Source organism: Ranitomeya imitator, chromosome 1, assembly GCF_032444005.1.
Source record: "Ranitomeya imitator isolate aRanImi1 chromosome 1, aRanImi1.pri, whole genome shotgun sequence".
NCBI classification, from domain to species: domain Eukaryota; kingdom Metazoa; phylum Chordata; class Amphibia; order Anura; family Dendrobatidae; genus Ranitomeya; species Ranitomeya imitator.
Window position 1 is genome coordinate 660,523,765 of NC_091282.1, and position 72,089 is coordinate 660,595,853.

The 72,089-nt window shown below is 46.1% G+C and overlaps 4 protein-coding genes across 7 annotated transcripts; 2 read left to right on the forward strand and 2 right to left on the reverse strand.

Moving 5' to 3' along the window:
- The first annotated feature begins 12,723 nt into the window (after positions 1-12,723).
- DEDD (death effector domain containing) lies at positions 12,724-16,643 on the forward strand. The gene is made up of 5 exons (XM_069728873.1): positions 12,724-13,038; positions 14,290-14,693; positions 14,919-15,026; positions 15,101-15,247; positions 15,361-16,643. The coding sequence occupies exons 2-5, from the start codon at positions 14,369-14,371 to the stop codon at positions 15,735-15,737; spliced, it is 957 nt and encodes a 318-aa protein (XP_069584974.1). The 5' UTR covers positions 12,724-13,038; positions 14,290-14,368; the 3' UTR covers positions 15,738-16,643.
- Positions 16,644-28,698: 12,055 nt separating this feature from the next.
- Positions 28,699-30,993, reverse strand: NIT1 (nitrilase 1). Of its 4 annotated transcripts, none has more exons than XM_069728874.1 (6): positions 30,900-30,993; positions 30,202-30,453; positions 29,599-29,702; positions 29,347-29,480; positions 29,147-29,272; positions 28,699-29,073 (listed from the first exon to the last, which is right to left on the reverse strand). In XM_069728874.1, the coding sequence occupies exons 1-6, from the start codon at positions 30,959-30,961 to the stop codon at positions 28,804-28,806; spliced, it is 948 nt and encodes a 315-aa protein (XP_069584975.1). In that variant the 5' UTR covers positions 30,962-30,993; the 3' UTR covers positions 28,699-28,803. The 4 variants fall into 4 exon arrangements, with proteins under 4 accessions (XP_069584975.1, XP_069584979.1, XP_069584976.1 ...); XM_069728878.1 differs by having other exon boundaries at positions 30,877-30,957; XM_069728875.1 differs by lacking the exon at positions 30,900-30,993 and adding an exon at positions 30,833-30,866.
- PFDN2 (prefoldin subunit 2) lies at positions 30,953-44,126 on the forward strand. Its single transcript, XM_069728879.1, has 4 exons — positions 30,953-31,088; positions 34,634-34,722; positions 43,481-43,604; positions 43,716-44,126. Exons 1-4 carry the CDS (start codon positions 31,050-31,052, stop codon positions 43,893-43,895), a joined length of 432 nt encoding a protein of 143 aa, XP_069584980.1. The 5' UTR covers positions 30,953-31,049; the 3' UTR covers positions 43,896-44,126.
- Positions 44,127-46,046: 1,920 nt separating this feature from the next.
- KLHDC9 (kelch domain containing 9) lies at positions 46,047-47,576 on the reverse strand. Its single transcript, XM_069729105.1, has 4 exons — positions 47,071-47,576; positions 46,830-46,998; positions 46,491-46,689; positions 46,047-46,421 (listed from the first exon to the last, which is right to left on the reverse strand). The coding sequence occupies exons 1-4, from the start codon at positions 47,574-47,576 to the stop codon at positions 46,258-46,260; spliced, it is 1,038 nt and encodes a 345-aa protein (XP_069585206.1). The 3' UTR covers positions 46,047-46,257.
- Positions 47,577-72,089: the final 24,513 nt, after the last annotated feature.

Consider the following 72,089-nt stretch of genomic DNA (forward strand, 5'->3'; position numbering starts at 1 on the left):
CCGCCTAATATACAGAGTATTACACCACCGCAGAGTATGCACCCATTGCCTAATGTACAGAGTATTACACCACCGCAGAGTATGCACCCATTGCCTAATGTACAGAGTATTACACCACCGCAGGGCATCGCACCCACCGCCTAATGTACAGAGTATTACACCACCGCAAGACATCACACCCACCGCCTAATATACAGAGTATTACACCACCGCAGAGCATCGCACCCACCGCCTAATGTACAGAGTATTACACCACCGCAGAACATCGCACCCACCGCCTATTGTACAGAGTATTACACCACCGTAGGCCATCGCACCCATTGCCTAATGTACAGAGTATTACACCACCACAGAGCATCGCACCCACCGCCTAATGTACAGAGTATTACACCACCGCAGGGCATCGCACCCACCGCCTAATGTAGAGAATATTACACCACCGCAGGGCATCGCACCCACCGCCTAATGTACAGAGTATTACACCACCGCAGGGCATCGCACCCACCGCCTAATGTACAGAGTATTACACCACCGCAGGGCATCGCACCCACCGCCTAATGTAGAGTATTAGATCACCGCAGGGCATCGCACCCACCGCCTAATGTAGAGAATATTACACCACCGCAGGGCATCGCACCCACCGCCTAATGTACAGAGTATTACACCACCGCAGGGCATCACACCCACCGCCTAATGTAGAGAATATTACACCACCGCAGGGCATCGCACCCACCGCCTAATGTACAGAGTATTACACCACCGCAGGACATCGCACCCACCGCCTAATGTACAGAGTATTACACCACCGCAGGGCATCACACCCACCGCCTAATGTAGAGAATATTACACCACCGCAGGGCATCGCACCCACCGCCTAATGTACAGAGTATTACACCACCGCAGAGCATCGCACCCACCGCCTAATGTACAGAGTATTACACCTCCGCAGAGCATCGCACCAACCGCCTAATGTATAGAGTATTACATCACCGCAGAACATCGCACCCACTGCCTAATGTAAAATATTACACCACCGCAGGACATCGCACCCACCGCCTAATGTACAGAGTATTACACGGCAGGGTATCGCACCCACCGCCTAATGTACAGAGTATTACACCACCGCAGAGCATCGCACCCACCGCCTAATGTACAGAATATTGCATCACCGCAGAGCATCGCACCCACCACCTAATGTACAGAGTATTACACCACCTCAGGACATCGCACCCACCGCCTAATGTAGAGAATATTACACCACCGCAGGGCATCACACCCACCGCCTAATGTACAGAGTATTACACCACTGCAGAGCATCGCAGCCACCGCCTAATGTAGAGAATATTACACCACCGCAGGGCATCGCACCCACCACCTAATGTAGAGAATATTACACCACCGCAGGGCATCGCACCCACCACCTAATGTAGAGAATATTACACCACCGCAGGGCATCGCACCCACCGCCTAATGTACAGAGTATTACACCACTGCAGAGCATCGCAGCCACCGCCTAATGTAGAGAATATTACACCACCGCAGGGCACCCACCGCCTAATGTACAGAGTATTACACCCCTGCAGGACATCGCACCCACCACCTAATGTACAGAATATTACACCACCGCAGAGCATCGCACCCTCTGCCTTATACTAAAGGACAGAGTATTACACCACTGCAGAGCATCGGTCCTTCTGCCTGATACTAAAGTACTGAACAGAGTATTGCACCAACGCAGATCAATGTGACACCCAAGAGAGGAGAGGACAGTATATAATGTGACACGCTGGGGATGAGGGAATGGTATATAATGTGACACTCATGAGGGGACACTATATAATCTGACACCCAGGGGATGAGGGGAAGGTACAGTTAGGGCCAGAAATATTTGGACAGTGACAGAAGTTTTGTTATTTTAGCTGTTTACAAAAACATGTTCAGAAATACAATTATATATATAATATGGGCTGAAAGTGCACACTCCCAGCTGCAATATGATAGTTTCCACATCCAAATCGGAGAAAGGGTTTAGGAATTATAGCTCTGTAATGCATAGCGTCCTCTTTTTCAAGGGACCAAAAGTAATTGGACAATGGACTCTAAGGGCTGCAATTAACTCTGAAGGCGTCTCCCTCGTTAACCTGTAATCAATGAAGTAGTTAAAAGGTCAGGGGTGGATTCCAGGTGTGTGGTTTTGCATTTGGAAGCTGTTGCTGTGAGCAGACAACATGAGGTCAAAGGAACTCTCAATTGAGGTGAAGCAGAACATCCTGAGGCTGAAAAAAAAGAAAAAATCCATCAGAGAGATAGCAGACATGCTTGGAGTAGCAAAATCAACAGTTGGGTACATTCTGAGAAAAAAGGAATTGACTGGTGAGCTTGGGAACTCAAAAAGGCCTGGGCGTCCACGGATGACAACAGTGGTGGATGATCGCCGCATAATTAATTTGGTGAAGAAGAACCCGTTCACAACATCAACTGAAGTCCAGAACACTCTCAGTGAAGTAGGTGTATCTGTCTCTAAGTCAACAGTAAAGAGAAGACTCCATGACAGTAAATACAAAGGGTTCAGATCTAGATGCAAACCATTCATCAATACCAAAAATAGACAGGCCAGAGTTAAATTTGCAGAAAAACACCTCAAGAAGCCAGCTCAGTTCTGGAAAAGTATTCTATGGACAGATGAGACAAAGATCAACCTGTACCAGAATGATGGGAAGAAAAAAGTTTGGAGAAGAAAGGGAACGGCACATGATCCAAGGCACACCACATCCTCTGTAAAACATGGTGGAGGCAACGTGATGGCATGGGCATGCATGGCTTTCAATGGCACTGGGTCACTTGTGTTTATTGATGACATAAGAGCAGACAAGAGTAGCCGGATGAATTCTGAAGTGTACCGGGATATACTTTCAGCCCAGATTCAGCCAAATGCTGCAAAGTTGATTGGACGGCGCTTCATAGTACAGATGGACAATGACCCCAAGCATACATCCAAAGCTACCCAGGAGTTCATGAGTGCCAAAAAGTGGAACATTCTGCAATGGCCAAGTCAATCTCCAGATCTAAACCCAATTGAGCATGCATTTCACTTGCTCAAATCCAATTAAGACGGAAAGACCCACAAACAAGCAAGACCTGAAGGCTGCGGCTGTAAAGGCCTGGCAAAGCATTAAGAAGGAGGAAACCCAGCGTTTGGTGATGTCCATGGGTTCCAGACTTAAGGCAGTGATTGCCTCCAAAGGATTTGCAACAAAATATTGAAAATAAAAATATTTTGTTTGGGTTATGTTTATTTGTCCAATTATTTTTGACCTCCTAAAATGTGGAGTGTTTGTAAAGAAATGTGTACAATTCCTACATTTTCTATCAGATATTTTTGTTCAACCCTTCAAATTAAACGTTACAATCTGCACTTGAATTCTGTTGTAGAGGTTTCATTTCAAATCCAATGTGGTGGCATGCAGAGCCCAACTCGCGAAAATTGTGTCACTGTCCAAATATTTCTGGCCCTAACTGTATACGGTCCCCTCTCATTTCCTGTATCACATTATATACCGTCCCCCCTAATTTCCTGGGTGTCACGTTATAGACTGTCCCCTCATCTCCTGGGTGTCACATTATATACCATCCCCTCATCTCCTGGGTGTCACATTATAGACCGTCCCCTCATCTCCTGGGTGTCACATTATATACCATCCCCTCATCTCCTGGGTGTCACGTTATAGACTGTCCCCTCATCTCCTGGGTGTCACATTATAGACCGTCCCCTCATCTCCTGGGTGTCACATTATATACCATCCCCTCATCTCCTGGGTGTCACATTATAGACCATCCCCTCATCTCCTGGGTGTCACAATATATACTGTCCCCTCATTGCCCGGGTGTCACATTCTATACTGTCCCCTCCTCTCCTGAGTGTCACAATATATACCGTCCCCTCATGTGTATCAAATTCTATATCATCCCATCTCCTGGGTGTCACATTTTATACCGTCCACTCATCTCCTGGGTGTCACATTATATATTGTCCCCTCATCACCTGGGTGTCACATTATATACCGTCCTCTCATCTCCTGGGTGTCACATTATATGCTGGCCCCTCATCTCCTGGGTGTCACATTATATACCATCCCCTCATCTCCTGGGTGTCACATTATATGCTGTCCCCTCATCGCCCGGGTGTCACATTCTATACTTTTTCCTCAAAGCCCAAGTGTCACATTCTATACCGTTCCCTCATCTCCTGGGTGTTACAATATATACCGTCCCTTCAATGCCCTGTTGTCACATTCTATACTGTCCCATCTACTGGGTGGCACAATATATACTGTCCCCTCAACGCCCAGATGTCACATTCTATACTGTCCTTTCATCTCCTGGGTGTCACGTTATAGCCTTTTTACTAGGCACTGCTCCTAATAGCCAGATTCCTACTCCACACTGATGAGGGGCAAAAACCCCGAAACAGCTGTCTGTGGATGGATACCATGCTTGGCATAGGTGGCTTTCCTTTATAGGATGCTGCCCTTCCCGTGGTTGTTCCTTCCCGGGGAAAGGCCTGGCTATTCACTGCTTGCGTCGAGAAACACGTGATGGTGTCTCCGCAGCTTCTTTACCTGCATCTGCATATTTCCCATAAGGGATGGGGGCAGTGTTCTGGAATCACTGCGTTGAGAAACACGTGATGGTGTCTTCGCGGTGTTGGATGTTTTGGTCTCCCCGAGGCCAATCATCTGTGCCTTTATGGTATATAACTTGAGACCCAGGAGATAAAGGGACAGTATATAACGTGACACCCAGGAAATGAAGGGGCGGTATATAACGTGACACCCAGGAGATGAGGGGATGGCACATAACATGACACCCAGGAGATGAGGGGACAGTACATAATGTGACACCCAGGAGATGAGTGGACGGTATATAATGTGACACCCAGGAGATGAGGGGACAGTCTATAATGTGACACCCAGGAGATGAGGGGACGGCCTATAATGTGACACCCAGGAGATGAGGGGGACAATATATAATGTGACACCCAGGAGATGAGGGTACGGTATATAATGTGACACAGGAAATGGGAGGGGACGGTATATAACGTGACACCCAGGAGATGAGAGGATGGTACATATTGTGACACCCAGGAGATGAGGGGTCGGTATATAACGTGACACCCAGGAGATGAGGGGATGGCACATAACATGACACCCAGGAGATGAGGGGATGGTATATAATGTGACACCCAGGAGATGAGGGGATGGTATATAACCTGACAGCCAGGAAATGAGGGGACGTTATATATATACACATATGAGGGGACGGTATATATTGTGACACTCAGGAGAGGAGGGGACAGAATAGAATGTGACACCCGGGCAATGAGGGGACAGTATATATTGTGACACCCAGGAGATGAGGGGACGGTCTATAATGTGACACCCAGGAGATGAGCGGATGGTATATAATGTGACACCCAGGAGATGAGGGGACGGTCTATAATGTGACACCCAGGAGATGAGGGAACGGTCTATAATGTGACACCCAGGAGATGAGGGGACAGTCTATAACGTGACACCCAGGAGATGAGGGGACGGTACATAATGTGACACCTAGGAGATGAGGGACAGTACATAATGTGACACCCAAGAGATGAGGGGACAGTACATAATGTGACACCCAGGAGATGAGTGGATGGTATATAACGTGACACCCAGGAGATGAGAGGATGGTACATATTGTGACACCCAGGAGATGAGGGGTCGGTATATAACGTGACACCCAGGAGATGAGGGGATGGCACATAACATGACACCCAGGAGATGAGGGGATGGTATATAATGTGACACCCAGGAGATGAGGGGATGGTATATAACCTGACAGCCAGGAAATGAGGGGACGTTATATATATACACATATGAGGGGACGGTATATATTGTGACACTCAGGAGAGGAGGGGACAGAATAGAATGTGACACCCGGGCAATGAGGGGACAGTATATATTGTGACACCCAGGAGATGAGGGGACGGTCTATAATGTGACACCCAGGAGATGAGCGGATGGTATATAATGTGACACCCAGGAGATGAGGGGACGGTCTATAATGTGACACCCAGGAGATGAGGGAACGGTCTATAATGTGACACCCAGGAGATGAGGGGACAGTCTATAACGTGACACCCAGGAGATGAGGGGACGGTACATAATGTGACACCTAGGAGATGAGGGACAGTACATAATGTGACACCCAAGAGATGAGGGGACAGTACATAATGTGACACCCAGGAGATGAGTGGATGGTATATAATGTGACACCCAGGAGATGAGGGGACAGTCTATAATGTGACACCCAGGAGATGAGGGGACAATATTTAATGTGACACCCAGGAGATGAGTGGACGGTATATAATCTGACACCCAGGAGATGAGAGGACGGTATATAACGTGACACCCAGGAAATTAGGGGGGACGGTATATAATGTGACACAGGAAATGAGAGGGGACCGTATATAATGTGACACCCTCATGAGATGAGGGGACGGTATATAACTTGAGACCCAGGAGATAAGGGGACAGTATATAACGTGACACCCAGGAGATGAAGGGACGGTATATAAAGTGACACCCAGGAGATGAGGGGACGGTATATAACGTGACACCCAGGAGATGAGGAGACGGTATATAACGTGACACCCAGGAGATGAGAGGATGGTACATATTGTGACACCCAGGAGATGAGGGGACTGTATATAACGTGACACACAGTAGATGAGGGGATGGCACATAACATGACACCCAGGAGATGAGGGGATGGTATATAACGTGACACCCAGGAAATGAGGGGACGTTATATAACCTGACAGCCAGGAAATGAGGGGACGTTATATATATACACATATATACACATATGAGCGGACGGTACATATTGTGACACTCAGGAGAGGAGGGGACAGTATAGAATGTGACACCCAGGCAATGAGGGGACAGTATATATTGTGACACTCAGGAGATGAGGGGATGGTCTATAATGTGACACCCAGGAGATGAGGGGATGGTATATAATGTGACACCCAGGAGATGAGGGGACGGTCTATAATGTGACACCCAGGAGATGAGGGGACAGTCTATAACGTGACATCCAGGAGATGAGGGGACGGTACATAATGTGACACCTAGGAGATGAGGGACGGTACATAATGTGACACCCAGGAGATGAGGGGACAGTACATAATGTGACACCCAGGAGATGAGTGGATGGTATATAATGTGACACCCAGGAGATGAGGGGACAGTCTATAATGTGACACCCAGGAGATGAGGGGACAATATTTAATGTGACACCCAGGAGATGAGGGGACGGTATATAACGTGACACCCAGGAAATTAGGGGGGACGATATATAATGTGACACAGGAAATGAGAGGGGACCGTATATAATGTGACACCCAAGAGATGAGGGGACGGTATATAACGTGACACCTAGGAGATAAGGGGACAGTATATAACGTGACACCCAAGAGATGAGGGGATGGTATATAACGTGACACCCAGGAGATGAGGAGACGGTATATAACGTGACACCCAGGAGATGAGAGGATGGTACATAATGTGACACTCAGGAGATGAGGGGACGGTATATAACGTGACACCCAGGAGATGAGGGGATGGCACATAACATGACACCCAGGAGATGAGGGGATGGTATATAACGTGATACCCAGGAGATGAGGGGACGGTATATAACCTGACAGCCAGGAAATGAGGGGACGTTATATAATGTGACACCCAGGATATGAGGGGTCGGTATATAATATGACACACAGGAGATGAGGGGACGGTATAAAATGTGACACCCAGGAGATGAGGGGGGCAATATATAATGTGACACCCAGGAGATGAGGGGGACAATATATAATGTGACACCCAGATGAGTGGACGGTAATATAATGTGACACAAAGGAGATGAGGGGACGGTACATAACGTGACACCCAGGAGATGAGTGGATGGTATATAATGTGACACCCAGGAGATGAGGGGACGGTCTATAATGTGACACCCAGGAGATGAGGGGACAATATTTAATGTGACACCCAGGAGATGAGTGGACGGTATATAATGTGACACCCAGGAGATGAGGGGACGGTATATAACGTGACACCCAGGAAATTAGGGGGGATGGTATATAATGTGACACAGGAAATGAGAGGGGACCGTATATAATGTGACACCCAGGAGATGAGGGGACAGTATATAACGTGACACCCAGTAGATGAAGGGACGGTATATAACGTGACACCCAGGAAATGAGGGGACGGTTTATAACGTGACACCCAGGAGATGAGGAGACGGTATATAACGTGACACCCAGGAGATGAGAGAATGGTACATAATGTGACACCCAGGAGATGAGGGGATGGTATATAACATGACACCCAGGAGATGAGGGGATGGCACATAACATGACACCCAGGAGATGAGGGGATGGTATATAACGTGACACCCAGCAGATGAGGGGACGGTATATAACCTGACAGCCAGGAAATCAGGGGACGTTATATAATGTGACACCCAGGAGATGAGGGGTCGGTATATAATATGACACACAGGAGATGAGGGGACGGTATAAAATGTGACACCCAGGATATGGGGGGGACAATATATAATGTGACACCCAGGAGATTAGGGGACGGTATATAGCGTGACACCCAGGAGATGAGGGGGGCAATATATAATGTGACACCCAGGAGATGAGGGGGACAATATATAATGGGACACCCAGATGAGTGGACGGTATATAATGTGACACCTAGGAGATGATGGGACGGTATATAATGTGATACCCAGGAGATGAGGGGACGGTATATAATGTGACACCGAGGAGATGAGGGGACGGTATATAATGTGCCACTCAGGAGATGAGGGGACGGTCTATAATGTGAAACCCATGAGATGAGGGGACTGTATATAATGTGACACCCAAGAGATGAGGGTACGGTATATAATGTGACACCCATGAGATGAGGGGACTGTATATAATGTAACACCCAGGAGATGAGGGGACGGTATATAATGTGACACCCAGGAGATGAGGGGACGGTATATAATGTGACACCCAGGAGATGAAGGGACGGTCTATAATGTGACACCCAGGAGATGAGGGGACGGTATATAATGTGACACGCAGGAGATGAGGGGACGGTATATAACGTGACACCCAGGAGATGAGGACAGGGTATATAACGTGACACCCAGGAGATGAAGGGACGGTCTATAATGTGACACCCATGAGAAGAGGGGACTGTATATAATGTGACACCCAAGAGATGAGGGGACTATATATAACGTGACACCCAGGAGATGAGGGGACTGTATATAATGTGACACCCAGGAGATGAGGGGACAGTATATAATGTGACACCCAGGAAATGAGGGGACAGTATATATAGCGTGACACCCAGAAGATGAAGGGATGGTCTATAATGTGACACCCAGGAGATGAGAGGACGGTATATAATGTGACACCCGGGAGATGAGGGGACGGTATATAACGTGACACCCAAGAGATGAGGGGACTGTAGATAACGTGACACCCAGGAGATGAGGGGACTGTATATAATGTGACACCCAGGAGATGAGGGGACGGTATATAACGTGACACCCAGGAGATGAGGGAACGGTATCTAATGTGACACCGCGGAGATGAGGGGATGGTATATAATGTGACACCGCGGAGATGAGGGGACGGTATATAATGTGACACCCCGGAGATGAGGGGACGGTATATAATGTGACACCAAGGAGATGAGAGGACGGTATATAATGTGACACCCAGGAGATGAGGGGACGGTATATAATGTGACACCCAGGAGATGAGGGGACGGTATATAATGTGACACCCAGGAGATGAGGGGACGGTATATAATGTGACACCCAGGAGATGAGGGGACGGTATATAATGTGACACCGCGGAGATGAGGGGACGGTATATAATGTGACACCCAGGAGATGAGGGGACTGTATATAACGTGACGCCCAGGAGATGAGGGGACGGTATATAATGTGACACCCAGGAGATGAGGGGACGGTATATAATGTGACACCCCGGAGATGAGGGGACGGTATATTATGTGACACCCCGGAGATGAGGGGACGGTATATAATGTGACACCCAGGAGATGAGGGGACAGTATATAATGTGACACCCAGATGAGGGGACGGTATATAATGTGACACCCAGGAGATGAGGGGACGGTATATTATGTGACACCCCGGAGATGAGGGGACGGTATATAATGTGACACCCAGGAGATGAGGGGACAGTATATAATGTGACACCCCGGAGATGAGGGGACGGTATATAATGTGACACCCAGGAGATGAGGGGACGGTATATAATGTGACACCCCGGAGATGAGGGGACGGTATATAATGTGACACCCAGGAGATGAGGGGACTGTATATAATGTGACACCCAGGAGATGAGGGGACAGTATATAATGTGACACCCCGGAGATGAGGGGACGGTATATAATGTGACACCCAGGAGATGAGGGGTCGGTATATAATATGACACACAGGAGATGAGGGGACAGTATAAAATGTGACACCCAGGATATGGGGGGGGACAATATATAATGTGACACCCAGGAGATTAGGGGACGGTATATAGCGTGACACCCAGGAGATGAGGGGGGCAATATATAATGTGACACCCAGGAGATGAGGGGGACAATATATAATGGGACACCCAGATGAGTGGACGGTATATAATGTGACACCTAGGAGATGATGGGACGGTATATAATGTGATACCCAGGAGATGAGGGGACGGTATATAATGTGACACCGAGGAGATGAGGGGACGGTATATAATGTGCCACTCAGGAGATGAGGGGACGGTCTATAATGTGAAACCCATGAGATGAGGGGACTGTATATAATGTGACACCCAAGAGATGAGGGTACGGTATATAATGTGACACCCATGAGATGAGGGGACTGTATACAATGTAACACCCAGGAGATGAGGGGACGGTATATAATGTGACACCCAGGAGATGAGGGGACGGTATATAATGTGACACCCAGGAGATGAAGGGACGGTCTATAATGTGACACCCAGGAGATGAGGGGACGGTATATAATGTGACACGCAGGAGATGAGAGGACGGTATATAACGTGACACCCAGGAGATGAAGGGACGGTCTATAATGTGACACCCATGAGAAGAGGGGACTGTATATAAGGTGACACCCAAGAGATGAGGGGACTATATATAACGTGACACCCAGGAGATGAGGGGACTGTATATAATGTGACACCCAGGAGATGAGGGGACGGTATATAATGTGACACCCAGGAAATGAGGGGACAGTATATATAGCGTGACACCCAGAAGATGAAGGGATGGTCTATAATGTGACACCCAGGAGATGAGAGGACGGTATATAATGTGACACCCGGGAGATGAGGGGACGGTATATAACGTGACACCCAAGAGATGAGGGGACTGTAGATAACGTGACACCCAGGAGATGAGGGGACTGTATATAATGTGACACCCAGGAGATGAGGGGACGGTATATAATGTGACACCCAGGAGATGAGGGGACTGTATATAACGTGACACCCAGGAGATGAGGGAACGGTATCTAATGTGATACCGCGGAGATGAGGGGACGGTATATAATGTGACACCAAGGAGATGAGAGGACGGCATATAATGTGACACCCAGGAGATGAGGGGACGGTATATAATGTGACACCCCGGAGATGAGGGGACGGTATATAATGTGACACCCCGGAGATAAGGGGACGGTATATAATGTGACACCCCGGAGATGAGGGGACAGTACATAATGTGACACCCAGGAGATGAGGGGACTGTATATAATGTGACACCCCGGAGATGAGGGGACGGTATATAATGTGACACCCCGGAGATGAGGGGACCGTATATAATGTGACACCCCGGAGATGAGGGGACGGTATATAATGTGACACCCAGGAGATGAGGGGACGGTATATAATGTGACACCCAGGAGATGAGGGGACAGTACATAATGTGACACCCAGGAGATGAGGGGACTGTATATAATGTGACACCCCGGAGATAAGGGGACCGTATATAATGTGACACCCCGGAGATGAGGGGACGGTATATAATGTGACACCCAGGAGATGAGGGGACGGTATATAATGTGACACCCAGGAGATGAGGGGACAGTACATAATGTGACACCCAGGAGATGAGGGGACTGTATATAATGTGACACCCCGGAGATGAGGGGACGGTATATAATGTGACACCCAGGAGATGAGGGGACAGTACATAATGTGACACCCAGGAGATGAGGGGACTGTATATAATGTGACACCCAGGAGATGAGGGGACAGTACATAATGTGACACCCAGGAGATGAGGGGACTGTATATAATGTGACACCCCGGAGATGAGGGGACGGTATATAATGTGACACCCAGGAGATGAGGGGACGGTATATAATGTGACACCAAGGAGATCTTGGACAGTGTAGGTAGAGTATGAGACACAGATGAGGGGATAGCATATCCTGGGACAACCTAAAGTAGGGGTTAGCCCGTTGCTAGGGTTCACAGCGCTGCTGCTCGTCAGTACGGGGGCCGTGTGAGGACATACAGCCGTCAGTGTGATGTGAGCCCCTCCGTGCATCTCTCCCTGGCACAGTACACGGCCACTCTCTGCCCACTTCCATCATGGCCGCCTCATTCTGCAGACCAGTGGCGGTGAAGCAGGACGCTCCCTACCCGTACGTGCCCCGACGTCGCCCTCAGTTATAATGTCCTCCCGGTTATCATTGTTTCCTATAGAGCTGAAGCCAAGATACGGAGCGCACAGAGGACCAATTCGCTGCCGAGCTCCGCCTTTTCCAACGGCAGCGGTGCCCGGATGTTCCCGTCTCTGAGCTGCTGCTGGTAGAGAAGCTGAAGGCTCCGTCATGGCTGCTCCGTCCTGAGGCCGCGGAGAGCAGGGTGTCAGTGTGCGTCAAAGCTAGCAGGTAAGATCCCGAGGCCTCCATGTCTGTGCCCCAGCATGCACTGCTGTCACCCCAAGCTGCAGGCCTGTGCCCAGCCCCCTACTGGCACACAGGGACCTCTGCTGCTCCCTGTAATTTCCACCATCTCTACTTGCTGTCAGTGAATGGAGACATTCCCAAGCTCTTCCTGCAACCACTTCCATGAGGAGTTAATAACCAGGGACGGCAGAGAACGTGCCAGCACCACTCACAGCTGAGGCTTTGTCACTGTGTGTCTGCAGCACTTGAGGTGCATTACATTGTGTCAGTGCAGAGCCTCCGCCGTATGACATACTGATAGGGAATTTAGATTGTGAGCCCCATCGGGGACAGTGATGATAATGTGTGCAAAACTGTAAAGCGCTGCGGAATATGTTAGCGCTATATAAAAAATAAAGATTATTATTATTATATGTAGCGGACCCTCCGCTGATGAGGCCGGTCTTCAATCTCTGGATGTCGCCAAGAGTGGTCTCATCCACTGACAGCAACCGGAGGGTCTGCAGGCAACAGGTAAAGCCACATTACTATGGGACCCCCAGCAGCGCTGTGGCTCCCCCTGAAGGTGGGAGGACTCCGCCACAGCTCAGAAATGACTTACTCTCACATAATGGACTTGATGGGGTCTGGCGGCATCATGGGTCTTCAGCCAGTGCTCCATGACATCTTGGGCAACGTACGGGCACATCAGCAACTTGTGTGGGCTGCAGTGTCATAATAATAATTTTCATATAGCGCTAACATATTCCGCAGCGCTTTACAGTTTGCACACATTATCATCACTGTCCCCGTTGGGGCTCACAATATACATTCCCTATCAGTATGTCTTTGGAATGTGGGAGGAAACCGGAGTACCCGGAGGAAACCCACACAAACAGGGAGAGAACATACAAACTCCTTACAGATGTTGTCCATGGTGGGGTTAGAACCCAGGACTCCAGCGCTGCAGTGCTAACCACTGAGCCACCGTGCTGCCCTTTTCAGGAGTGGCATGTTCTGATCATGTGAGGGTGACACACAGCGCAGAGAATATGGGGACCGCCCGCCGCCTCCATCTCTTGTACACAGGTTATGGAGGATTACGGCAGGAGGTTGTGTCAGAATCTTGGAGATCTGACCCCTGATGTTCTGGCAGCGATTTCCTCCACCGGTGACCCCTTGTGTCCTACGTTGTACCAGGCCGCTATTGGATGATGTGTGTGGTAGCCTGCTAACTCTCTTCTCCCCCTGTAGGAGGACATTGGCATTTCCTTGTGTTGGCGGCACTTGGAGCCGAGGAGGAGGGGAGTGGCCGGCCCGGGACGTTGCAGCTATGGCCCAGCAGAAGCGGAGCAGGGAAGAGGCCTGGTCGGAGGAGGAGTGTGAGCGGGAGCATGGACTGTACAGCCTGCACCGCATGTTTGACATTGTGGGCACTCACCTGACTCACCGCGACGTGCGGGTCCTCTCCTTCCTCTTTGTGGACGTTATTGATGACTATGAGAGGGGCATGATCCGCAGTGGCCGGGACTTCCTGCTTGCTCTGGAGAGGCAGGGCCGTTGCGATGAAACAAACTTCCGCCAGGTGCTGCAGTTATTGAGGATCATTACGAGGCACGACCTGCTCCCCTACGTAACGCTGAAAAGGAGGAAGGCCGGTGAGTCCCCCCCTCTCCCTTAGAATGGTGCAGTCCTGTTGAGATCTCTGTACCAGAAAATCTGGTTGATCCACTTATGAAATGGGTGTGATATCAATGATGGTGTCACTTTATAATTCTATTCTGACGTTTTCTGCTAATCCGTTATCAGCCATTTCGGTGGTGCTGCAGAGGCCATCAATGGGTTTGCGTTGAGACCCTGACCTCTTCTTATGTGTCTTGCAGTTTGTCCGGATCTTGTAGATAAATACCTTGAGGAAACCTCTATCCACTACGTCACGCCGCGGACACAAAGCAGCATGGAGGTGGGCGCTCAGCAGCCGCACACAGCTGGTAAGATGGCGGTAGTATCACCCGTTTGGGGGGTTCGGCGCTTTATATCAAATTTGTGACTCTGTCTCCTGCAGGAACGCCGCACCATCCCATGGTCTGCTCCTCCCACTCCGGACCCCAGATCTGCACAAAGAGGCCCGGCCGAGGGAGACCACCCCTCAGTAGTCAGAGGAAGAGGAGGAAATCCATCACGCCAGACCCCAAGGAGAAACAGACATGCGGTAAGTAGTGATTGGTGGTAATCTGCTCCGGAGCTGCATTCATATTTCTGTTGCAATGTAATGTGAACAGATTGGTCAGCCTCTACTGACTGCGCTCACTTCTGCCTCCCCAGACATCCGACTGCGGGTACGGGCTGAGTACTGCCAGCACGAGACGGCTCTGCAAGGAAACGTCTTCTCCAACAAGCAGGACCCTTTAGAGCGACAGTTTGAACGTTTTAACCAGGCGAACACCATCCTAAAGTCCCGGGACCTGGGCTCCATCATCTGCGACATTAAGTTCTCTGAGCTCACCTACCTGGACGCCTTCTGGCGTGACTACATCAATGGCTCGCTGCTGGAAGCGCTGAAAGGCGTCTTCATCACGGACTCGCTTAAGCAGGCAGTGGGCCACGAGGCCATCAAACTACTGGTCAACGTGGATGAGGAAGACTATGAAATCGGCCGCCAGAAACTGCTACGAAACTTAATAGTGCAGAGTTCCCTGTGACGAGGGAGGACAGAGGGGAAAAAAAAGAAGCCCTTTTTGGGTTGCGCTCCGTGCCGCACAGCAAACATGGCGGTTGCTCACCGTGGACCTCCCCCGACCTATTGTTTTTTTTCTTTTTTTTGATATAAAATTAAAAAATATGGGAAAAAAACGGAGCTGTATAACTGTATGAAGTCAGCACTGTGTGGCGGTGAGGCCTGTGAATACCGCACCTATATCATAGCAGTATATATTTATGTACATATATATAGATATATATATGAGAAGCGGACTGTACATGTGTCCTGGCAGCCAACATGCAATCATCCCCACCCCGACAACTGCAGTCACAGTGTTCTTCTCTTAGAATTTTTTTTATTTTATTTTGTGGGGACAAAATTAAATCCCCCTCCCCCCAAAGATCGTGTGTGACCGCCAGACCACCTTGTAATTTTTTTCCATTTTTTTTTTTTGTCCCTTCTTTAAGGTATGTTTTGTAACAAAATCGCGGCCTTAATCCCCTGTGACCATAATCACCTCGTATAGAATTGTCCCCTCCCGCCATCTGCAGGTGTCGTGCCGAGATGTCAGGGGAAAACCACTCGCGATCAAAAAAATATTGGGATTCGATGCAAAACTAGGATAAAAAAGAATAAAAAAAATGAGGCTGAGTTTACATATTTGGTGTCTTCGTGTCGTGACTATAAATGTTCTATCATGTGTTTACCTAACTCCAAGGATGAGGAAGACTGCTGCCGGTTTTTTTTTCTATCCCTAACCCTGCTCCTCCTTTTTGAAACTTTGGCACTTATGATTGGCAGCGTTTAAGACTAAGGGATTAAACCCCAAAATCCCCAGCCCCAGGCAGTCCTTAATGAAGATCTGATTGTACCGTGTGAGCGCACAATAAACGTTACCTAAAATGGCGCCATCCTCCCTGTATGTGATGTTCTGTCGTGTCAGTGTTACCGTCTCCCTTTTTCTTTTTTTTTTTTCGTCGCCTTCTCAGCTGCTTTGGGAAAAGAGAAACGTTAATAAATTAGCAAAAAAAACCTTTTTTTTGTCTATTAAAACAGCTTCCGAACATTCATCGAAAATAAAAAAAAATCTGGTTATTTTTTTTTTCCTTTGCAAACATGTGGCTATTGCTCTGGGCACCCACTAATAAACCATCACATCACAAGAGGTGGATCCCTGAAACCTGTACATCCGTGTCCTCGTGTTATCCTGTTCACAGGTCTATTCTCTAAAAGGGCAGTATTACAGTAGCTTATATTCCTGTACATAGGGAGCAGTATTATAGTAGATATATTCTTGTACATAGGGAGCAGTATTATAGTAGTTATATTCTTATACATAGGGGGCAGTATTATAGTAGTTATATTCCTGTACATAGGGGCAGTATTATAGTAGTTATATTCTTGTACATAGGAGCAGTATTGTAGTTATATTCTTATACATAGGGGGCAGTATTATAGTAGTTATATTCCTGTACATAGGGGCAGAATTATAGTAGTTATATTCTTGTACATAGGGAGCAGTATTATAGTAGTTGTATTCTTGTACATAGGGGCAGTATTATAGTAGTTATATTCTTGTACATAGGCACAGTATTAGGCCGGGATCACACTTTCAAGTGCAATGCGAGAAACTCGCGCATCAATACCCGGCACTGCCCCAGCACTCAGGACTGGAGCTTTCAGCTGCATAGAAATACATGCAGCCACACGCTCTGGTCACGAGTGCCGGCGGCAGTGCAAGGTATTGATGAGAGAGAGAGACTCGCGTGAGTTTCTTGCATTGCGCGCACACAAGTGTGACCCTGGCCTTATAGTAGTTATATTGTTGTACATTGCAGCAGTATTATAGTCGTTATATTCTTGTACATAGGGGGCAGTATTATAGTAGTTATATTCTTGTACACGGGGCAGTATTATAGTTATTTACAAGAATATAGGGGGTAGTATTATAGTAGTTATATTCTTGTACACAGGAGCAGTATTATAGTAGTTATATCTTTCTACATAGTGGTCAGTATTGTAGTAGTTAGGGGGAAGTATTATAGTAGTTATATTCTTGTACATAGGGGGTAGTATTATCCTACTATATAATTGTCCAAGGGTCACTTCCGTCTGTCTTTCTGTCACAGATATTCATTGGTCGCGACCTCTGTCTGTCATGGAATCCAAGTCGCTGATTGGTCGTGGCAAAACGCCCACGACCAATCAGCGACAGCCACAGTCTGGCGGCAATATTATGGCCGCTCTTTCCTCCCCGCAGTCAGTGCCCGCTCCATACTCCCCCTCAGTCATCCAGTCAGCCCTCACATAGGGTTAATGCCAGCGTTACCGGAGCGTGGTGTAACGCACTCCGGTTACGCAGCTATTAACCCTGTGTGTAGTCACCGCTAACCTCTAATATATCAGTATAAAATTCAACTTTTATTTGATACTTCTAAAATAATACAAATACAATAAATACCCAATTGTGAATAAACACCACCACCAACTTAATAAAAATACATATACAGAGGCACCCAGAGGAGGCGCCTCCCCTGGGTGCCTCTGTATATGTATTTTTATTAAGTTGGTGGTGGTGTTTATTCACAATTGGGTATTTATTGTATTTGTATTATTTTAGAAGTATCAAATAAAAGTTGAATTTTATACTGATATATTAGAGGTTAGCGGTGACTACATGATTATATACTCTAATATCTAATTGACCATATTTATACTGTGAAATTTATTAACCCTGTGTGACCAAGTTTTTACTATTGATGCTGCGTATGCAGCATCAATAGTAAAACGATCTAATGTTACTAATAATAATAATAAAAAAAAGTTATTCTCACCCTCCGACGTCGCTTCCTGTCCACCGGCAGGTTCCGGTGCTAAGGATGCTATGGGAGAAGGACCTGCCATGACGTCCTGTGATGTGCTGCACCCATCCTGCGCCCCCATCCTGCCATGTGTTGCACCCATCTTGCGCCCCCATTCTGTCATGTTGCACTCATCCTGCGCCCCCATTCTGTCATGTGCTGCTTCCATCCTGCGCCCCCATTGTGACATGTGCTGCTCCCATCCTGCGCCCCCATTCTGACAGGTTCTGCACCCATACTGCGCCTCCATTGACATGTACTGCACCCATCTTGCGCCCCCATTCTGTCATGTGCTGCTTCCATCCTGCGCCCCCATTGTGACGTGCTGCACCCATCCTGCGCCTCCATTCTGACATGTTCTGCACCCATCCTGCGCCTCCATTCTGTCATTTGCTGCTCCCATCCTGTGCCCCCGTTCTGTCATGTGCTGCTCCCATCCTGTGCCCCCGTTCTTTCATGTGCTGCTCCCATCCTGCGCCCCTGTTCTGTCATGTGCTGCTCCCATCCTGCGCCCGCTCTGTCATGTGCTCCTGCCATCCTGCGCCCCCGTTCTGTCATGTGCTGCTCCCATCCTGCGTCCCCGTTCTGTCATGTGCTGCTGCCATCCTGCGCCCCCGTTCTGTCATGTGCTGCTCCCATCCTGCGCCCGTTTTGTCATGTGCTGCTGCCATCGTGCGCCCGTTCTGTCATGTGCTGTTCCCATCCTGCGCCCCCATTCTGTCATGTGCTGCTCCCATCCTGTGCCCCCGTTCTTTCATGTGCTGCTCCCATCCTGCGCCCCTGTTCTGTCATGTGCTGCTCCCATCCTGCGCCCCTGTTGTCATGTGCTGCTCCCATCCTGCGCCCGTTCTGTCATGTGCTGCTGCCATCCTGCGCCCCCGTTCTGTCATGTGCTGCTCCCATCCTGCGCCCGTTCTGTCATGTGCTGCTGCCATCCTGCGCCCCCGTTCTGTCATATGCTGCTCCCATCCTGCGCCCGTTCTGTCATGTGCTGCTCCCATCTTGCGCCCCCATTCTGTCATGTGCGGCTGCCATCCTGCGCCCCCGTTCTGTCATGTGCTGCTACCATCCTGCGCCCGTTCTGTCATGTGCTGCTGCCATCCTGCGCCCGTTCTGTCATGTGGTGCTCCCATCCTGCGCCCCCGTTCTGTCATGTGCTGCTGCCATCCTGCGCCCCCGTTCTGTCATGTGCTGCTCCCATCCTGCGCCACCATTGTATTATATGCCCCCCATAAGATGCTCCATTATATATGCCCCGTATGCTGCCATATATATAAAAAAAAAAAAAATACCATACTCACCTATCGTCGCTGGGCGCCGAGTGCTGGAGGGCCTGAGCAGGCGGGGACACCGGCACGCTGTGGGGGTCAGGTGCCGGAGTCACCGCTAGCTCAGGCCCCCAGCAGTTGCTATACTCACCTGTCTGTCCCGTTCCAGCTCTGCGCGCCGCCATCTTCCGGCTCCTCTGGCTGTGACTGTTCAGTCAGAGGGCGGCGCCGGCGCGCATTAAGCACGTCATCGCGCCCTCTGAACTGGGAACGTCACAGCAGAGGACCCGGGAGACGGAGCCGCACGCAGCGCTGGAACGGGGGACAGGTGAATATACTTACCCTCCTGGCGGTCCCTGACTCTCCGGGGGAGATCGCGGTGTGTGTTCAGTGTTTACGCATACAGCGATCTCCTGGGAGCGTCACTCTGTGAGGCCCAGACTGCGCCGGCGCTTGCGCAGTCTATAAAGGCTTCGGACAGAGTGACGCTCCCAGCGTTATATTATAGATATTCTTGTACATAGGAGCAGCATTATAGTAGTTATATTCTTGTACATAGGGGACAGTGTTGTGAATTCTGTTTTCGAACTCCGTCCTGTGGTCATGAATGGTACTTCGGCGAGTTCTGTCCATGGACTCCCTCTGGTGGCTGTGAGTGGAGCTGCTGCTTCTGAGGTTCCTTCCACAGGTGACGTAGTTTATTCTTTGGCTGGCTGTTCTATTTAACTCCACTCAGATCGTTACTCCATGCCAGCTGTCAATGTTCTTGTACTGGTTCAGTTCGCTCTTGGATCTTTCTTGTGACCTGTCTACTCCAGCAGAAGCTAAGTCCCTGCTAGTTATTATTTGTTCATTGTTTCCTTGTCCAGTTTGCGATCATGATTTTGTCTTGCTAGCTGGAAGCTCTGGGATGCAGAGTGGCACCTCCGCACCGTGAGTCGGTGCGGAGGTCTTTTTGCACACTCTGCGTGGTCTTTTGTAGTTTTTTGTGCTGACCGCAAAGATACCTTTCCTATCCACAGTCTGTTTAGTAAGTCTGGCCTCCCTTTGCTGAAACCTGTTTCATTTCTGTGTTTGTGACTTTCATCTTAACTCACAGTCAATATATGTGGGGGGCTGCCTTTTCCTTTGGGGAATTTCTCTGAGGCAAGGTAGGCTTTATTTTCTATCTTTAGGGCTAGTTAGCTCTTAGGCTGTGAAGAGGCGTCTAGGTCGTGTTAGGTACGCTCCACGGCTATTTCTAGTTGTGTGATAGGATTAGGGGTTGCGGTCAGCAGAGCTCCCACTTCCCTGAGCTTGTCCTGTGTGAGTTTAACCATCAGGTCGTTCCGGGTGCTCCTAACCACCAGGTCCATAACAGGGCAGTATTATAGTAGTAATATTCTTGTACATAGGAGCAGCATTATAGTAGTTATATTCTTGTACATAGGGAGCTGTATTATAGTAGTTATATTCCTCATAGTGTAGAGACCTGTTGCCAAGGGCGACTGCACCAAAGTATCGGGGTTCCAGACGTTCGCTGCTCTTGGCTCTGTGTTGCCTCGCACAGGCTGTACACTGCAGAGTCACCTGCTCTGCCACTTGCAAACAAACACTGACACACCCAAACCCCTTACTGCAGGGTTTTTAACTGGAATCTGCGGGCATGGGCCACTTGTAAGACCCGGCTTGGAGGGAGTGAACTGCCCCATTACATCCTGTAGTTCACTACAAAAATAAAAGTCCTTAGGGCTCATACCTTAAAAAAAAAAAAGGTCAGATTTCCAGACCGAAAAAACTGACGAGTGCCATGCGATTTTCATACCTAGCATCCGTTTTACATCTGAGTGCATTGTGATTGCTATCTGATTGCAATGCGATTTTAACATGAGCTTTTACATACAGCAGTTCTCTGTATGTAAAAGCTCATGTTAAAATCGAATTGCAATAAAACTACACATCCTTTTAAAACCAAATATTCTTCAAAACACACATATATACAGTATATATATTATAGATTAAAAGCTGGCAAATTATCTGCCGCGTATAGTATAGAAAAGGTTTTAATTTTATAGATATATACACATAGAATATATATATATATATATATATATATATATACACACACACTGCTCAAAAAACTAAAGGGAACACTTAAACAGAATATAACTCCAAGTAAATCAAACTTCTGTGAAATCAAACTGTCCAATTAGGAAGCAACACTGTTTGACAATCAATTTCACATGCTGCTGTACAAATGGAATAGACAACAGATGGAAATTATTGGCAATTATCAAGACACACTCAAAGGAGTGGTTCTGCAGGTGGGAACCACAGACCACATCTCAGTACCAATGCTTTCTGGCTGATGTTTTGGTCACTTTTGAATGTTGGTTGTGCTTACACACTCGTGGTAGCATGAGACGGACTCTACAACCCACACAAGTGTCTCAGGTAGTGAAGCTCATCCAGGATGGCACATCGATGTGAGCTGTGGCAAGAAGGTTTGCTGTGTTTGTCAGCGTACTGTTTAGAGGCTGGAGGTGCAATCAGGAGACAGGCCAGTACACTAGGAGATGTGGAGGGGGCTGTAGGAGGGCAACAACCCAGCAGCAGGACCGCCACCTCAGCCTTTGTGCAAGGAGGAGCACTGCCAGAGCCCTGCAAAATGACCGCAGACCTGAGGCATTTGCCACGGAACACCAAGATTGGCAAATTCGCCACTAGCGCCCTGTGCTCTTCAGAGATGAAAGCAGGTTCATACTGAGCAAATGTGACAGAGTCTGGAGACGCCATGGAGAGCGATCTGCTGATTGCAACATCCTTCAGCATGACAGGTTTGGCAGTAGGTCAGTAATGGTGTAGGGTGACATTTCTTTGGAGGGCCGCACAGCCCTCCATGTGCTCGCCAAAGGTAGCCTGACTGCCATTAGGTACCGAGATGAGATCCTCAGACCCCTTGTGAGACCATATGCTGGTGCGGTTGGCCCTGGGTTCCTCCTAATGCAGGACAATGCCAGATCTCGTGGCTGGAGTGTGGCAGCAGATCCTGCAAGATGAAGGCATTGAAGCTATGGACTGGCCCGTCCGCTCCCCAGACCTGAATCCGATTGAACACATCTGTGACATCATGTCTCGCACCATCCACCAATGTCACGTTGCACCACAGACTGTCCAGGAGTTGGCGGATGCTTTAGTCCAGGTCTTGGGAGGAGATCCCTCAGGAGACCATCCGCCGCCTCATCAGGAGCATGCCCAGACATTGTAGGGAGATCATACAGGCACATGGAGGCCACACACTACTAAGCATCATTTCCTTGTCTTGAGGCATTTCCACTGAAGTTGGATCAGCCTGTAACTTAATCAGCGACACACATATATATATATATATATCTTTATACTGCATAGCGATATAGATAGAAGATTCACCGTTAATTAATTTGCCAGCTTGTGTAACATCACAGCAGGAGCCGACAGGATAGAAGACATAGTTTGCATACAGTAAATCCATTTATAATAGATATATAGATGTGTGTGATTAATAGAATTAGTACAGTGTTTGTGCAAATTAGGGGACTTGTATGTATTTAAAGGGGATCTGTCACCACATTTTAGGCCTATCAGCTAAAAATATCAATGGATTGAGTGTCAGCTATGCATTTCCTAACTACTTTTGAAACCCCCTCACTCCCCATGTATCACCCATAAATACTTTTTTTTATTTCACCCACACTGTAAGTTAATGAGCTGGGTCCGGTCCGATGGGCGTTGTCTTTGGTCCTTCACTTCACCCCTTCTTGGCTGCTGTATGCAATTTTTCTCGTAAATTTCGTAGTTCGCTGCCATATTTTGCGCGTGTGCACTGCAATGTTCTTGCGTGTGCGCAGTTTGCTTTGCCCAACTGCAGGCAAAGCCAGAAAGAAGTAGTGCTCATGCGCCCTACTTATTTCCGGCTATGCCTGCAGTTGGGCAAAGCAAACTGAGCACGCGCGAGATAACATTGTAATGCACACGCGCGAAATATGGCCGTGAACAATGAAATTTAAGAGAAATATTGCATACAGCAGCCAGGGAGGGGTGGAGTGAAGGACCAAAGAAAACGCCCATCAGACCGGACCCAGCTCATTAACTAACAGTGTGGGTGAAATAAAAAAGGTATTTATGGGTGGTACATGGGCAGTCAGGGGGTTTCGCGTAGGCTTCCTCGGGGGGCCGTACTATTTTATAGGTTATTGTCAATGTTGTTACTAGTACAAATAAATTGCTTTTGTTTACTTGATATCATTGTTTGACTCCAATTGTTCTAATTTGATATATATTTCTAGGAGTCTGTGACACATTTTAGTAGTCAGTAAACGTATGACATATGTATGTGCTCTGATTTATAATTCTAATATACCCATACCTGTGCGGTGTTCAGTCCCACGCCATAATCCATATCTTGGGGATATACAGTTTACTGATGAATGAATGAGAAGCTGCCGGTGGCAGCATCAGTGACTAGCACTGACGTCACTGATGCTGCACTGTCTCACAGCCTGACTCGCGTTGAACTGCCAGTTCATTTTCCCACGCTCAAGAGTTCACTGCTGGGCAAGCTGTGAGGCAGCGCAGCATCAGTAACGTCAGTGCTAGTCACTGATGCTGCCACCGGCAGCTTCTCATTCATTCATCAGTGTTTTACAGCCGGGCCGGTCGCATTAGCACCGCTCCCTGTTGTAAACTGTATATCCCCTAGATATGGATTACGGCATGGGACTGAACGCTGCACAGGTATGGGTATATTGCTGGTTTATTATTTTATTTTTATTACAGGAGATTGAGGGCATCGCATGGATTAGCAGAAACAATAAAACGGTCAAACTGTGTTGTGTTTTATTTTATTAAAAGACTTTATTCTGGCTGTGCCTTTATTTAACATGTATCAACTATAGGATAGGTGTCTTATTGACACTTTTCTATTACTAAGCCGGGCTTGATGTCACCTTTCAATGCAAAGGTGACATTAACCCACAACTATTACCCCACTTGCCACCACTACAGGCCAAGTGGGAAGAGCGAGGCTAAGTGCCAGAATTGGCGCATCTAAGAGATGCGCCATTTCTGGGGTGGCTGAGTGCTGATGTTTTTAGGCGGGGGGAAAGGCAATATCCATGACCCCTTCCTAGGCTATTAATATCAGCCCGCAGCTATCTGCATAGCTTTTGCTGGTTATTATTTATGGGGGAACCCCACGTCATTTTTTTGGGGGTCCCCCATTTTAATAGCCAGTAAAGGCTAAGCATACAGCTGTGAGCTGATATTAATAGCCTGGGAAGCTCCATGGGTATTACCCCCTTCCCAGGCTATAAACATCTGCCCCCAGTCGCTGGCTTTTCCTCTGCTGGTTTTGAAAATTGCACGGGAGCCCATGCTATTTTTTCCCAATAAATAATCCTTTATTAATGAAATACATGTCCAGTAATTTGCACACACACTGTACTAGTTGTATTTGTGACATACATCTATATATCTACCTATTCTATTTGTATTTAATGTACTGTATGTAATCCATCTCTTCTATCCTGTCGGCTCCTGCAGTGATTTTACAGAAGCTGGCAGTTGAATTACCGGCTTTTATTCTATCTTTCAGTTCAATATAAATACATATATATATATGTGTGTGTGTGTTACTGACATGTATATATATATATATATATGTATTATATGTGTATATTTCTATTCTATTCTGTGAGTGTGATTTTTACATTAGCCACATATGAATTGCCGGCTTTTCAAAAGAAACCAGTGCATAAAAAACGGACTGAACTCGCATGCTACGGGTTTTTTCAGATGTGGAGCTAATCGTTGCAAAACTTGTGATTATGTTCAAAAAACTTAAATTTTATTCTTTGCATAATCATTCACAATTTAACATACGACTACATTAACTGCAATACTGAAAATGTTGTGTACCTTATAGAATGCACTATCTGTCAGGTTCAATATACAGGATGCACCACATGCCCACTAAAAGTGCGAATCAGACGACATTTATCTGATGCAGTGAACCCAGAAACACTATCTCCTTCTGCAGTTTCTACACATTTTGCCAATGTACACAGTGGTAATGTGACTTACTCTAAATTCTGTGGCATTGAGAAAGTGTATAAACCACTTAGAGGAGGAAATATACATTAGAAATTGTTAAATCGGGAGATTTAATTTGATTAAACAATATTATCAAAATTATATTGCTTATATATTACATGAAATTGAAATTTCTATAGCAATAATTTGTTTAATACAAACATCCTACTTCAATAATGTTCAAACAATGTCATCGGATGTCATTTGCATATGCACGTATTTTTAATTGTTTGTCCAATCACAATTGTAACCACAATATAAGTATGAGTAAGGCTGGTTTCACATTTGCGGACGAGAGCTTTGCGGAGGACTGCATAGTTCCTCAGTTAAGCCCTGCCCACTGCCACGCCGCTTCCTTCAGCTCCGCCTATGTCGACATGCGTCCTGCGTTCCCTATCTTTAACATTGGGTATGCACGCTATGCGGATGTATGCGCATACCTCCGCAAGCGCCGTTTTCACGCTGCGCTGACCTGCAACTAACGCAACATGTTGCACTTTGTCGCGGTCAGCGCAGCGTGAAAACAACGCATGCGGAGGCATTTGCATGGCCTAAGTACCCAATGTTAAAGATAGGTACGAAGGACACATGCCGACATAGGCGGAGCTGAAGGAAGAGGAGCAGCAGTGGGCGGGGCTTAACAGAGGAACTACGCAGTCCTCCGCAAAGCAAAGCTCTCATCCACAAATGTGAAACCAGCCTAAGACTTCAGGTTGAAACGCATAGATCTCCTACACTGGTGTGCCTGGTGCTCAACATGTATATTTTTTCCTGCATTTTTAAGAAAATTGTTTAATAAAGATATGTAATGGTTTTAGCTGGGAGTTGGTCGGCTTTGGGAAAGCAATGAATACCGGTAAGCTGACTTTTTTTCCTGTATTATAGTATATTCTTGTACATAGGGGCAGTATTAGACAAATGTCTTTTTTCGGCCTTACTAACTATGTTACTATTATAGTAGTTATATTCTTGTACATAGGAGCAGTATTATAGTAGTTATATTCTTGTACATAGGAGCAGTATTATAGTAGTTATATTCTTGTACATAGGAGCAGTATTATAGTAGTTATATTCTTGTACATAGGAGCAGTATTATAGTAGTTATATTCTTGTACATAGGAGCAGTATTATAGTAGTTATATTCTTGTACATAGGGGCAGTATTATAGTAGTTATACTCTTGTACATAGGGGCAGTATTATAGTAGTTATATTCTTGTACATAGGAGCAGTATTATAGTAGTTATATTCTTGTACATAGGGGCAGTATTATAGTAGTTATACTCTTGTACATAGGGGCAGTATTATAGTAGTTATACTCTTGTACATAGGAGCAGTATTATAGTAGTTATATTCTTGTACATAGGAGCAGTATTATAGTAGTTATATTCTTGTACATAGGAGCAGTATTATAGTAGTTATATTCTTGTACATAGGAGCAGTATTATAGTAGTTATATTCTTGTACATAGGGGCAGTATTATAGTAGTTATACTCTTGTACATAGGGGCAGTATTATAGTAGTTATATTCTTGTACATAGGGGCAGTATTATAGTAGTTATATTCTTGTACATAGGGGGCAGTATTATAGTAGTTATATTCTTGTACATATAGACAGTATTATAGTAGTTATATTCTTGTACATAGGAGCAGGATTATAGTAGTTATATTCTTGTACAGAGGAGGCAGTATTATAATAGTTATATTCTTGTACGTAGGGGCAGTATTATAGTAGTTATATTCTTGTACATAGGGGCAGTATTATAGTAGTTATACTCTTGTACATAGGGGCAGTATTATAGTAGTTATACTCTTGTACATAGGAGCAGTATTATAGTAGTTATATTCTTGTACATAGGAGCAGTATTATAGTAGTTATATTCTTGTACATAGGGACAGTATTATAGTAGTTATATTCTTGTACATAGGAGCAGTATTATAGTAGTTATATTCTTGTACATAGGGGCAGTATTATAGTAGTTATACTCTTGTACATAGGGGCAGTATTATAGTAGTTATATTCTTGTACATAGGGGCAGTATTATAGTAGTTATATTCTTGTACATAGGGGGCAGTATTATAGTAGTTATATTCTTGTACATATAGACAGTATTATAGTAGTTATATTCTTGTACATAGGAGCAGGATTATAGTAGTTATATTCTTGTACAGAGGAGGCAGTATTATAATAGTTATATTCTTGTACGTAGGGGCAGTATTATAGTAGTTATATTCTTGTACAGAGGAGGCAGTATTATAGTAGTTATATTCTTGTACATAGGGACAGTATTATAGTAGTTATATTCTTGTACGTAGGGGCAGTATTATAGTAGTTATATTCTTGTACAGAGGAGGCAGTATTATAGTAGTTATATTCTTGTACAGAGGAGGCAGTATTACAGCAGTTATATTCTTGTACATAGTAACAACATTATAGTAGTTATATTCTTGTACATAGGAGCAGTATTATAGTAGTTCTATTCGTATTATACATGCTAGCTATTCTGTAATGGGCCTCTTATTCTGACTGCAGTGACTAGGCCCATGTGATTGCTCCGTTCTCACTGCATGTGGTGGATATAGCACTGTGTACCTGCTCCTGATAAATGAGTCTGAGCTACCTTCGTGTGTGTTTATGGTACACTTAGCACCGGCCACCAATGATTCCTCTGATCACTATTGAGAATATTTCTGTTCTACGAGTTATAATGGATGAGCAAGTAACCATTTATAAATCACAACCACCATTTATTTTTGTTCCTTGTGTAGATTACATCATATTGTGTGCGTGTACACGATTATTACGTCCTCCAGTGTCAGACATATTGTTTTTCAGCTTGATGTCTTTCTGGTGATACCACCGTATAGGTCAGGGCGGCGATGATCCTGCACCGGCATCTCCCTCCGCACCCGCTGAAGATATGGCAGGTCAATCTCTGCATAGCACAGGCCCGTTCCATCCGTGCACTGGGCTACTACTACCCCCCACGGATCTACAACCATGGCATGGCCGTACGACGTCCTGCGCGTGTTGTGCAACCCAGTTTGTGCCGCTGCCACCACATAGCACTGGTTCTCTATGGCGCGAGCTCGCAGTAACACCTGCAGGGTAGAGGATGGGATGAGTTTCACACTGTACCTAATTAGCAGTATCTCAGCACTCACAAAGACGCACCTCCCAGTGAGCCAGCCCGGTGGTGATGGTGAAAGCCGAGGGGTAAGTGAGAATCTCTGCTCCTTCCCGAGACAACACCAAAGATATCTCCGGGAACCGTAGATCATAGCAAACCGCTAGCCCGACCTACGGCACAGTGCAGTGATCAGACTCAGCTGGGACTGCATAACTTTGTCTTGGTCAAGCGATCTCCTCCTTACCTTTCCGACCGGGGTGCTGACAGGTGGTACAATCTCGCCCCCTGGGACGGTGAATCCGCTCTCCCGTAGTGTGATGCCACTCTGCAGCTCCACGTCAAATAGGTGTGCTTTACGGTAGATGGATACTATGTTCCCTGTCCGCAACACAAACAAGCTATGATAGAGCAGCCTCTACTACAAACACATCCAGAGCTGCATGCTTCTGTTTTACAGCACTGAGCATGCTGCTCTGGGAGTGACTGCAGCTCCTACCTGCAGCATCCAGGATCACATGGGAGTTGGAGATCCTTCTATCCTTGTCCCAGTCACTTCCTTTCTCGTGAAATCCTCCTAGAGATAACCAGACGCTGCTATCCCTGAGACCGGAGAGGAACAGCAATACATCAGTCACCCTACACCCCCTGGTGTTTTCTACTCCAGTCACAGTCAAAGCTGCACTTATATCAGGTCAAAAAAGAACAGCGAATGCAGGTTTGGATGTAAGTGGAGTATATGCATTATGACTTCAGATTGCAGTTTGACTGGAAAGGTAGACCCTAATCTTTAAAGGTCCCCTTCTTGATGGGGGAGTTACATGGTGTATTTGTCAGTGACACCTGTTGTGCGTTCAGAGTTTGCTTGGTGGCATTGCTACAGCGCAGCACAATACAGGTGCATGGGGGGCACAGGGGTCACATTGTGACAAGCCACGTGTCCAACAAGGTTGGATTTCCTGAAAATCGGTGATCGCCGTCTCCCTGGCCACAGTGCATCCCCATGAGACCCCATGAGACCCCACTGCACCATTATTGTGCAGTGCTGTAATGCCAACACTGAGGGAACATTGGTTCATCATTAGAGTGGCTCTAGCCTTACCTTGCCAGGCCGCTGTAGCGCTGTATGAGGTCCCCCTGCAGGGGCTCCGCCAGGTTGAGGGTCTCCTCAGTGCTTCCACCAATGTAGTCACAGGCCTCTGGCAGGAACACCATAGAGGCGCCGCGGGCCGATGCCTCCTGGACGAGCCGCGAGCATGTGGAGAAATTCTTCTCTTTATCTGATGTGGACGTCATCTGACAGACAGCTATCAGCGGCTTCTGCCCAGCACCCAAGGATGACATCTTTCTGACCCTTCACAGAAAAAAAAAAAAGTAGTCAGCCGAAACCACAACGTACCAGTCTGAGGTCAGACCATCAGCCCCGCATACAGGCAGCCAATAAGCAGATGAAAAAATATCACTAAAAATTTAAGTAGATTTCATAAAGTTTTATGGGAAGTTGTCAGACACTAATGGAAAGTTGCCAGCCTTTAATGGGAACATGTGAGATTCTCAAAAACTTATGTAGAAGATTTCAGCCTTTAATTGGAAGTTGTCAGCTACTTGTTGGCAGTTGTCATCCTCTTATGGGACGTTGTCAGCTACTTATAAACTCCACCTCTCACTGCAGTCAAATACGGGACTAAAGCTTCCATTATAGATTCTGGTCATGCACACTGCTATTAGCATACACTGACTGAAATGAGCAGGTTTCTCGCATTTTAGGGGCACACACCGGAATGACGTGACGTCACTCACCAGAGCCCGGTGATGACGCGGGCAGCGCGCCCCAGGAGCCGCCCGCAGCCCGAGCCCAGCATCCGGCGCTTAGTATGGCGAGCAGTGCAGCCGGAAGTCAGGTGACCTAACCTTCCGGTCCTGGCAGCAACTGATCCTAACGTGAGAAAGATGGCATCAGCGGCGGCCAAACAGATAGCGGCGGAGCAGGTAACCGGCATATATAGCTGCAGTGGTGTCCTCACTACTGTAATGTATCTAATATATCATATGTGGGGCGTGGTGATGTCACAGCTGTAATATATCATTATATGTGAGAAGCGGTGATGTCACTGCTGTAATATATCATTATATGTGAGGAGCGGTGATGTCACTGCTGTAATATATCATTATATGTGGGGAGCGGTGATGTCACTGCTGTAATATATCATTATATGTGGGGAGCGGTGATGTCACTGCTGTAATATACCATTATATGTGAGGAGCGGTGATGTCACTGCTGTAATATATCATTATTTGTGAGGAGCGGTGATGTCACTGCTGTAATATATCATTATATGTGAGGAGCGGTGATGTCACTGCTGTAATATATCATTATATGTGAGGAGCGGTGATGTCACTGCTGTAATATATCATTATATGTGAGGAGCGGTGATGTCACTGCTGTAATATATCATTATATGTGAGGAGCCGTGATGTCACTGCTGTAATATATCATTATATGTGAGGAGCGGTGATGTCACTGCTGTAATATATCATTATATGTGGGGAGTGGTGATGTCACTGCTGTAATATATCATTATATGTGAGGAGCGGTGATGTCACTGCTGTAATATATCATTATATGTGGGGAGCTGTGATGTCACTGCTGTAATATATTATTATATGTGGGGAGCGGTGATGTCACTGCTGTAATATATCATTATATGTGAGGAGCGGTGATGTCACTGCTGTAATATATCATTATATGTGGGGAGCCGTGATGTCACTGCTGTAATATATCATTATATGTGGGGAGCGGTGATGTCACTGCTGTAATATATCATTATATGTGAGGAGCGGTGATGTCACTGCTGTAATATATCATTATATGTGAGGAGCGGTGATGTCACTGCTGTAATATATCATTATATGTGGGGAGCCGTGATGTCACTGCTGTAATATATCATTATATGTGGGGAGCGGTGATGTCACTGCTGTAATATATCATTATATGTGAGGAGCGGTGATGTCACTGCTGTAATATATCATTATATGTGAGGAGCGGTGATGTCACTGCTGTAATATATCATTATATGTGGGGAGCTGTGATGTCACTGCTGTAATATATCATTATATGTGAGGAGCGGTGATGTCACTGCTGTAATATATCATTGTATGTGGAGAGCGGTGATGTCACTGCTGTAATATATCATTATATATGAGGAGCGGTGATGTGATTGCTGTAATATATCATTATATGTGGGGAGTGGTGATGTCACTGCTGTAATATATCATTATATGTGAGGAGCGGTGATGTCACTGCTGTAATATATCATTATATGTGAGGAGCCGTGATGTCACTGCTGTAATATATCATTATATGTGAGGAGCGGTGATGTCACTGCTGTAATATATCATTATATGTGGGGAGTGGTGATGTCACTGCTGTAATATATCATTATATGTGAGGAGCGGTGATGTCACTGCTGTAATATATCATTATATGTGAGGAGCGGTGATGTCACTGCTGTAATATATCATTATATGTGGGGAGCCGTGATGTCACTGCTGTAATATATCATTATATGTGGGGAGCGGTGATGTCACTGCTGTAATATATCATTATATGTGAGGAGCCGTGATGTCACTGCTGTAATATATCATTATATGTGGGGAGCGGTGATGTCACTGCTGTAATATATCATTATATGTGAGGAGCCGTGATGTCACTGCTGTAATATATCATTATATGTGGGGAGCTGTGATGTCACTGCTGTAATATATCATTATATGTGAGGAGCCGTGATGTCACTGCTGTAATATATCATTATATGTGGGGAGCTGTGATGTCACTGCTGTAATATATTATTATATGTGGGGAGCGGTGATGTCACTGCTGTAATATATAATTATATGTGAGGAGCGGTGATGTCACTGCTGTAATATACCATTATATGTGAGGAGCGGTGATGTCACTGCTGTAATATATCATTATATGTGAGGAGCGGTGATGTCACCGCTGTAATATATCATTATATGTGAGGAGCCGTGATGTCACCGCTGTAATATATCATTATATGTGAGGAGCCGTGATGTCACCGCTGTAATATATCATTATATGTGAGGAGCGGTGATGTCACCGCTGTAATATATCATTGTATGTGGGGAGCGGTGATGTCACCGCTGTAATATATCATTATATGTGGGGAGCGGTGATGTCACCGCTGTAATATATCATTATATGTGGGGAGCGGTGATGTCACCGCTGTAATATATCATTATATGTGAGGAGCGGTGATGTCACTGCTGTAATATATCATATGTGAGAAGCGGTGATGTCACAGCTGTAATATATCATTATATGTGAGGAGCGGTGATGTCACTGCTGTAATATATCATTATATGTGAGGAGCGGTGATGTCACTGCTGTAATATATCATTATATGTGAGGAGCGGTGATGTCACTGCTGTAATATATCATTATATGTGAGGAGCGGTGATGTCACTGCTGTAATATACCATTATATGTGAGGAGCGGTGATGTCACTGCTGTAATATATCATTATATGTGAGGAGCGGTGATGTCACAGCTGTAATATACCATTATATGTGAGGAGCGGTGATGTCACTGCTGTAATATATCATTATATGTGAGGAGCCGTGATGTCACTGCTGTAATATATCATTATATGTGGGGAGCGGTGATGTCACAGCTGTAATATAACATTATATGTGGGGAGCGGTGATGTCACAGCTGTAATATAACATTATATGTGGGGAGCGGTGATGTCACAGCTGTAATATATCATTATATGTGGGGAGCGGTGATGTCACAGCTGTAATATAACATTATATGTGGGGAGCGGTGATGTCACAGCTGTAATATAACATTATATGTGGGGAGCGGTGATGTCACAGCTGTAATATAACATTATATGTGGGGAGCGGTGATGTCACAGCTGTAATATATCATTATATGTGAGGAGCGGTGATGTCACAGCTGTAATATATCATTATATGTGAGGAGCCGTGATGTCACTGCTGTAATATACCATTATATGTGAGGAGCGGTGATGTCACTGCTGTAATATATCATTATATGTGAGGAGCCGTGATGTCACTGCTGTAATATATCATTATATGTGAGGAGCCGTGATGTCACTGCTGTAATATATCATTATATGTGAGGAGCCGTGATGTCACTGCTGTAATATACCATTATATGTGAGGAGCGGTGATGTCACTGCTGTAATATATCATTATATGTGAGGAGCCGTGATGTCACTGCTGTAATATATCATTATATGTGAGGAGCGGTGATGTCACTGCTGTAATATATCATTATATGTGAGGAGCGGTGATGTCACTGCTGTAATATATCATTATATGTGGGGAGCGGTGATGTCACTGCTGTAATATGTCATTATATGTGAGGAGCGGTGATGTCACTGCTGTAATATATCATTATATGTGAGGAGCGGTGATGTCACTGCTGTAATAAAAAATGATGGGAGTATCTATGTTGGTAATTTCTTTTGTTTCCGCCCCTTTAGGTTGTCGCTGGGTTTAATCGCCTCAGGCAAGAACAGAGAGGATTAGCCTCCAAAGCGGCGGAGCTCGAGATGGAGTTAAATGAACACACGTCAGTATAATTTCTTCATATTTACCTCAGTAGAGGAGAGATCAGCTACTTTTTTTTTTATAATAACTCTCCACTCATGTTGGGAGTTGTAGTTTACCAACAAATAATGGCTCATACAGTGCTGATCCTTGTTGTAATGATGGATAGGAGGCATTCTCAGTGGTATCACCCCTGATCTCTAGTGATGGATAGGAGGCATTCTCAGTGGTATCACCCCTGATCTCTAGTGATGGATAGGAGGCATTCTCAGTGATGTCACTGCTGATCTCTAGTGATGGATAGGAGGTATTCTCAGTGATGTCACCGCTGATCTCTAGTGATGGATAGGAGGCATTCTCAGTGATGTCACCGCTGATCTCTAGTGATGGATAGGAGGCATTCTCAGTGATGTCACTGCTGATCTCTAGTGATGGATAGGAGACATTCTCAGTGATGTCACCTCTGATCTCTAGTGATGGATAGGAGGTATTCTCAGTGATATCACCCCTGATCTCTAGTGATGGATAGGAGGCATTCTCAGTGATGTCACCGCTGATCTCTAGTGATGGATAGGAGGCATTCTCAGTGATGTCACCTCTGATCTCTAGTGATGGATAGGAGGCATTCTCAGTGATGTCACCGCTGATCTCTAGTGATGGATAGGAGGTATTCTCAGTGATGTCACCGCTGATCTCTAGTGATGGATAGGAGGCATTCTCAGTGATGTCACCGCTGATCTCTAGTGATGGATAGGAGGCATTCTCAGTGATGTCACTGCTGATCTCTAGTGATGGATAGGAGGTATTCTCAGTGATATCACCCCTGATCTCTAGTGATGGATAGGAGGCATTCTCAGTGATGTCACCGCTGATCTCTAGTGATGGATAGGAGGTATTCTCAGTGATATCACCCCTGATCTCTAGTGATGGATAGGAGGCATTCTCAGTGATGTCACCGCTGATCTCTAGTGATGGATAGGAGGCATTCTCAGTGATGTCACCTCTGATCTCTAGTGATGGATAGGAGGCATTCTCAGTGATGTCACCGCTGATCTCTAGTGATGGATAGGAGGTATTCTCAGTGATGTCACCGCTGATCTCTAGTGATGGATAGGAGGCATTCTCAGTGATGTCACCGCTGATCTCTAGTGATGGATAGGAGGCATTCTCAGTGATGTCACTGCTGATCTCTAGTGATGGATAGGAGACATTCTCAGTGATGTCACCTCTGATCTCTAGTGATGGATAGGAGGTATTCTCAGTGATATCACCCCTGATCTCTAGTGATGGATAGGAGGCATTCTCAGTGATGTCACCGCTGATCTCTAGTGATGGATAGGAGGCATTCTCAGTGATGTCACCTCTGATCTCTAGTGATGGATAGGAGGCATTCTCAGTGATGTCACCGCTGATCACTAGTGATGGATAGGAGACATTCTCAGTGATGTCACTGCTGATCTCTAGTGATGGATAGGAGACATTCTCAGTGATGTCACTGCTGATCTCTAGTGATGGATAGGAGGCATTCTCAGTGATGTCACCGCTGATCTCTAGTGATGGATAGGAGGCATTCTCAGTGGTATCACCCCTGATCTCTAGTGATGGATAGGAGGCATTCTCAGTGATGTCACTGCTGATCTCTAGTGATGGATGAGAGGCATTCTCAGTGATGTCACCGCTGATCTCTAGTGATGGGTAGGAGACATTCTCAGTGATGTCACTGCTGATCTCTAGTGATGGGTAGGAGACATTCTCAGTGATGTCACTGCTGATCTCTAGTGATGGATAGGAGGCATTCTCAGTGATGTCACTGCTGATCTCTAGTGATGGATAGGAGGCATTCTCAGTGATGTCACCGCTGATCTCTAGTGATGGATAGGAGGCATTCTCAGTGATGTCACCGCTGATCTCTAGTGATGGATAGGAGGCATTCTCAGTGATGTCACTGCTGATCTCTAGTGATGGATGAGAGGCATTCTCAGTGATGTCACCGCTGATCTCTAGTGATGGATAGGAGGCATTCTCAGTGATGTCACTGCTGATCTCTAGTGATGGATAGGAGACATTCTCAGTGGTGTCACCCCTGATCTCTAGTGATGGATAGGAGGCATTCTCAGTGATGTCACTGCTGATCTCTAGTGATGGATGAGAGGCATTCTCAGTGATGTCACCGCTGATCTCTAGTGATGGATAGGAGGCATTCTCAGTGATGTCACCTCTGATCTCTAGTGATGGATAGGAGGCATTCTCAGTGATGTCACCTCTGATCTCTAGTGATGGATAGGAGGCATTCTCAGTGATGTCACCGCTGATCACTAGTGATGGATAGGAGACATTCTCAGTGATGTCACTGCTGATCTCTAGTGATGGATAGGAGACATTCTCAGTGATGTCACTGCTGATCTCTAGTGATGGATAGGAGGCATTCTCAGTGATGTCACCGCTGATCTCTAGTGATGGATGAGAGGCATTCTCAGTGATGTCACCGCTGATCTCTAGTGATGGATAGGAGGCATTCTCAGTGATGTCACCGCTGATCCCTAGTGATGGATAGGAGGCATTCTCAGTGATGTCACCTCTGATCTCTAGTGATGGATAGGAGGCATTCTCAGTGATGTCACCGCTGATCTCTAGTGATGGATAGGAGGCATTCTCAGTGATGTCACCGCTGATCCCTAGTGATGGATAGGAGGCATTCTCAGTGATGTCACCTCTGATCTCTAGTGATGGATAGGAGGCATTCTCAGTGATGTCACCGCTGATCTCTAGTGATGGATAGGAGGCATTCTCAGTGATGTCACCGCTGATCTGATGGATAGGAGGTATTCTCAGTGATGTCACCTCTGATCTCTAGTGATGGATAGGAGGCATTCTCAGTGATGTCACCGCTGATCTCTAGTGATGGATAGTAGACATTCTCTGTGATGTCACCTCTGATCTCTAGTGATGGATAGGAGGCATTCTCAGTGATGTCACCTCTGATCTCTAGTGATGGATAGGAGGCATTCTCAGTGATGTCACCTCTGATCTCTAGTGATGGATAGGAGGCATTCTCAGTGATGTCACCGCTGATCTCTAGTGATGGATAGGAGACATTCTCTGTGATGTCACCTCTGATCTCTAGTGATGGATAGGAGGCATTCTCAGTGATGTCACTGCTGATCTCTAGTGATGGATAGGAGGCATTCTCAGTGATGTCACTGCTGATCTCTAGTGATGGATAGGAGGCATTCTCAGTGATGTCACCTCTGATCTCTAGTGATGGATAGGAGGCATTCTCAGTGATGTCACTGCTGATCTCTAGTGATGGATAGGAGGCATTCTCAGTGATGTCACTGCTGATCTCTAGTGATAGATAGGAGACATTCTCTGTGATGTCACCTCTGATCTCTAGTGATGGATAGGAGGCATTCTCAGTGATGTCACTGCTGATCTCTAGTGATGGATAGGAGGCATTCTCAGTGATGTCACTGCTGATCTCTAGTGATGGATAGGAGGCATTCTCAGTGATGTCACCGCTGATCTCTAGTGATGGATAGGAGGCATTCTCAGTGATGTCACCGCTGATCTCTAGTGATGGATAGGAGGCATTCTCAGTGATGTCACTGCTGATCTCTAGTGATGGATAGGAGGCATTCTCAGTGATGTCACCCCTGATCTCTAGTGATGGATAGGAGGCATTCTCAGTGATGTCACCGCTGATCTCTAGTGATGGATAGGAGGCATTCTCAGTGATGTCACCGCTGATCTCTAGTGATGGATTCGAGGCATTCTCAGTGATGTCACCGCTTATCTCTAGTGATGGATTGGAGGCATTCTCAGTGATGTCACCGCTGATCTCTAGTGATGGATTGGAGGCATTCTCAGTGATGTCACCGCTGATCTCTAGTGATGGATAGGAGGCATTCTCAGTGATGTCACTGCTGATCTCTAGTGATGGATAGGAGGCATTCTCAGTGATGTCACTGCTGATCTCTAGTGATGGATAGGAGGCATTCTCAGTGATGTCACCGCTGATCTGATGGATAGGAGGTATTCTCAGTGATGTAACTGCTGATCTCTAGTGATGGATAGGAGGCATTCTCAGTGATGTCACCGCTGATCACTAGTGATGGATAGGAGACATTCTCAGTGATGTCACTGCTGATCTCTAGTGATGGATAGGAGACATTCTCAGTGATGTCACTGCTGATCTCTAGTGATGGATAGGAGGCATTCTCAGTGATGTCACCGCTGATCTCTAGTGATGGATGAGAGGCATTCTCAGTGATGTCACCGCTGATCTCTAGTGATGGATAGGAGGCATTCTCAGTGATGTCACCGCTGATCCCTAGTGATGGATAGGAGGCATTCTCAGTGATGTCACCTCTGATCTCTAGTGATGGATAGGAGGCATTCTCAGTGATGTCACCGCTGATCTCTAGTGATGGATAGGAGGCATTCTCAGTGATGTCACCGCTGATCCCTAGTGATGGATAGGAGGCATTCTCAGTGATGTCACCTCTGATCTCTAGTGATGGATAGGAGGCATTCTCAGTGATGTCACCGCTGATCTCTAGTGATGGATAGGAGGCATTCTCAGTGATGTCACCGCTGATCTCTAGTGATGGATAGTAGACATTCTCTGTGATGTCACCTCTGATCTCTAGTGATGGATAGGAGGCATTCTCAGTGATGTCACCTCTGATCTCTAGTGATGGATAGGAGGCATTCTCAGTGATGTCACCTCTGATCTCTAGTGATGGATAGGAGGCATTCTCAGTGATGTCACCGCTGATCTCTAGTGATGGATAGGAGACATTCTCTGTGATGTCACCTCTGATCTCTAGTGATGGATAGGAGGCATTCTCAGTGATGTCACTGCTGATCTCTAGTGATGGATAGGAGGCATTCTCAGTGATGTCACTGCTGATCTCTAGTGATGGATAGGAGGCATTCTCAGTGATGTCACCTCTGATCTCTAGTGATGGATAGGAGGCATTCTCAGTGATGTCACTGCTGATCTCTAGTGATGGATAGGAGGCATTCTCAGTGATGTCACTGCTGATCTCTAGTGATAGATAGGAGACATTCTCTGTGATGTCACCTCTGATCTCTAGTGATGGATAGGAGGCATTCTCAGTGATGTCACTGCTGATCTCTAGTGATGGATAGGAGGCATTCTCAGTGATGTCACTGCTGATCTCTAGTGATGGATAGGAGGCATTCTCAGTGATGTCACCGCTGATCTCTAGTGATGGATTCGAGGCATTCTCAGTGATGTCACCGCTTATCTCTAGTGATGGATTGGAGGCATTCTCAGTGATGTCACCGCTGATCTCTAGTGATGGATTGGAGGCATTCTCAGTGATGTCACCGCTGATCTCTAGTGATGGATAGGAGGCATTCTCAGTGATGTCACTGCTGATCTCTAGTGATGGATAGGAGGCATTCTCAGTGATGTCACTGCTGATCTCTAGTGATGGATAGGAGGCATTCTCAGTGATGTCACCGCTGATCTGATGGATAGGAGGTATTCTCAGTGATGTAACTGCTGATCTCTAGTGATGGATAGGAGGCATTCTCAGTGATGTCACCGCTGATCACTAGTGATGGATAGGAGACATTCTCAGTGATGTCACTGCTGATCTCTAGTGATGGATAGGAGACATTCTCAGTGATGTCACTGCTGATCTCTAGTGATGGATAGGAGGCATTCTCAGTGATGTCACCGCTGATCTCTAGTGATGGATGAGAGGCATTCTCAGTGATGTCACCGCTGATCTCTAGTGATGGATAGGAGGCATTCTCAGTGATGTCACCGCTGATCCCTAGTGATGGATAGGAGGCATTCTCAGTGATGTCACCTCTGATCTCTAGTGATGGATAGGAGGCATTCTCAGTGATGTCACCGCTGATCTCTAGTGATGGATAGGAGGCATTCTCAGTGATGTCACCGCTGATCCCTAGTGATGGATAGGAGGCATTCTCAGTGATGTCACCTCTGATCTCTAGTGATGGATAGGAGGCATTCTCAGTGATGTCACCGCTGATCTCTAGTGATGGATAGGAGGCATTCTCAGTGATGTCACCGCTGATCTCTAGTGATGGATAGTAGACATTCTCTGTGATGTCACCTCTGATCTCTAGTGATGGATAGGAGGCATTCTCAGTGATGTCACCTCTGATCTCTAGTGATGGATAGGAGGCATTCTCAGTGATGTCACCTCTGATCTCTAGTGATGGATAGGAGGCATTCTCAGTGATGTCACCGCTGATCTCTAGTGATGGATAGGAGACATTCTCTGTGATGTCACCTCTGATCTCTAGTGATGGATAGGAGGCATTCTCAGTGATGTCACTGCTGATCTCTAGTGATGGATAGGAGGCATTCTCAGTGATGTCACTGCTGATCTCTAGTGATGGATAGGAGGCATTCTCAGTGATGTCACCTCTGATCTCTAGTGATGGATAGGAGGCATTCTCAGTGATGTCACTGCTGATCTCTAGTGATGGATAGGAGGCATTCTCAGTGATGTCACTGCTGATCTCTAGTGATAGATAGGAGACATTCTCTGTGATGTCACCTCTGATCTCTAGTGATGGATAGGAGGCATTCTCAGTGATGTCACTGCTGATCTCTAGTGATGGATAGGAGGCATTCTCAGTGATGTCACTGCTGATCTCTAGTGATGGATAGGAGGCATTCTCAGTGATGTCACCGCTGATCTCTAGTGATGGATAGGAGGCATTCTCAGTGATGTCACCGCTGATCTCTAGTGATGGATAGGAGGCATTCTCAGTGATGTCACTGCTGATCTCTAGTGATGGATAGGAGGCATTCTCAGTGATGTCACCCCTGATCTCTAGTGATGGATAGGAGGCATTCTCAGTGATGTCACCGCTGATCTCTAGTGATGGATAGGAGGCATTCTCAGTGATGTCACCGCTGATCTCTAGTGATGGATTCGAGGCATTCTCAGTGATGTCACCGCTTATCTCTAGTGATGGATTGGAGGCATTCTCAGTGATGTCACCGCTGATCTCTAGTGATGGATTGGAGGCATTCTCAGTGATGTCACCGCTGATCTCTAGTGATGGATAGGAGGCATTCTCAGTGATGTCACTGCTGATCTCTAGTGATGGATAGGAGGCATTCTCAGTGATGTCACTGCTGATCTCTAGTGATGGATAGGAGGCATTCTCAGTGATGTCACCGCTGATCTGATGGATAGGAGGTATTCTCAGTGATGTAACTGCTGATCTCTAGTGATGGATAGGAGGCATTCTCAGTGATGTCACCGCTGATCTCTAGTGATGGATAGGAGGCATTCTCAGTGATGTCACTGCTGATCTCTAGTGATGGATAGGAGGCATTCTCAGTGATGTCACCTCTGATCTCTAGTGATGGATAGGAGGCATTCTCAGTGATGTCACGGCTGATCTCTAGTGATGGATAGGTGGCATTCTCAGTGATGTCACCTCTGATCTCTAGTAATGGATTGGAGGCATTCTCAGTGATGTCACTGCTGATCTCTAGTGATGGATAGGAGGCATTCTCAGTGATGTCACCGCTGATCTCTAGTGATGGATAGGTGGCATTCTCAGTGATGTCACCGCTGATCTCTAGTGATGGATAGGAGGCATTCTCAGTGATGTCACCGCTGATCTCTAGTGATGGATAGGAGGCATTCTCAGTGATGTCACCGCTGATCTCTAGTGATGGATAGGTGGCATTCTCAGTGATGTCACCTCTGATCTCTAGTGATGGATAGGTGGCATTCTCAGTGATGTCACCGCTGATCTCTAGTGATGGATAGGAGGCATTCTCAGTGATGTCACCGCTGATCTCTAGTGATGGATAGGAGACATTCTCAGTGATGTCACCGCTGATCTCTAGTGATGGATAGGAGGCATTCTCAGTGATGTCACCTCTGATCTCTAGTGATGGATAGGAGGCATTCTCAGTGATGTCACCGCTGATCTCTAGTGATGGATAGGAGGCATTCTCAGTGATGTCACCTCTGATCTCTAGTGATGGATAGGAGGCATTCTCAGTGATGTCACCGCTGATCTCTAGTGATGGATAGGAGGCATTCTCAGTGATGTCACCTCTGATCTCTAGTGATGGATAGGAGGCATTCTCAGTGATGTCACCCCTGATCTCTAGTGATGGATAGGAGGCATTCTCAGTGATGTCACCGCTGATCTCTAGTGATGGATAGGAGGCATTCTCAGTGATGTCACCTCTGATCTCTAGTGATGGATAGGAGGCATTCTCAGTGATGTCACCGCTGATCTCTAGTGATGGATAGGAGGCATTCTCTGTGATGTCACCTCTGATCTCTAATACAAATAGAAAGAAGTCTAGCACTCAACTTAAGCGGCAAAAGATTTGATTTATTTGTAGCACTCGAAACGTTTCAGTCCATAAGGACTTTCTTCAGTCACGTGCCGTTAGAAGCCCGTAGGGCTGGGTTCAGAAAGAGCAGGGATGCACAGAATGTGCAAAAAGCGCCGCCACAGCTTGCGTTATAGAGAATGGAGGTAAAATAGAGCTTAGTTAGAGTGCTGTAATGGTGGGGCAATGGCCGCACATCACGATGTAGCACCCACAAGCTGAAAGCGCTGGTGTTCGGGGTGAGGGGCACTGCCTCCAGACATGGTATCCACCACTAGTCTCTAGTGGATAGGCGGCATATTAGTGATGTCACCGCTGATCTCTAGTGATGGATAGGAGGCATTCTCAGTGATGTCACCGCTGATCCACTAAACTAACCCCTTATTTTCTTTGTCTGTAGACTGGTGATTGATACGCTGAAGGATGTGGATCAGGACAGGAAGTGTTATCGGATGGTCGGGGGGGTGTTGGTGGAGCGCACAGTGAAGGAAGTCCTCCCCGCTCTGCAGAATAATAAGGATCAGGTGAGGCTCATGCAAGAGACGTTACATGTCCAGGCTCTGTGTTTCTTGCTGCATCTGTTTGTCTTGTTCTGCAGATCATTGCATCAGCATTTGTAATCAATCTAATTTCAGATCAATAAGATTATTGAGACGCTGAGCTCGCAGCTGCAGACCAAGGGCCGCGAGCTCAACGAGTATCGGGAGAAGCATAACATCCGCCTCATGGGTGAAGACAACCAGAAGCAGCCACCCAAAGAGAATGGAGATGGACCTGGCAGCAAACCAAGCTCTGCTGGTGTCTTGGTGTCGTGATTCTCCCATGGGAGCTACCGTTTTTATCCTTTTAATTTTATTGAGGACGAATCTGGAGTCCCCTCCTGTGGTAACAAGTCACTCTCATTTTTGAGTTGTGCGCCTCATAAGTTGGGTTTCTTCTGAACATGAACTCACCCGGCACCAAGGACACTCTCATGGGTTTATGATGGGCACGACCGACCTTTGTTTTATTTTTGTTAAATAAAGTTTTTGTTGTTGCAGTTATAAGGCATCTGTAGTTTATTCCCTCTGCAGCAGACGACGGCGTCACAATATTGATGGGTGGACAGAGCATCCTGCATAGGATGGCTGCATTATCACTGTGAACAGAACCTCTCACATAAGATGTCCGCTCTCATGCGATGGATAGAACCTTCTGCAGAGGGGGACGACCCTGCCGCCATGGCTGGCACCTCCTGTACAGGGCGTCGACCCTGCCCCCATGGCTAGAACCTCCAGCAGAGGTATTTGAGTTTTTCCATACAAAAAGTGAAACTCATAAGTTATATAAAGTCATTACAAACAGATTGATGTATTTCAAGTGTTTATTTCTGTCAATGTTGATGATTATGGCTTACAGCCATTGAGAACCCAAAAGTTATTATCTCAGTAAATTAGTAATATACATTATAGGAAAGAAGTGCAGATAGTGTCTTATCTCCCAATTTAAGGGAAGATTCACCAGTAGTGTAACTGCTCACCTGATGTAAATGTTCACAAGCATATAGTGCCGGCTGCTGCAGATCCACCGGTCGACACATGACCGTAGCTGAATTGCTGAATAGGAGGATTTGTGGTATTTTCCTGAGGAAGGAGTCATATGCACTCCGAAACGCGCAGAATAAACCACTGTTCAACTGTACATTGTGTCTGATTTGGATGAGCTGACAGCGTGGATCATAACCCACAAATCCTCCTATTCAGTATCTCCGTAAATTAGAATACGTGATAACTCCAGCTTGAAAAATTATATTAAAATCCAAAATGCTGGCCTACTGAAATGTATGTTCAGTAAATGCAATCAATTCTTGGTCGGGGCTCCTTTTGCATCAACTACTGCATCAATGGACCGGTGCCAAGTCCTACTAGAGAATGAAATTTCCATCTTCAAAAAGCTTGTCGGCAGAGGAAAGCATGAAGTAGCCTGTGCTGACTTTGGTATTCATAAAACACAGTGGACCTACACCAGCAGATGACATGGCTCCCCAAACCATCACTGATTGTCACCTTGATTTCCAAATGAAATGCAAAATTTACTTTCATCTGAAAACAGCACCGTGGACCACTGATCAACAGTCCAGTTCTTTTTCTCCTTGGCCCAGGTAAGACGCTTCTGGCGTTGTCTATAGGTCATGAGTGGCTTGACACAAGGAATGCGACACTTGTAGCCCATGTCCTGGATACGTCTGTGTGTGGTGGCTCTTGAAGCAATGACCCCAGCAGGAGTCCACTACTTGTGAATCTCCCCCAAATTTTTGAATGGCCTTTTCTTAACAATCCTGTCAAGGCTGCTGTTATCCCGATTGCTTGTGCACCTTTTTCTACCACATTTTTTCCCTCCACTCAACATTCCATTAATATGCTTGGATACAACACTCTGAACAGCCGGCTTCTTTAGCAATGACCTTTTGTGGCTTACCCTTCTTGTGGAGTGTGTCACTGACTGCCTTCTGGATATCTGTCTAGTCAGCAGTCTTCCCCATGATTGTGGAGCCTACAGAAACAGACTAAGGGACCTTTGTAAACGCTTAGGAAGCCTTTGCAGGTGTTTTTTTTGTTAATTATTCTAACTTACTGAGATAATGACTTGTGGGTTTTCATTGGCTGTAAGCCATAATTATTAACTTTAACAAAATTAATCAATTGAAATAGATCACTGTTTGTAATGACTATATAATGTTTCACTTTCTATATTGAAGAACTGAAATAAATTTACGTTTTGATTATTTAATTTTGTAAGAAGCACCTGTAGGCATGTAAATTCGGCCTCTTGTTTTACCTTCTCACCTGAAATTTCAGCTGAACTTTATTGTAAATCAGCTGAGAAGAGCTCCTAAGATGCTCTGTGAGAAATCACTTATAGATTCTTGGTTAGCTCATTCTGCTGCCTGCTACTTATTGTGCCACGCAGACACACAAGATGCCAAATACTGCACAATTTTTAATGAAACCAAGTGGTAAAATGGATTTTGGCCCCAAAAAATTGATATAGAGCTATGTGACGGCACATTGTCCTGCGTGGTGAGCTGTTGGGGTACAGGCGAATTTTTGATCTTTTTCAGTTTTGATTATTATAGTCTTTCTAGCTGTTACATCACTGCTCAAGGGGAGAGAATGAAACCCTTGCAGTCTCTGTCCATTACAGGAAATCAAGCACAGAGATGGTAGGGCAAGGTGTTCTGCCATCAGCACCAAATCCACCCACGAGATACAGGCGGCCATTAAGCAGGCAGGTCCGGTGGCCGACTCTCTTCTGCCCAGGGTCTGATCCAGGGAAAAGGAACCAGCTCATTGGGGTGCAGCCTGTAAATGGATATTGGGGTGATGGCAGCATGATCAAATGTAAAACCTACAAATCAGTGAAAAACTCACGTGTGTCGCAGACATAGAGGTCGTTGCAGACGACATCACGGCTCCGTGCGAGAGTTTCTCCACCGTAAACCACTATAAAAGGACCGATAGTGGAGCAGGAATGATGCCGCAGGTTCTTGGGGGTTTCACGTTTGGCTTTATCTGAGGTTACAAGCTTAGACAACTGCTCGGACAGCGGAGAGTCAGGAAATAAATTCTCCTTGAGAAGAGAGACGTAATATTAGGAAGGAGTCAGACCAATCTAGCCGGAAATGGTAGCTAAACCTTCAAAGAACATTTGTGGTCCTCCATTATGTTTGGCAATGAAGCTCTGTCCATTGCGGCATTTCTGGCTAATACCTGGATTTTTCCTGCTTCCCACCATCCGACTAAGTCACCAGCAGCTGATTCTCTGCCTCCGAATACGAAGAGAGACCATCCATGTCTTGTGCTATGTCTGATGTCGGACTTCAGGAGGACAGCGGTGTGTCCTGATCGTGATGCAGTGTGTGATTCCTCCTCTTTGTACCTGTGGATGACACATGCAGATTTTATGGACAAGTGTGCGTCGAGCCAGGTGACCAGTACAAATGATACTTGCCGGTAAGTCTTGGCTGTGGCATTCAGATGTAGGGTGTATACGCTGGCATAACGTCTCTGTGTGCGTAGTCCACCTTCCCGGCCCACCACGCAAAGCTCGCGGTCGGATACCTTGGTGCAGGTGTGACTGCTGAGCCCCGCTGGGGGGTTACTGGATGGCTCCTCTGCCCATGATGCCCACTCCTTGGTCTTTGTATCATAGCTGCAGATGGTGGATAATCTCCGTGCACCATCCCATCCCCCAACCACACAAAGCCACCTGTTATTGAGAGCAACTGCATCGTGATGACTCCTCCTAAACATACTGTCCTGACCGCCACTGTCTGCTGTTGTCTGCTCCGGGTCAAAGGTCACAATTTCATCAAGAGGGGGGTCTTTGGGGTCAGTGGATTTTACCCCTCCGTATAGATACAGCTTGCCCTGTATTGGTGTACATGTGTGGTGGGCAAGGGCGAATCGTGTATCGTGAGCCACCGGGGTCCATTTCCACAGATCTGCTCCGGACATTACCGCTGGGGCTACAAAACACATGGAAATGCTTTACTGAGGGCAGATGACCCTTACTGAGACACACCCATTATCTACTACCCGAGACACACCCTCTAAATGATCTCTACTGAGGCATAGTCACTGAATTCCTACTGAGATAAACTCCTTAGACAATCCCTATTGAAAGACAGCCACTAAACGATCCCTGCTGAGGAATGCCCACTAAGCGATCCCACTAAACGGAAGCTGCTGAGGCATCTCCACGTAGCGATCCCTGCTGAGGTATGCCCACTAAGCGATCCCTGCTGAGGTATGCCCGCTAAGCGATCCCTGCTGAGGTATGCCCACTAAGCGATCCCTGCTGAGGCTTGCCCGCTAAGCGATCCCTGCTGAGGCATGCCCACTAAGCGATCCCTGCTGAGGCATGCCCACTAAGCGATCCCTGCTGAGGTATGCCTACTAAGCGATCCCTGCTGAGGCATGCCCACTAAGCGATCCCTGCTGAGGTATGCCCACTAAGCGATCCCTGCTGAGGTATGCCCACTAAGCGATCCCTGCTGAGGCATGCCCACTAAGCGATCCCTGCTGAGGCATGCCCACTAAGCGATCCCTGCTGAGGCATGCCCACTAAGCGATCCCTGCTGAGGCATGCCCACTACGCGATCCCTGCTGAGGCATGCCCACTAAGCGATCCCTGCTGAGGCATGCCCACTAAGCGAGCGCTGCTGATATAATCCCATTACTCCCACCGAAACCCGCCCACTAGGTAATACCTATTGAAACACAACTACTTACCAATCCCTAAAGAGGCATGCCCATTAACCCCTTAGTGACAGCCAATTTGGTACCTAATGACCGAGCCAATTTTTACAATTCTGACCACTGTCACTTTATGAGGTTATAACTCTGGAACGGATCCCACTGATTATGAGATTGTTTTTTTCGTGACATATTGTACTTCATTTTAGTGGTAACATTTCTTCGATATTACTTGCGACTATTTATGAAAAAAACGGAAATATGGCAAATTTTTAAAATTTTGCAATTTTCAAACTTTGTATTTTTATGCCCTTAAATCAGAGAGATATGTCACGAAAAATAGTTAATAAATAACATTTCCCACATGTCTACTTTACATCAGCACAATTTTGGAAACAAAATTTTTTTTTCTTACGGAGTTATAAGGGTTAAAAGTTGACCAGCAATTTCTCATTTTTACAGCACCATTTTTTTTAGGGACCACATCACATTTGAAGTCATTTTGAGGGGTCTATATGAAAGAAAATAACCAAGTGTGACACCATTCTAAAAAGTGCACCCCTCAAGATGCTCAAAACCACATTCAAGAAGTTTATTAACCCTTTACGTGCTTCACAGGTACTGAAACAATGTGGAAGGAAAAAATGAACATTTAACTTTTTTTTGCAAACATTTTACTTCAGAACCATTTTTTTTATTTTCACAAGTGTGAAAACAGAAATTTAGCCATAAATTTTGTTGTGTAATTTCTCCTGAATGCTTCACAGAAGTTTATAATGTAGAGCCGTGAAAATAAAAAATTGCATTTTTTTCTGCAAAAATGATTTTTTGCCCCCAAATTTTTATTTTCACAAGGGTAACAGGAGAAATTAGACTACAAAAGTTGTTGTGCAATTTCTCCTGAGTACGTCGATACCCCATATGTGGGGGTAAACCACTGTTTGGGCGCACCGCAGAGCTTGGAATAGAAGGAGTGCCGTTTTACTTTTTCAATGTAGAATTGGCTGGAATTGAGATCGGACGCCATGTCGCATTTGGAGAGCCCCTGATGTGTCTAAACAGTAGAAACCCCCCACAAGTGACACCATTTTGGAAACTAGACCCCCAATGAGCTTATCTAGATGTGTGGTGAGCACTATGAACCCCCAGCTGCTTCACAGAAGTTTATAATGTAAAGCCATGAAAATAAAAAAAAAAATCATATTTTTTCCACAAAAGATCTTTTCACCCCCAATTTTTTACTTTCACAAGGGTAACAGGAGAAATTGGACCCCAAAATTTATTGTGCGATTTATGCTGAGTAGGCTGATACCCCATATGTGGGGGAAGGACCACTGTTTGGGCGCATGGCAGAGCTCGGAAGGGAAGAAGCGCCGTTTTGGAATGCAGATTTTGATAGAATGGTCTGCGGGCGTTATGTTGCGTTTGCAGAGCCCCTGATGTACCTAAACAGTAGAAACCCCCCCACAAGTGACCCCATTTTGGAAACTAGACCCCCCAATGAACTAATCTAGATGTGTGGTAAGAACTTTGAAAGCCCAAATACTTCGCAGAAGTTTATAATGCAAAGTCGTGAAAATAAAAAAATTTCCACAAAAAAGATATTTTAGCCCCCAAGTTTTTATTTTCATAAGGGTAACAGGAGAAATTGGACCCCAAAAGTTGTTGTCCAATTTATCCCGAGTACGCTGATGCCCCATATGTGGGAGTAAACCACTGTTTGGGTGCACGACAGAGCTCAGAAGGGAGGGAGCACCATTTGACTTTTTGAGCGCAAAATTGGCTGTCATGTTTGGAGAACCCCTGATGTACAGTGGAACCCCCCCAATTCTAACTCCAACCCTAACCCAAACACACCCCTAACCCTAATCCCAACCCGATCCATAATCCTAATCACAACCCTAACGATAATCACAACCCTAACCCCAAAACAACCCTAATCTCAACCCTAAATCCAACACACCCCTAATCCAAATCTCAACCCTAACCTCAAACCTAACCCTAATCCCAATACACCCCTAACCCTAATCCCAACCCTAACCTTAACCCTAATCCCAAACCTAACCCTAATCCCAAACCTAACCCTAATCCCAAATGTGACCCTAATGCCAACCCTAACCCTAATGCCAACCCTAACCCTAATACCAACCCTAATCTAAACCCTAACGCTAATCCCAACTCTAACCCTAACTTTAGCTGCGACCCTAGCCCTAACTTTAGCCCCAACCCTAACTTTAGCCCCAACCCTAACCCGAGCCCTAACCCTAAATTTAGCCCCAACCCTACCCTAACCCTAGCCCTAACTATAGCCCCATTCCTAGCCCTAAGGCTACTTTCACACTTGCGTCATGTGGCATCTGTCGCAATCTGTCGTTTTGGACAAAAAACGGATCCTGCAAATGTGCCCAAAGGATGCCTTTTTTGCCCATAGACTTGTATTACCGATGGATCGCGACGGATGGCCACACGTCGCGTCCGTCGTGCACTGGATCTGTTTTGTTTTGGCGGACCGTCGTCACAAAAAAGTTCAATGTAACTTTTTTTTGTACGTCGCGTCCGCCATTTCTGATCGCGCATGCGTGGCCGTAACTCCGCCCCCTCCTCCCCAGGACATAGACTGGGCAGCGGATGCGTTGAAAAACTCCATCCGCTGCCCACATTGTTCACAATTTTCACAATGTGTGTCGGTACGTCGGGCCGACGCATTGCGACGACCCCGTACCGACGCAAGTGTGAAAGAAGCCTAACCCTAGCCCTAACCCTAAATTTAGCCACAGCCCTAAATTTAGCCCCAACCCTAACCCTAAATTTAACCCTAACCCTAAATTTAGCCCCAACCCTAACCCTAAATTTAGCCCCAACCCTAACCCTAAATTTAACCCTAACCCTACATTTAACCTTAACCCTAAATTTAGCCCCAATCCTAACCCTAACCCTAAATTTAGCCCCAACCCTTACCCTAAATTTAGCCACAACCCTAGCCCCAACCCTAACCCTAAATTTAGCCCCAACTCCTCTAGCTGCCGGCCAGCAGGTCATGGCGGCGCACTGCGCATGCACCCGCCATTTTCTTACCGCATGAAGAAGCCAGCGGGCAGGAGGGGATGCAGGAGGACCCAGGGACACCGGTAAGTATAACAGGGTCCCCGAATCCCCCTATTTCTCTGTCCTCTGATGTGCGATCACATCAGAGGACAGAGAATAACTGTCACGATTCCCCTGACCGCTGTCACCAATGGGTCAGGATTCACACCGTGACCGTCACCCCTACGTCACGGATTGAGGTGACTTTAGGCCAACAGACGGCTATCACATGTGCAGGGGGGCTTATCTTAGTTATCCCTCCACTCCACGATGTGATGAAAAACCACACACAAGGCTATTGACCTCTTAGCTTACAGCAGGGGCTTATTCTAGGTATCCCACTGCTTTCAATATACCACAAACTGCAGGGATTTATGTATATCCCGCTTACAGTTCCACTTAACACTTGCAGTTCTCTGGCGCCCCCTTACTCTCAGGTCAGATTAGGTACTGCACCCTGGGTAGTTAGTCGCCAGACAGACTGCCTGCTATGTACTGGCTATTGGGCACGCTGCAGCGACGTGATAACTACTCCCACTCAGGCAGGAACAATAATTATTAACCCCGCAGCCGCTTCAGCATCACCCAAAAGTCTGCACACTATCGGTATCACTGCCACCAGCTTCGATTAAACGGGTCCGAAGCTAACCCAACACAACGGTAACAGTAGCGTATTTCCCTTCAGAAGACAGGGTAAGATTAGAGCATGGATGAACGAACTAATATATAATAGTATATTCCATTGAAATTAATTAGGCAGTGCTTTATCAAAAATATTTTATAAAGAAGTTACAAATGAGACAATTGCAAATATGTACATGGGTAATTATAACATAAAGGGAATAAAAGAGAAAAGATAACACTCGCATGTTAAAAGCATTGCAGGCAATCAGGCTAGGGCAGTTTCCATATATCCCAGTCCATGGGATGCTGCTGGCTTCAGGAGAGGACAAGAAGTCAGGAAGAAATCTAGCAGACACCCAGCTGGGGATGTGTGCAGCCAGTTATACTTTCCAGGCTGTGACATCACAGAAAGGCTGGCTTATCCAGACCCTCCTCTCTCTACATTCTGCCTAAACTTTAAACTATTTCCTCTGATTTCTATAACTTCACTACAAAACATGTCAGAGTCCTAACATACTCATAATTCATCTCGGATTAACATGAGCATTCTAATGAGATCAAATATGTCCTATCTGGGATACATATTTACAGAGAAAACCCTACTTCTTTACCAGACGGAGTTAGAAGCCCGAGATTCATGGGATGTGTAGATACACCGAGTGAGACTACGAATATATATTTTCATGTTCCTAGCTTAAATCGTTTGCCTAATATCTAACAAAAACTAAACAAAGAATCTTTCCTGAATCTTGGAGCCACTTTTCCAGTTTGAACTAGAGAATGTGGGAGGGGTGAGGGACTTTCCTCTGAGCCCGGAATTTACGACCCCAGAGCAATAAAACCCCCTTCTAGCATACAGTCCGTAGCCCAGAGAGAAACAAGTAGAGTCAGCTAGTGAAGGGGGGGTTTAGCCCACCTCATGAGCTGACGAGCAACTAAACTTATATGATATTTCATACCATATCGTGACACCTCCCCCTTTTGGTGTGCGCTAGGGAGGCAGTACCCCACGGTATGCCTCCATGGGCACCTCAGTAGGTTCACCCTGGCGGGAGAGTCCATCTGCATTCCCATGCTCTTTGCCCGTTTTATGTTCAATGGTGAAGTCAAACTGCTGAAGGGCAAGGCTCCAGCGTAGCAACCTGCCGTTGGTTCCACACATGGCATTTAGCCAGCGCAGAGGGTTGTGGTCGGTCACCACAGTGAAGGTGTGACCGTACAAGTAGGGCTGCAAGCGCTGCAGGGCCCAGACTATGGCCAGGCACTCCTTCTCGATGGTGGAGTAGGCCACTTCCCTCGGCAAAAGTTTCCGGCTCAGGTATAACACGGGGTGCTCTTGGTCCTCCGAGTCAACCTGGCTGAGTACAGCACCAAGGCCAAACTCGCTGGCGTCGGTCTGCACCAAGAACGGTCGACTGCTGTCGACTGCTTTCAACACAGGGGCGTTGCACAGTGCAGTTTTCAACGCCTGGAAGGCCCCCTCACAGCCATCTGTCCAGTTGACAATGTGAGGTAGCTTCTTCCTGGTGAGGTCCGTCAAAGGTTTTGCCAGGCTACTATAGTGCTTTACGAAGCGCCTATAGTACCCTGCAGTGCCCAAGAAGGACATCACCTGTTTCTTGGTCACGGGAGTGGGCCAGTTCACGATCACTCCCACTTTGTCAGGCTCTGGCTTCAGGGTGTTCCCGCCTACCCGGTGCCCCAGGTAGTGAACCTCCCTCATGCCCATCTGACACTTTCCCGGCTTGATAGTCAGTCCTGCTTGGTGAATTCGCCTGAGCACCTCCTCGAGATGCTGCAGGTGTTCCTTCCAGGAGGGACTAAAGATGGCAATGTCATCCAAGTACGCCACGGCGTACGTCTCCAGTCCCTGAAGCAGGAGGTTGACCATCCGCTGGAAAGTGGCAGGGGCATTCTTCATGCCGAAGGGCATGACCGTGGACTCATACAGTCCGAAGGGCGTGATAAAGGCGGACTTCTCCTGCGCCTCGGGGCTCAGGGGAATCTGCCAGTATCCTCTACTCAAATCCATTATTGTCAGGTATTTTGCGTCAGCTAACTTCTCAAGCAGCTCCTCGATGCGCGGCATGGGGTGCGCGTCAGAGGCTGTGATGGCGTTGAGTCCCCTGTAGTCCACGCAGAACCGGGTGGTCCGGTCCTTCTTTGGCACGAGAACTACAGGTGAGGCCCACGCACTCTTTGACCGTCAAATCACCCCCAGTTGTAACATCTCATCAATCTCTTGGCGCATAATCTGCTGCACCTGGTCAGAGATTCGATAGGGTGTTCGCCGTAGTGGGGCGTGATTCCCGGTGTCCACCTCGTGGACTGCTAACTCAGTCCTCCCAGGTCGGTTGGAGAACACGACCCGGAAAGGTTCCAGTGTGGTTTTCAACTGCACCCGCTGGGGTTCAGTTAACGAGGCGCTTACCTCCACATCCTCGATGGACCCATTGGCCTTGGCTTGGGCCAGCAAGTCCAGGAGGGTGTCTTCCTCACCGTCTTCGGGCAAGCTGCAGACCGGTAGGACGAAAGGTTCACGTTCGTGATGAGCCTTCATCATGTTGACGGGAAAGGCCTTTCGCCTACCCCGAGCTTGGTCAAGCGCGACCACGTAAGGGACCGGGTTGAGCTGTTGGTGGACGACGTACGGGCCCTCCCAGGCTGCCTGAAGCTTATCCGTTGGTACGGGGACCAGCACCCACACCTTTTGACCCATGTGGTAGGTCCGCTCCCGGGCGTTCTGGTCGTACCAGTGCTTCTGGTCAGCCTGAGCCTGCGTCATGTTGTCATGCACCAACTGCGTCAAGGTCTGCATCTTGTCACGGAAGCGCATGACATACTCCACTATGGACACTTCAGAAGGGTTCGGCTCCTCTTCCCAGGATTCTCTTACCAACCCAAGGGGTCCCCGGACTCGCCTGCCGTACAGGAGCTCGAAGGGTGAGAACCCCGTCGAGGCCTGCGGAACCTCTCGGTAAGCGAACAGCAGGTGTGGGAGGTACCGCTCCCAGTCGCGCCCTTGAGTCTCAACCAGCATGCGTAGCATCTGTTTGAGGGTACCATTGAAGCGTTCACACAAGCCATTGGTCTGTGGGTGATACGCACTCGATACCAGGTGCTTCACCTGCATTCTCTTACAGAGAGCCTCCATTAGGCGAGACATAAATTGGGTCCCTTGATCAGTAAGCATTTCCCTGGGAAATCCTACACGTGAAAAGATGGCCAACAGGGCATCCGCCACCTTATCTGCCCTAGTTGACGACAGAGCTACTGCCTCTGGGTACCGAGTAGCATAGTCTACCACAGTAAGGATGTATTGCTTTCCAGAGCTGCTGGGGATGGCCAGCGGGCCCACAATGTCCACCGCGATCCTCTGGAAAGGCTCCTCTATCACTGGCAAAGGGATCAGGGGAGCCTTAATAGCAGGCCCCGCTTTCCCCACCCTTTGACAGGTGACACAGGAGCGGCAGTAGTTTGACACATCTGTCCCCATCTTAGGCCAATAGAAGTGTTGAGACAGCCGGGCCTTAGTTTTGCTGATCCCCAAGTGTCCAGCTAGCGGGATCTCATGGGCAATCCGCAACAACTCACCCCGGAATTGCTGTGGGACGACCAGCTGTCTTTCCCTCAACCACTCCTTTTGTGATTCTCCGGGTACTGTCTCCCGGTACAACCTACCTTGTTCCCAGAACACCTTCTCCTTATCAGTCTCGGAGAAGTGCGTCCCGGCAAGTTGTCTCAAACTCTCTAGGCTCGCATCTGTGTGCAGAGCGGCCTGAAACTCCTGGCTAGGGGAAGCCAGAAGCGATGTCAGGGTCCCTTCCCCACGGGAACCCTCTTGGACCTGCTCTGGGTCCACCTCTGGTTCAGTCACAGTGATGACTGAGGAGGGTCCGGAAGGCAGACAGTTATCTGCGTTCCGGGCACTCTGACTGCGGGTGACAGCAGCTACGTAGGCTGTCTCCCCGGGGATTTCTACAGTCCCATCAGCCGGCGCTGCTATGGGCTCTACCTCCCCATCCACCCCCAACACTCCAGGGGCAGTGCTACTTATGGGCCAGTTACCTTCCTCGGTGGCACTGGTCAATTTCATGGCATCACCTTTCTCACGGTTCCCATGCTTCTCCCCATTTCCTGTAGCACCGACATTTGCCCCTGCTAGGGGTTCCTCAGCCGTCTCACTCCGCAGAGCGACGTGGCTGGGCACGCCTGTACCTATGGACACATTAACCTTCACAGAAAAATCATTATCAGGTTCAGCTGGCACAGGTACAACATTTTCACCATCAATCCTAGGAAAAAACTGGTTAATAGATGCATCATTACAAGATAAAGCATGGTCAGGTAACACATGCGATTTCGCATCATCATCATCATCATCATCAGGGTTAACGTTACCCTTATTAGTAGATTGGGGAGGGGTATCAGTGACGTAGTATGCAAACATCCTCCCCAAATCAGTCCCCAACAAAACATCAGTGGGCAAATTATCAGACAGCCCCACTTCCCTCACCCCGCTCCCGGCACCCCAATCAATAAAAACCCGGGCCATCGGTAAGGGACAGCTGATGCCCCCAATCCCAGTGACAGTTAGGGTTTTCCCCGGAATGATTTCTTCAGGGGCCGCCAGTTCGGGTCGGATGAGGGTTCGTTCAGCCCCGGTGTCCTTGAGGCCTGTAGCAACATGGCCTCCCACAGTGACGGGCTGTACGTTGTCACACACCCTCCCAACCACACCACCCACCAAAAGAACTGCTGCATTAGGCCCTGGGGCCTTGGCTGGGGTGTTCTTCTGCTTGGTTGGGCAGGAGAGACTGATATGACCAGTCTGATTGCAGGTGTAACACGTGCGAGGTTCGGTGGTACGTCGGGTGCTGTTGGCCACGGGGCCAGGACCTCTGGTGTGTTGGCTGGCAGGGGTACTGGCGTTGGTTGCAGGCTTACCCCCTCTCCAGCTGGTGGTGACTGGCTTCCGCCCTTCCGATCTACGGTTGGCCTCATAGGCATCGGCAATCTGCGCTGCTGTCGTCACGTCTTTGGGTTCTCTGTCCATCACGAACTGTCGCACCTCAGCTGGGCAAAGATGAAAGAACTGGTCTTTGATCATCAGGTCTCGCAGCTGTGCAAAGGTGGTCACTGACAGTCCTTGGGTCCACTGGTCAAAGTGGGTCCCCAGTCCATGCACCACATCACTGTAACTGTCGTGTGGGCCACGTTGGAGGGTCCGGAACTTTCTACGGTACACCTCGGGAGTAAGCTGGTACTTTGCTATCAGGGCCTGCTTGATGGCCTCATAGTCTCCATCTTGTTCTTGAGGGAGGGCAGGAAACGCCTCCAGAGCTTTACCTCTCAGCCCTGGTGTCAGGTATCGGGCCCATTCATCTGTAGGCAGCTGGTACTGCCTGCAGGCTTTCTCAAAGGCCCGCAGAAACGTGTCCAAGTCTCCGTCCTTCTCCATAACAGGGAAGTGATCGAGCCGGGGTTTAGGCATCTGAGCGCTGCTGGGCTCACGGCTGGACTGGGATGACCCCTGCATTTGCAGTCGCGCCATCTGCAGCTGGTACTCCCGCTCCGCTTGGGCCTCTCGCTCGGCTTGCTGGGCCTGGGCCTCTCGCTCGGCTCGCTGGGCCTCTCTCTCGGCTCGCTGGGCCTGGGCCTCTCTCTCAGCTCGGGCCTCTCTCTCGGCTTGCTCCTGGTATTGCTGGATCAGCTGCAGACGTCTCTCTAGGTCATCTGCGGAGCATTGTTGCAGAGCCAGCTGCAGGAGGAGGTCTGCGCCCCCCTGGTTGCCAGTAGGGCCCGTATTCAGTGGTTGGACCTCTGCTGCAGCCTCATGTTCGCTGGTGCTGGCTTCTGCGGCCTCTGAGCTCTGAGATTGGTCTCCAGCGGCTTCCCATTGCACCAGATCTGCGACCAGTTGGGCTTTGTTTTTGCTTGCAAAGTCAATGTGCTGTGACTTGCATAAGGCGACAAGGGTGTCTCTGGTCTGCTGCTCATAGAAGGTTTCTCCCAGCACAACCATGGTTGCCAAATAAAAGATAGGAAAGAAAAACGAAGAGAAAGGGAGGGGATAATTACCAGTACACAATTGTCTCACAACTAAAAAGCACTGAGTTCGTTCTCCAAACTTATTTGCGCAGAGTCCTCGCAAGAACTTTCTGCAAGTTTTTAGTGAGAGGAATGATTACTCAAACCAAATCACTAATGCTCTAAGATATCCCACCGCCTTGCCACCAATTGTCAGGATTCCCCTGACCGCTGTCACCAATGGGTCAGGATTCACACCCTGACCGTCACCCCTACGTCACGGATTGAGGTGACTTTAGGCCAACAGACGGCTATCACATGTGCAGGGGGGCTTATCTTAGTTATCCCTCCGCTCCACGATGTGATGAAAAACCACACACAAGGCTATTGACCTCTTAGCTTACAGCAGGGGCTTATTCTAGGTATCCCACTGCTTTCAATATACCACAAACTGCAGGGATTTATGTATATCCCGCTTACAGTTCCACTTAACACTTGCAGTTCTCTGGCGCCCCCTTACTCTCAGGTCAGATTAGGTACTGCACCCTGGGTAGTTAGTCGCCAGACAGACTGCCTGCTATGTACTGGCTATTGGGCACGCTGCAGCGACGTGATAACTACTCCCACTCAGGCAGGAACAATAATTATTAACCCCGCAGCCGCTTCAGCATCACCCAAAAGTCTGCACACTATCGGTATCACTGCCACCAGCTTCGATTAAATGGGTCCGAAGCTAACCCAACACAACGGTAACAGTAGCGTATTTCCCTTCAGAAGACAGGGTAAGTTTAGAGCATGGATGAACGAACTAATATATAATAGTATATTCCATTGAAATTAATTAGGCAGTGCTTTATCAAAAATATTTTATAAAGAAGTTACAAATGAGACAATTGCAAATATGTACATGGGTAATTATAACATAAAGGGAATAAAAGAGAAAAGATAACACTCACATGTTAAAAGCATTGCAGGCAATCAGGCTAGGGCAGTTTCCATATATCCCAGTCCATGGGATGCTGCTGGCTTCAGGAGAGGACAAGAAGTCAGGAAGAAATCTAGCAGACACCCAGCTGGGGATGTGTGCAGCCAGTTATACTTTCCAGGCTGTGACATCACAGAAAGACTGGCTTATCCAGACCCTCCTCTCTCTACATTCTGCCTAAACTTTAAACTATTTCCTCTGATTTCTATAACTTCACTACAAAACATGTCAGAGTCCTAACATACTCATAATTCATCTCGGATTAACATGAGCATTCTAATGAGATCAAATATGTCCTATCTGGGATACATATTTACAGAGAAAACCCTACTTCTTTACCAGACGGAGTTAGAAGCCCGAGATTCATGGGATGTGTAGATACACCGAGTGAGACTACGAATATATATTTTCATGTTCCTAGCTTAAATCGTTTGCCTAATATCTAACAAAAACTAAACAAAGAATCTTTCCTGAATCTTGGAGCCACTTTTCCAGTTTGAACTAGAGAATGTGGGAGGGGTGAGGGACTTTCCTCTGAGCCTGGAATTTACGACCCCAGAGCAATAAAACCCCCTTCTAGCATACAGTCCGTAGCCCAGAGAGAAACAAGTAGAGTCAGCTAGTGAAGGGGGGGTTTAGCCCACCTCATGAGCTGACGAGCAACTAAACTTATATGATATTTCATACCATATCGTGACAATAACACATTGCTTTTTTTTTTTTTTTTTTGCGGCCGCCGGTAAACAGTCAATTACCGGCGATCGCAAAACAGGGGTCGGTAAAAACCGACCCAGATCATGTTCTTTGGGGTCTTGGCTACAAGCCGAAACCCCAAAGATCTACCGGGTGGGGAGCGCACTGCGCATGCGCCCGCCATTTTTTGGCCGGAAAAAGATGGCGGCGCCCATCGGGAGCCACGAGGAGCACCGAGGGAGACAGGTGAGTATCCGGGGGCTATCGGGGACCCCATTTCTCTGTCCTCTGATGTGCGATCACATCGGAGGACAGAAAAAGTAAATGGGAAATCTCGTGTTTGTTTTTTTTGCAAACGCCGGTAAACGGTTAATTACCAGCGATCGCAACTCGGGGTCGGTAAAAAACCCTGAATCATGTTCTCTGGGGTTTCGACTACCCCCAGCAACCGAGACCCCAGAGAAAATCCGACCCGGGGGGGGGGGGGGAATTGGGGGGGCGCTATTAACTTTTTCCACAGCACCGTTAATTAACGGCGCTGTGGTTTAAGTACCCTTAACTGCCACCGTTAAAAGGCGCATTGGCGGTCGTTAAAGGGTTAAATCCTCACCCACTAAGCAATCCCTACTGAAACACCCTCACTAAATGATCCCTAATGGGACACAATTACTAATCAAACCCTGCCAATATACACCCACTAAGTAATCCCTATATAAACACATCATCTAAAGGTACCTTCACACTAAACAACTTCACAACGATATCGCTAGCGATCCGTGACGTTGCAGCGATATCGTTGTGTTTGACACGCAGCAGCGATCAGGCCCCTGCTGTGCCATCGTTGGTCGCTGCAGAAAGTCCAGAACTTTATTTCGTCGCTGGACCTCCTGCAGACATAGCTGAATCAGCGTGTGTGACGCCGATTCAGCGATGTCTTCACTGGTAACCAGGGTAAACATCGGGTTACTAAGCGCAGGGCCGCGCTTAGTAACCCGATGTTTACCCTAGTTACCAGCGTAAAAGTAAAAAAAAAAAACACTACATACTTACATTCCGGTCTCTGTCCCCGGCGCTGTGCTTCTCTGCACTCCTCCTCCATCCTGTGTCAGCGACGGCCATCCGGAAAGCACAGCGGTGACGTCACCGCTCTGCTTTCCAGCCGCTGTGCTCACAGTGAGTGCAGGAAAGCAGAGCGCCGGGGGACAGACAGCGGTAGGTAAGTATGTAGTGTTTGTTTTTTTTACTTTTACGCTGGTAACCAGGGTAAACATCGGGTTACTAAGCGCGGCCCTGCGCTTTGTAACCCGATGTTTACCCTGGTTACCGGCATCGTTGGTCGCTGGAGAGCTGTCTGTGTGACAGCTCTCCAGCGACCAAACAGCGACGCTGCAGCGATCCGGATCGTTGTCGGTATCGCTGCAGCGTCGCTTAGTGTGAAGGTACCTTAACCCTCACTCATCAGGGACCTTCCTGAGTGCTCCCTGAGACACGCCCATTTATTACTCCTTAATGAGACTCTCTTACTAACCTATCTCTTTTAGAAGACACATGTTCTAAGGAATTCCTAATCACTCAGCATTTTTACATGCAAACAAAAGAATTCAGAAACCCAAACACAGGGGCCCAATTCCTTACCGATGTATGTCCTGCTGTCTGCCCTCTGTCTGTGCTATGCCAGTGCATAAGGGGTTAATAAACTGTAGAAAAATCGCTCATTCACCTGATCCAGACTCATCAGTTTCATGCTGCAGTTGCATCTTGGCCACACCCACATCTCCTGAGCAACCGCTGTATATAAACCACAGCGACACTCAGATTGTACAGGGAGAATACTGAGCAAGCGGTATGGTACTGTGCAGTGCATGTAAGCAGAATAATACATATACTGAGAATTACACCCAGTATACAGGACAGGAGAAGTGGTACTGTGCAGTGTATATATACAGAATAATACAGATACTGAGAATTACCTCCGCTATACAGGACAGGAGAAGTGGTACTGTGCAGTGCATGTAAGCAGAATAATACATATACTGAGAATTACACCCAGTATACAGGACAGGAGAAGTGGTACTGTGCAGTGTATATATACAGAATAATACAGATACTGAGAATTACACCCAGTATACAGGACAGGAGAAGTGGTACTGTGCAGGGTATATACAGAATAATACAGATACTGAGAATTCTACCCAGTATACAGGACAGGAGGAGTGGTACTGTGCAGGGTATATACAGAATAATACAGATACTGAGGATTACACCCAGCATACAGGACAGGAGAAGTGGTACTGTGCAGTGTATATATACAGAATAATACAGATACTGAGAATTACACCCAGTATACAGGACAGGAGAAGTGGTACTGTGCAGGGTATATACAGAATAATACAGATACTGAGAATTCTACCCAGTATACAGGACAGGAGAAGTGGTACTGTGCAGTGTATATATACAGAATAATACAGATACTGAGGATTACACCCAGTATATAGGACAGGAGAAGTGGTACTGTGCAGTGTGTATATACAGAATAATACAGATACTGAGAATTACAACCGGTATACAGGACAGGAGAAGTGGTACTGTGCAGTGTATATATACAGAATAATACAGATACTGAGAATTACACCCAGTATACAGGACAAGAGAAGTGGTACTGTGCAGTGTATATATACAGAATAATACAGATACTGAGGATTACACCCAGTATACAGGACAGGAGAAGTGGTACTGTACAGTGTATATATACAGAATAATACAGATACTGAGAATTACACCCAGTATACAGGACAGGAGAAGTGGCACTGTGCAGTGTATATATACAGCATAATACAGATACTGAGAATTACACCCAGTATACAGGACAGGAGAAGTGGTACTGTGCAGTGTATATATACAGAATAATACAGATAGTGAGAATTACACCCAGTATACAGGACAGAAGTGGTACTGTGCAGTGTATGTACAGAATAATACAGATACTGAGAATTACACCCAGTATACAGGACAGGAGAAGTGGTACTGTACAGTGTGTATATATACAGAATAATACAGATACTGAGAATTACACCCAGTATACAGGACAAGAGAAGTGGTACTGTGCAGTGTATATATACAGAATAATACAGATACTGAGAATTACACCCAGTATACAGGACAGGAGAAGTGGTACTGTGCAGGGTATATACAGAATAATACAGATACTGAGAATTCTACCCAGTATACAGGACAGGAGGAGTGGTACTGTGCAGGGTATATACAGAAAAATACAGTTACTGAGGATTACACCCAGCATACAGGACAGGAGAAGTGGTAATGTGCAGTGTATATATACAGAATAATACAGATACTGAGAATTACACCCAGTATACAGGACAGGAGAAGTGGTACTGTGCAGTGTATATATACAGAATAATACAGATACTGAGAATTACACCCAGTATACAGGACAGGAGAAGTGGTACTGTGCAGGGTATATACAGAATAATACAGATACTGAGAATTCTACCCAGTATACAGGACAGGAGGAGTGGTACTGTGCAGGGTATATACAGAATAATACAGATACTGAGAATTCTACCCAGTATACAGGACAGGAGAAGTGGTACTGTGCAGTGCATATATACAGAATAATACAGATACTGAGGATTACACCCAGTATATAGGACAGGAGAAGTGGTACTGTGCAGTGTATATATACAGAATAATACAGATACTGAGAATTACCTCCGCTATACAGGACAGGAGAAGTGGTACTGTGCAGTGCATGTAAGCAGAATAATACATATACTGAGAATTACACCCAGTATACAGGACAGGAGAAGTGGTACTGTGCAGTGTATATATACAGAATAATACAGATACTGAGAATTACACCCAGTATACAGGACAGGAGAAGTGGTACTGTGCAGGGTATATACAGAATAATACAGATACTGAGCATTCTACCCAGTATACAGGACAGGAGGAGTGGTACTGTGCAGGGTATATACAGAATAATACAGATACTGAGGATTACACCCAGCATACAGGACAGGAGAAGTGGTACTGTGCAGTGTATATATACAGAATAATACAGATACTGAGAATTACACCCAGTATACAGGACAGGAGAAGTGGTACTGTGCAGGGTATATACAGAATAATACAGATACTGAGAATTCTACCCAGTATACAGGACAGGAGAAGTGGTACTGTGCAGTGTATATATACAGAATAATACAGATACTGAGGATTACACCCAGTATATAGGACAGGAGAAGTGGTACTGTGCAGTGTGTATATACAGAATAATACAGATACTGAGAATTACAACCGGTATACAGGACAGGAGAAGTGGTACTGTGCAGTGTATATATACAGAATAATACAGATACTGAGAATTACACCCAGTATACAGGACAAGAGAAGTGGTACTGTGCAGTGTATATATACAGAATAATACAGATACTGAGGATTACACCCAGTATACAGGACAGGAGAAGTGGTACTGTACAGTGTATATATACAGAATAATACAGATACTGAGAATTACACCCAGTATACAGGACAGGAGAAGTGGCACTGTGCAGTGTATATATACAGCATAATACAGATACTGAGAATTACACCCAGTATACAGGACAGGAGAAGTGGTACTGTGCAGTGTATATATACAGAATAATACAGATAGTGAGAATTACACCCAGTATACAGGACAGAAGTGGTACTGTGCAGTGTATGTACAGAATAATACAGATACTGAGAATTACACCCAGTATACAGGACAGGAGAAGTGGTACTGTACAGTGTGTATATATACAGAATAATACAGATACTGAGAATTACACCCAGTATACAGGACAAGAGAAGTGGTACTGTGCAGTGTATATATACAGAATAATACAGATACTGAGAATTACACCCAGTATACAGGACAGGAGAAGTGGTACTGTGCAGGGTATATACAGAATAATACAGATACTGAGAATTCTACCCAGTATACAGGACAGGAGGAGTGGTACTGTGCAGGGTATATACAGAAAAATACAGTTACTGAGGATTACACCCAGCATACAGGACAGGAGAAGTGGTAATGTGCAGTGTATATATACAGAATAATACAGATACTGAGAATTACACCCAGTATACAGGACAGGAGAAGTGGTACTGTGCAGTGTATATATACAGAATAATACAGATACTGAGAATTACACCCAGTATACAGGACAGGAGAAGTGGTACTGTGCAGGGTATATACAGAATAATACAGATACTGAGAATTCTACCCAGTATACAGGACAGGAGGAGTGGTACTGTGCAGGGTATATACAGAATAATACAGATACTGAGAATTCTACCCAGTATACAGGACAGGAGAAGTGGTACTGTGCAGTGCATATATACAGAATAATACAGATACTGAGGATTACACCCAGTATATAGGACAGGAGAAGTGGTACTGTGCAGTGTGTATATACAGAATAATACAGATACTGAGAATTACAACCGGTATACAGGACAGGAGAAGTGGTACTGTGCAGTGTATATATACAGAATAATACAGATACTGAGAATTACACCCAGTATACAGGACAAGAGAAGTGGTACTGTGCAGTGTATATATACAGAATAATACAGATACTGAGAATTACCTCCGCTATACAGGACAGGAGAAGTGGTACTGTGCAGTGCATGTAAGCAGAATAATACATATACTGAGAATTACACCCAGTATACAGGACAGGAGAAGTGGTACTGTGCAGTGTATATATACAGAATAATACAGATACTGAGAATTACCTCCGCTATACAGGACAGGAGAAGTGGTACTGTGCAGTGCATGTAAGCAGAATAATACATATACTGAGAATTACACCCAGTATACAGGACAGGAGAAGTGGTACTGTGCAGTGTATATATACAGAATAATACAGATACTGAGAATTACACCCAGTATACAGGACAGGAGAAGTGGTACTGTGCAGTGTATATACAGAATAATACAGATAGTGAGAATTACACCCAGTATACAGGACAGAAGTGGTACTGTGCAGTGTATGTACAGAATAATACAGATACTGAGAATTACACCCAGTATACAGGACAGGAGAAGTGGTACTGTGCAGGGTATATACAGAATAATACAGATACTGAGAATTCTACCCAGTATACAGGACAGGAGGAGTGGTACTGTGCAGGGTATATACAGAATAATACAGATACTGAGGATTACACCCAGCATGCAGGACAGGAGAAGTGGTACTGTGCAGTGTATATATACAGAATAATACAGATACTGAGAATTACACCCAGTATACAGGACAGGAGAAGTGGTACTGTGCAGGGTATATACAGAATAATACAGATACTGAGAATTCTACCCAGTATACAGGACAGGAGAAGTGGTACTGTGCAGTGTATATATACAGAATAATACAGATACTGAGGATTACACCCAGTATATAGGACAGGAGAAGTGGTACTGTGCCGTGTGTATATACAGAATAATACAGATACTGAGAATTACAACCGGTATACAGGACAGGAGAAGTGGTACTGTGCAGTGTATATATACAGAATAATACAGATACTGAGAATTACACCCAGTATACAGGACAAGAAAAGTGGTACTGTGCAGTGTATATATACAGAATAATACAGATACTGAGGATTACACCCAGTATACAGGACAGGAGAAGTGGTACTGTACAGTGTATATATACAGAATAATACAGATACTGAGAATTACACCCAGTATACAGGACAGGAGAAGTGGCACTGTGCAGTGTATATATACAGCATAATACAGATACTGAGAATTACACCCAGTATACAGGACAGGAGAAGTGGTACTGTGCAGTGTATATATACAGAATAATACAGATAGTGAGAATTACACCCAGTATACAGGACAGAAGTGGTACTGTGCAGTGTATGTACAGAATAATACAGATACTGAGAATTACACCCAGTATACAGGACAGGAGAAGTGGTACTGTACAGTGTGTATATATACAGAATAATACAGATACTGAGAATTACACCCAGTATACAGGACAAGAGAAGTGGTACTGTGCAGTGTATATATACAGAATAATACAGATACTGAGAATTACACCCAGTATACAGGACAGGAGAAGTGGTACTGTGCAGGGTATATACAGAATAATACAGATACTGAGAATTCTACCCAGTATACAGGACAGGAGGAGTGGTACTGTGCAGGGTATATACAGAATAATACAGATACTGAGGATTACACCCAGCATACAGGACAGGAGAAGTGGTAATGTGCAGTGTATATATACAGAATAATACAGATACTGAGAATTACACCCAGTATACAGGACAGGAGAAGTGGTACTGTGCAGTGTATATATACAGAATAATACAGATACTGAGAATTACACCCAGTATACAGGACAGGAGAAGTGGTACTGTGCAGGGTATATACAAAATAATACAGATACTGAGAATTCTACCCAGTATACAGGACAGGAGGAGTGGTACTGTGCAGGGTATATACAGAATAATACAGATACTGAGAATTCTACCCAGTATACAGGACAGGAGAAGTGGTACTGTGCAGTGCATATATACAGAATAATACAGATACTGAGGATTACACCCAGTATATAGGACAGGAGAAGTGGTACTGTGCAGTGTGTATATACAGAATAATACAGATACTGAGAATTACAACCGGTATACAGGACAGGAGAAGTGGTACTGTGCAGTGTATATATACAGAATAATACAGATACTGAGAATTACACCCAGTATACAGGACAAGAGAAGTGGTACTGTGCAGTGTATATATACAGAATAATACAGAAACTGAGGATTACACCCGGTATACAGGACAGGAGAAGTGGTACTGTACAGTGTATATATACAGAATAATACAGATACTGAGAATTACACCCAGTATACAGGACAAGAGAAGTGGTACTGTGCAGTGTGTATATATACAGAATAATACATATACTGAGGATTACACCCGGTATACAGGACAGAAGTGGTACTGTGCAGTGTATATATACAGAATAATACAGATACTGAGAATTACACCTAGCATACAGGACAGGAGAAGTGGTACTGTGCAGTGTATATGTACAGAATAATACAGATACTGAGAATTACACCCAGTATACAGGACAGGAGAAGTGGTACTGTGCAGTGTATATATACAGAATAATACAGGTACTGAGAATTACACCCAGTATACAGGACAAGAGAAGTGGTACTGTGCAGTGTGTATATAGTGTGCATCCCCCCTACTCTGGAATGCTCTACCACAACATATCAGACTCTCGCCTACCACCGAAACCTTCAAAAAGAACCTGAAGACCCACCTCTTCCGACAAGCCTACAACCTGCAGTAACCACCGATTGACCAAACCGCTGCACGGCCAGCTCTACCCTCACCTACTGTATCCTCACCCATTCCTTGTAGATTGTGAGCCCTCGCGGGCAGGGTCCTCTCTCCTCCTGTACCAGTTGTGACTTGTATTTTTCAAGATTATTGTACTTGTTTTATTATGTATACCCCTCCTCACATGTAAAGTGCCATGGAATAAATGGCGCTATAATAATAAATAATAATAATAATAATAATATATACAGAATAATACATATACTGAGGATTACACCCGGTATACAGGACATAAGTGGTACTGTGCAGTGTATATATACAGAATAATACAGATACTGAGAATTACACCCAGTATACAGGACAGGAGAAGTGGTACTGTGCAGTGTATATATACAGAATAATACAGATACTGAGAATTACACCCAGCATACAGGACAAGAGAAGTGGTACTGTGCAGTGTATATATACAGAATAATACAGATACTGAGAATTACACCCAGTATACAGGACAGGAGAAGTGGTACTGTGCAGTGTATATATACAGAATAATACAGATACTGAGAATTACACCCAGTATACAGAACAAGAGAAGTGGTACTGGGCAGTGTGTATATATACAGAATAATACATATACTGAGGATTACACCCGGTATACAGGACAGGAGAAGTGGTACTGTGCAGTGTATATATACAGAATAATACAGATACTGAGGATTACACCCAGTATACAGGACAGGAGAAGTGGTACTGTGCAGGGTATATACAGAATAATACAGATACTGAGAATTCTACCCAGTATACAGGACAGGAGGAGTGGTACTGTGCAGGGTATATACAGAATAATACATATACTGAGGATTACACCCGGTATACAGGACAGGAGAAGTGGTACTGTGCAGTGTATATATACAGAATAATACAGATACTGAGAATTACCCCCAGTATACAGGACAGGAGAAGTGGTACTGTGCAGTGTGTATATATACAGAATAATACATATACTGAGGATTACACCCGGTATACAGGACAGAAGTGGTACTGTGCAGTGTATATATACAGAATAATACAGATACTGAGAATTACACCCAGTATACAGGACAGGAGAAGTGGTACTGTGCAGTGTATATATACAGAATAATACAGGTACTGAGAATTACACCCAGTATACAGGATAGGAGAAGTGGTACTGTGCAGTGTATATATACAGAATAATACAGATACTGAGAATTACACCCAGTATACAGGACAGGAGAAGTGGTACTGTGCAGTGTATATATACAGAATAATACAGATACTGAGAATTACACCCAGTATACAGGACAGGAGAAGTGGTACTGTGCAGTGTATATATACAGAATAATACAGATACTGAGAATTACACCCAGTATACAGGACAAGAGAAGTGGTACTGTGCAGTGTATATATACAGAATAATACAGATACTGAGAATTACACCCAGTATACAGGACAGGAGAAGTGGTACTGTGCAGTGTATATATACAGAATAATACAGATACTGAGAATTACACCCAGTATACAGAACAAGAGAAGTGGTACTGGGCAGTGTGTATATATACAGAATAATACATATACTGAGGATTACACCCGGTATACAGGACAGGAGAAGTGGTACTGTGCAGTGTATATATACAGAATAATACAGATACTGAGAATTACACCCAGTATACAGGACAGGAGAAGTGGTACTGTGCAGTGTGTATATATACAGAATAATACATATACTGAGGATTACACCCGGTATACAGGACAGGAGAAGTGGTACTGTGCAGTGTATATATATACAGAATAATACATATACTGAGAATTACACTCAGTATACAGGACAGGAGAAGTGGTACTGTGCAGTGTATATATACAGAATAATACAGATACTGAGAATTGCACCCAGTATACAGGACAGGAGAAGTGGTACTGTGCAGTGTATATATACAGAATAATACAGATACTGAGAATTACACCCAGTATACAGGACAGGAGAAGTGGTACTGTGCAGTGTATATATACAGAATAATACAGATACTGAGAATTACACCCAGTATACAGGACAGGAGAAGTGGTACTGTGCAGTGTATATATACAGAATAATACAGATATTGAGAATTACACCCAGTATACAGGACAGGAGAAGTGGTACTGTGTAGTGTATATATACAGAATAATACATATACTGAGGATTACACCCGGTATACAGGACAGGAGAAGTGGTACTGTGCAGTGTATATATACACAGAATAATACAGATACTAAGAATTACACCCAGCACACAGGACAGGAGAAGTGGTACTGTGCAGTGTATATACACAATAATACAGATACTGAGAATTACACCCAGTATACAGAACAGGAGAAGTGGTACTATGCATTGTATATATACAGAATAATACAGATTGTCACGAATCCCACACCGCTGCCACCAATATGTCACGATTCACACTGTGACCGTCACCCCTACGTCACGGGTCAGGGTGACTTTAGGCCAACAGACGGCTATCACATGTGCAGGGGGCTTATCTTAGTTATCCCTCCACTCCACAATGTGATGAACAAACACACACAAGGCTATTGACCTCTTTGTTTACAGCAGTGGCTTATTTTAGGTATCCCACTGCTCTTCAATATACCACGAACTGCAGGGATTTATGTATATCCCGCTTACAGTTCCATTTGAAACTTGCAGCTGTGGCGCCCCCCTTTTCTCTCAGGTCAGATTAGGTACTGCACCTAGGGTAATTAGTCGCCAGAAAGGCTGCCTGCTATGTACTGGCTATTGGGCACGCTGCAGCGACGCGATATAAATACTCCCACTCAGGCAGGAACAATAATTATCAATGCCGCAGTCGCTATAATGACTCCCAACTACCCAGTACAAAGGTATGCTGCCACCAGCTTCGATTAGACGGGTCCAAAGCCAACCCAAAACAGTAGCATAATTCCCTTCAGAAGACTTAGGGTACGTTTTAGAGCAGAAGAACAAATCTAGTATTAAATATTATACTCCATCAAAGGTTTAAGGCAGTGTTTATAAAAACTTATTTAAAGATGTTACAATATGAGACAATTGAAAATATGTACAAGGCAATTATAAAAATAACAGGGGTTAAATGAGAAATTAACACTTACATGTGTTCAGGACATTGCAGACAACCAGGCTAGTGGGGGGTGGGGGGGGGCGTTCCCATATGTCCCAGTTCATGAGGACTGGCAGTCAGGCTTCTCAGGTAAAACTAACTGCTGGAGGCCTGGCACAAACTTATAAACCACAGCCTGTGACATCACCAACAGGGTTGGTTTACTCAGACCCTCCTATATCTTCAGCCTTCTAGTTTTCTCCAACAATTCTTATAATTTGTGTATTTTCGGTCCAGAACATGTCAGAATCATAAAACACCCAGCATTCATTTTGCATTAACATTGGCGTTCTAATGAGACCAAATTTGGGCTTGATGCGATGCATAGTTCCAGAGAAATCCATACTCTGTCCCTGTTGGAACTAGAAGCCCGTGTTTACCGTGGCGGATAGATCCGCCGGTGGACGTTAACTGTTGTGAATTCTGCTCTTGGGTTCCCTCCAGTGGTTGTTGGTGGGAATGCAGTTGTCTCTGACTCGCAGTCCTGGCCAGGTGTATCGGATAAGTACAATTCTGACTGGGATATTTAGGTGTGCAGGATCCTTTAGCCCTTGCCAGTTGTCAATGTTTCTTTGGAAGTGTTGGATCTCTGCCTGGCCTCTCCTGCTTATCTGCCAGTTCAGCAAAGATAAGTGTCTGTTTCTTTTCCTGTGGCACACATGCAGTGTGCTTATGTTCAGTACTGTTCGTTTGTTTTTCTTTTGTCCAGATTAAACTGTGTCTGTGTTTTCTCAGTCTGGTTGGTTTCACTGGAGTTGCAGATATACGCTCCTACATCTTTAGTTAGATGTAGGAAGTTTTTTGTATATTCTGCTGTGGATTTTTTGAAGGATTTTAATACTAACCGC

Bases quoted from the DNA above. Each gene is read 5' to 3' on its own strand.
- DEDD (XM_069728873.1), top strand. From the start codon at position 14,369: ATGGCCCAGCAGAAGCGGAGCAGGGAAGAGGCCTGGTCGGAGGAGGAG. The intron at 14,694-14,918 runs GTGAGTCCCCCC...TGTGTCTTGCAG, and splicing joins GCTGAAAAGGAGGAAGGCCG to TTTGTCCGGATCTTGTAGAT. The intron at 15,248-15,360 runs GTAAGTAGTGAT...CTGCCTCCCCAG, and splicing joins CAAGGAGAAACAGACATGCG to ACATCCGACTGCGGGTACGG.
- NIT1 (XM_069728874.1), bottom strand. From the start codon at position 30,961: ATGCTGGGCTCGGGCTGCGGGCGGCTCCTGGGGCGCGCTGCCCGCGTC. The intron at 29,273-29,346 runs GTAAGGAGGAGA...ACTGTGCCGTAG, and splicing joins TCAGCACCCCGGTCGGAAAG to GTCGGGCTAGCGGTTTGCTA. The intron at 29,074-29,146 runs GTGCGTCTTTGT...TCTACCCTGCAG, and splicing joins CCGGGCTGGCTCACTGGGAG to GTGTTACTGCGAGCTCGCGC.
- PFDN2 (XM_069728879.1), top strand. From the start codon at position 31,050: ATGGCATCAGCGGCGGCCAAACAGATAGCGGCGGAGCAG. The intron at 31,089-34,633 runs GTAACCGGCATA...CCGCCCCTTTAG, and splicing joins AACAGATAGCGGCGGAGCAG to GTTGTCGCTGGGTTTAATCG. The intron at 34,723-43,480 runs GTCAGTATAATT...CTTTGTCTGTAG, and splicing joins ATGGAGTTAAATGAACACAC to ACTGGTGATTGATACGCTGA.
- KLHDC9 (XM_069729105.1), bottom strand. From the start codon at position 47,576: ATGTCCGGAGCAGATCTGTGGAAATGGACCCCGGTGGCTCACGATACA. The intron at 46,999-47,070 runs GCAAGTATCATT...TGTCATCCACAG, and splicing joins GCCACAGCCAAGACTTACCG to GTACAAAGAGGAGGAATCAC. The intron at 46,690-46,829 runs GTATTAGCCAGA...TCTCTTCTCAAG, and splicing joins GGGAAGCAGGAAAAATCCAG to GAGAATTTATTTCCTGACTC.